This window comes from Onychomys torridus, chromosome 21 (assembly GCF_903995425.1).
Source record: "Onychomys torridus chromosome 21, mOncTor1.1, whole genome shotgun sequence".
NCBI lineage: Eukaryota > Metazoa > Chordata > Mammalia > Rodentia > Cricetidae > Onychomys > Onychomys torridus.
The window spans coordinates 33,312,727-33,368,427 of record NC_050463.1 but is presented as its reverse complement, the minus strand read 5'-3'; the positions used below and the strand labels follow the sequence as shown (position 1 = coordinate 33,368,427).

The 55,701-nt window shown below is 49.6% G+C and overlaps 4 protein-coding genes across 5 annotated transcripts; 2 read left to right on the top strand and 2 right to left on the bottom strand.

Moving 5' to 3' along the window:
- The first annotated feature begins 2,239 nt into the window (after positions 1–2,239).
- On the top strand, positions 2,240–7,318 carry Abhd1 (abhydrolase domain containing 1). 2 transcript variants are annotated; one of them, XM_036170888.1, is made up of 10 exons: positions 2,380–2,443; positions 2,738–3,037; positions 5,033–5,193; positions 5,494–5,676; positions 5,818–5,863; positions 6,035–6,147; positions 6,266–6,439; positions 6,576–6,624; positions 6,707–6,872; positions 6,994–7,318. In XM_036170888.1, the coding sequence occupies exons 2-10, from the start codon at positions 3,008–3,010 to the stop codon at positions 7,200–7,202; spliced, it is 1,131 nt and encodes a 376-aa protein (XP_036026781.1). In that variant the 5' UTR covers positions 2,380–2,443; positions 2,738–3,007; the 3' UTR covers positions 7,203–7,318. The 2 variants fall into 2 exon arrangements, with proteins under 2 accessions (XP_036026780.1, XP_036026781.1); XM_036170887.1 differs by lacking the exon at positions 2,738–3,037 and having other exon boundaries at positions 2,240–2,443.
- On the bottom strand, positions 7,222–11,703 carry Preb (prolactin regulatory element binding). The gene is made up of 9 exons (XM_036170886.1): positions 10,999–11,703; positions 10,291–10,480; positions 9,604–9,824; positions 9,346–9,426; positions 9,094–9,218; positions 8,735–8,908; positions 8,512–8,584; positions 8,176–8,335; positions 7,222–7,974 (listed from the first exon to the last, which is right to left on the bottom strand). Exons 1-9 carry the CDS (start codon positions 11,131–11,133, stop codon positions 7,880–7,882), a joined length of 1,254 nt encoding a protein of 417 aa, XP_036026779.1. The 5' UTR covers positions 11,134–11,703; the 3' UTR covers positions 7,222–7,879.
- Positions 11,704–12,719: 1,016 nt separating this feature from the next.
- On the bottom strand, positions 12,720–13,907 carry Prr30 (proline rich 30). Its single transcript, XM_036171205.1, has one exon. It carries the CDS (start codon positions 13,905–13,907, stop codon positions 12,720–12,722), a length of 1,188 nt encoding a protein of 395 aa, XP_036027098.1.
- Positions 13,908–24,020: 10,113 nt separating this feature from the next.
- Positions 24,021–30,485, top strand: Tcf23 (transcription factor 23). Its single transcript, XM_036171029.1, has 3 exons — positions 24,021–24,901; positions 26,135–26,377; positions 29,793–30,485. The coding sequence occupies exons 1-3, from the start codon at positions 24,683–24,685 to the stop codon at positions 29,985–29,987; spliced, it is 657 nt and encodes a 218-aa protein (XP_036026922.1). The 5' UTR covers positions 24,021–24,682; the 3' UTR covers positions 29,988–30,485.
- The last annotated feature ends 25,216 nt before the right edge of the window (positions 30,486–55,701 follow it).

Below are 55,701 nucleotides of genomic sequence, written 5' to 3'. Positions count from 1 at the left end.
GGTCTACATAGCAGTTACTGGGGCAGTCAGGGATACACAGTGAAACCCTGTCTCGAAAGCAAAATAAAAAAGACAAAAAGCCACCCCATCCCAGCTAAATGGAAATGACTCCAAGATCTCTTACTCTGGTTTACAAGGCCCAGACCTTAGGAATTGAACGCCCTACTGATGTGTGCCTGCATCTGGGTTTTGTGGTTGGATGCTGGCACTGAAGGAGTCAATGCTTTTCAAAGTAAAGTATAATGATCTTCAGTTACCTTGGAGACAAAAGGCCAGACAAGCCATGCACAGTCCTGAGGGGGAAGCACCAATATTTTTGGAAGGCAGATTTTGGTAAGCATGATCCATGGTCTTTTTCTGAGGAAAAGACAGGTGGGGCAGGGCTAGGATGGACCAGATTCAATAATTCGGGAGGGCTCTGGTGCAGAGAGGATGCCCTTAGTTGCTTAAGAGAACGGGCTCTGAGTTTCAGGGGAGAGGTACAGAACCTGAGCTGCTAGCTTCTGATTAATGGGTGCAGATAGAAAGGTTCAGAGTCTAAGAAAACAACACAGACCAGCCTTCTAGCCCAAAATACCTGAATCTGAATGTACTCTTTCCCTCCTCTGGCCTCCCCACCCTGGGGATAGACATGCCTGTACCTGTGCAGTCAGGAACCTGAGAGTCATCCCCAGCCCTCCTCCGCCTCATCTCCACCACACTGGAGAGTCCTGCCGACCCTGCCTGCCGTCTATCCTGAAGCTCAGTCCCCAGCACAGCCACCTGTTTTCTGTGCCTGGGTGTCCCCCTCCCCACCTTGAGACAGGGTTTCTCTGTGTAGCTTTGCGCCTTTCCTGGAACTCACTTTGTAGCCCAGGCTGGCCTCAAACTCACAGAGATCCACCTGCCTCTGCCTCCTGAGTGCTGGGACTAAAGGCCTGTGCCATCACCTCCCAGCAGCCTGGGTGCTCTTAACAACTGCTCTTTTTGTTGTTGTTTTGGGGGGCGGTTTGGAGACAGGGTTTCTCTGTGTAGCTTTGCGCCTTTTCTGGATCTCACTCTGTAGCCCAGGCTGGCCTCGAACTCACAAAGATCCGCCTGGCTCTGCCTCCCGAGTGCTGGGATTAAAGGCAACAACTGCCCTTAACAATGCCCAAATGGGGTTGGGGGTTTAGCTCAGTGGTAGAGCGGTTGCCTAGCAAGAGCAAGGCCCTGGGTTCGATCCTCAGCTCAAAATCAACAACAAAAAACAACAACCCAACCCCGGAGGGCTTCTTCTAAAACCTATCTGGCTGCTCTCTTCCTGAGCCCTTTGATGGGTTCTCTGCCCCCAGGAAGCTGCTCAGCACCCGGTCCTTCATCACCCACACGCTCAGCCACACTTTTCTTAGGCTCCAGATTCTCACTCATCCTTAGCTAGCACTCTTGCCTCCCTCTTGCCTGGGAAACGCCTACTCATTTTTCTGCCTTCCTCCATTGACGTTTGGGCATCGTTCTCATCTCCTCCCACACAGCAGCAGGGACTACTTCCTTTTCCTAGTACCATTTCCTGTCCTAAGAGTTCAACGTTCAAATCTCATGGAGAGATTTTGCATTACATACGTTGATACGTCCATGTCTTGGCTGTTCCCTAGACCAGGAGTGCAGTATAAATTGGCGGATGACTCCAGTCCACAGCGGGAACACAGTCCCCATTCCAACACCCCAGTGAAAACAGGATCAGGATCCCTAGGACATGTATATCCAATGCCTGGAATAGAGCTGATGAGCAAATCATCTGTTGCACCCTTTCTGTTGGCGGGGATTGTAAGAGACATCGTAGAGACACTTAGCCGAGGGAGCAGACTCTCACCACCGAGCGGCTGAAACCTGAGTATGCCACGACTTGCTGGGCAGTGCTTGTGCCCAGTGTGTGAGGGTCACGGTGAACGGCTGCACTCTGTGACTGGGCAGAATAAATATTCTCACAGTGGGGGCTGCGGAACCTCCCCAGGCTGCCTGACTCAGCCTTGGCTGTCCAGAGACAGCACGCACCACGATGGCAGGTGCGGGGGCGCTGCTTCCCCTTGGGCTACAGGGCTTTTCACCTCCAAGGAGGATCAGGAGGAGCGGAGGGGCGTGGGCGACCGGGTCACAGCCGCCCGGGTTTGTGAGGTTCGCCCGGACTCCCAAACGCCGCCCCTGGCCTGGGAACAGGCGGTGGGCGGGGCCGGCGGCGGGCGGGACCCGCACAGGCCTGCCAATGGCGTGCAAGAGGCGGGTCCACGACAAACCGCAAGCGGAAGAGTCAAAGTTCAGGAGCTAGAGCCAGCCGGGAGCCTGGGAAATGGAATACCCCCACATAACCAAGATGCTGAGTTCCTCCCTGAGCCCGCAGAACGGCACCTGGCCAGACACCGTCTCTCTGCTCTTGACTCTTGGCGTTGCTCTCTACTTGGGCTACTACTGGGCATGTGTGCCCCAGGTGGGTGAGGGCTGAGCCCTGGCGGGCGTGCTTGGGGTTCTAGAGTGTATGGGGGTAGTCTTCAGCCTGGGCTCCGGCCCTTTGTGAGAGGGTCGGTGGTTCTCCCGCGCCAAGTGAATTTTGCTGTTATGACCTACTGGAGAACCGGTTCTGCCTCTTCAGATTCTCGGGATCTTCCCCTGGCAGCTGGGTCTTTGAGGCACAGGAAGGGTGCGCCCCTCGTCCTGACCTTTGGATAAAGGTGGGGTGGAGGGTATCCCTCAAGTGTCAGAGATCTGCGCTTTCCTTTTTTAGGTGGCCTAACTAAAATATGCAGGCTGTGTTCGCTAGCTGCACAGAATAATGGAACGGGTGCCTGTGTGGTTGTGGCACCGGTCCATCAACTTAACGGGGCCTCCTTGAGGACTGGCTGAGGTTCCTGCCAAGCCTAGGACAGATGGATAATTCTACCCCTACACACTCAGCCCTGTTTGAAGTGCTAGACTCTTTGTGCATACCGTGCTGAGGAAGTCTTAACAGGTTGTTTTTTTGACCAATTTGGATATTTTCTCAACTGAAATGTAGATGATACACAATCTACATATCCCAGGAAAGGTAACATTTTAAATCTCATTAAAATCTATGTAAATGAGTCTAACAAGAACCCTATTGATTCAGTTTCTTTAAAAAGATCTATGGGAGTTAATCGCTCAGTCCTGGCTAATGGGAAGGCTGAGACATGATCACTTGAGCCCAAGAGTTCTGAGCCATCCTGGGCAGCAGGTCCTGTGCCCATAGAGTGAAGTCATGGGACCTGTCTCAGAGCACAGAGAACTGTTGTGGCCACTGGGAAATCAAAGAAATGGAAATCGGGAGTAAAGAGGTATTTCAGTGGTTAAGGGCACCCAGGTTCATTTCCTGGCACCTACATGGCACTCCCAGTTCACAACTGTCTGTAACCCTCTCTGGATTCCAGGGGCACCAGGCATATAGGTGGTGCGCAAACACTCACACACAGTAAATAAAAATAAATCTAAAATATAAATAGTAAAAAATAAAAATGTTTTAAAATCACATAAAATGCTTACTTATTAGCACAATACCTGGAATGCAGTTAGCATTCAACAATTTTAGCTAAAGTTATTTTGTTGCTTATCGAAGCTATTAATTCCACTTTGCCCTTGTTGCTCCATCTTTGGGCAGACCAATTAGCCTACAAGAGTCATAACTTCCTTCCTTCTATCTCATGAATAAGGATTAGTCTGCATTATAGCGGTGATTTCATTCTTATCCCAGGGTGAAGGACCAGGGTCCAAGCCACAGTATCCACTGGGCCTCTTTAGTGTATCATTTGCCTAGCCCCCTCTGAGTAGCAGGACTGTAGATAAAAACAAGATCTGATCTGATTAAATCACTTAGAAATGCCATTTATGATTTAAAAAAAAATTACTCCCCCAATGCTGGAGGTGGAATGTAGCACCCACCACTGAGCTAACTATTCCCCAGCCCTTCGATTTCAGTCTTTAATGTTAGATCCTCCGATTCTGTTCAGCATACTCTTAAGTCTGTGAGGCCAGGCCCTCTCATTTACTCCATGGCTATGCAGAACCAGGCAGAGGCTGAGAGTCAGGGCTTCATGCCCACTGACCTCCTTTATTCCTATTATCCCATCTCTGTCCCCTTTCTCCTAGTTGGCACGAAGAAAGGAAATATTTGTTCCCATTAGGATGCTTCCTCCTGTATAGCACCGCCTAAGAAACTGGGGCTCCACAAGAGAATATGAGGTGCCCTGGGAAAAACAGCCCTTCAGCACTGAGCACACTCACACTAGAGAGGGGGCAGAACGATGGAGACAATGGGGTACTAAAAAAGTGGGGCACAGGAAGAGCCAGACTGACCGGAACAAGCTTCAGGGGGATGCATTTGGACAATTCACCTGCAATGTGAAGGTCACAGATTGGATGGTACTGACATCTCTTTGCCTGGTCGAGAATCCCAACCAGCAGAGCCTGGTGACACAAGCCCGGCACGGAGGCAGGAGGATTAGGGTGAGTTCAAGGCCACCCTGGGCTGAAGATGTCTCGGCCCTGAAGAGCATGTACTGCCTCTGTGGATCAGTTTGTTTCCCAGCATCCATGTTGTGGCACTCTTAACTGCCTGTAACTCCAGCTCCAGAGGATCTGACACCCTCTTCTGGACCCCACAGGCAAGATCTGCACCTGTGTACATACCCACAAACAGAGGCACATAATTAAAATAAAATAAAATCATTAAAAAAAAAGACCCAAACCCCAACTAACCACCCAGAGGACCATAGCCCTTACCGTAGGGGATCAACTGAGCAGTTCATATTATCTGTTCTCCCACAGATTTGAGGAGGGGACAGACTGAGTGAGGGAGTCAGTTCTGGAGGTACACTTTAGGACTGGGGTGCTTTGGGGCACTACATGACTGTATTATTTAAGGTGACCTGGCCAATCTAGTCCAAGTTATTCTGGACCCTTCACTGTAGCAGAGCAGTGTCCCTAAGGCTGGACTCTGGGGAAGAGATTCCTCACCCTCCAGTGCCTGGGATGAGAAAAAGAGGCCAATTGTGTTGTGTGGTTACAGAGGCCTCGTCTGGTGGCTGGGCCCCAGTTTCTGGCCTTCTTGGAGCAACACTGTCCAGTCACCGCGGAGACTTTCTACCCCACACTGTGGTGTTTTGAGGGACGGCTACAAACTATCTTTCGAGTCCTCTTGCAGTCTCAACCTGATGTCCATTACCAGAGGTAAGGGCGCTCAGAACACAAGGCTGCCAGTTTCTAGGGAAAACTGATCCACCTATTTTAAGGAAGGCCATCTTTGCCATAAAGTGTGTTGATTTGAGCTTATGGAAAGACTCGCTACTTGGTACCTACACAGGCTTAATAGTCCATGCATCCATTCTCTATGGTCAGCCTTACTGTTACATAAAGCATGCCTTCAAATGATACCCATGACAAGCTGCAGAACTTGTGGGTGAACCGGGTAGACCTTTGAAGTCCAATTCCTGATAGTACCTCTGTATACTCATCTCTCTTAAACCCCAGTGAAGTCCTCCAGACCCCAGATGGAGGCCAGTTCCTTCTAGACTGGGCTGAGCAGCCTACGAGCAGTCCCAACCCGGACCCCACCACCCAGCCTATAGTATTGCTGCTTCCAGGCATCAGCGGCAGTAGCCAGGAGTCATATGTCTTACACCTAGTTGACCAAGCTTTGAAAGACGGCTATCGGTAAGGATGGGGTACGGAACCTGGGAAGGGAAAAGCGGGTCTGACCCTGATACAGTACTCTCTGGCAGGGGCCTTTCTGAAGACCACCGAAGGGGAGGGTCTTCTTGGGAGGGTCCGGCTCATGTACCTGTGTTGCCCCAGGGCTGTTGTATTTAATAACCGTGGCTGCCGAGGGGAAGAACTGCTGGTGAGTACCCTCCTTCCTGTGGTGGCCCTGCACCTGTTCCCTGTAGCATCGCCGGCCCTGGGGCTCTACCCACTTACCTCCGCCCCTCCCCTTCCGTACTCCCTCCTGAGCCCTCCTTGATTGCCTTCTCAAGGGCCTCCCTCCCTGGCCAATGACCCAGTTTGCCCTCAGACTCACAGGGCTTACTGTGCCAGCAACACTGAAGATCTAGAAACCGTTGTGAAACACATAAAGCGCCGCTACCCCCGAGCTCCACTGCTGGCTGTGGGCATCTCGTTTGGAGGGTAATAGTTGCCTGGGTTCATTCCAAAGACCCGGCTGTTCATCTTCTCCTTTCCTTCTCTTCTGCCCCGATTTACTCCGTGCCAACACTTCCCATGGCCTTTTCATCCAATTTCACAGGATACTGGTGCTGAACTACCTGGCTCGGACCGGGAAGGCGGGAGGGTTGGCAGCAGGGCTGACCATGTCTGCATGCTGGGATTCCTTCGAGACCGTTGACTCTTTGGAGACACCGCTCAACTCACTGCTCTTCAATCAGCCCCTCACTGCTGGCCTCTGCCAGCTCGTGGCCAGGTAGGACAGCAGATGTACCAGGCTCTGCTGGCGCTTGGGTCAGATCCACGTGGGGCTTTCTTGATGAGGTACGAAGACAGACGCTGTGAGCTCGGAGTTAGGGAGTCCAGACAAACCCTGACGTTTTCTCTCCCAGGAACAGAAAGATGATTGAAAAGGTGTTGGACGTAGACTTTGCGATAAAGGTATTTTTCAACCATCCCCCTTACCTGGTGTCGGTCTCCTGTTTTCTACTATCCTGGCCTACCGTACCCCTGCCCCCCACAGGCTCGCACAATCCGCCAGCTGGATGAACGCTACACAGCAGTGGCTTTTGGGTATAAAGACTGCGCGGCCTATTACCAAGCCTCAAGCCCAAGAACCAAGGTAGCTGCCATCCACACCCCCGTTCTTTGCCTCAATGCGGCCGACGATCCCTTCTCCCCAGCACACGGTGAGTGGCTTCCACAGTGACCCCAAGGCGAGTGAAGCACAGATGTGGGCTGTAATTGAGGTACGAGCCCGGATTGTCATTACAGGGGAGCTTCCTGACCTCTCTGATTCCCACCCCCCAGCCCTCCCTCTGCAGGCCGCTCAGAAGTCTCCCTGTGTTGCTCTGCTCATCACAGCTCGGGGCGGCCACATTGGCTTCCTGGAAGGGTTGCTCCCCCGGCAGCACTGCTACATGAACCGTGTTCTACACCAGTACGCCCGAGCCGTCTTCCAGCACTCAATGGAGCTGCCTGGCCTGGGGGGGCTCACCCCTGAAGAGGGAAAGAGCTGACAAGAGAGCTATTTGGGGGTCCCAGTTCAATCTTTCTTTGTTTATTAAATACCAACTCTTCCTGCCTTCTGAGCTGAGGGTTACTTTCCCTTCTCCTCAGGCTGGAATAGAGCATCCAGGAGCTTACTGTGTGTGTGTGTGTGTGTGTGTGTGTGTGTGTGTGTGTGTGTGTGTGTGTGTGGCCTGGCTGGCTCGGTGCTACCCACCTGAGCCCAGAGACCACTGCTACCTGAGTCTTGTTTTGCCTCTTCCTGCCCTAACAGCAAGTGCCAGCCCAGACTGTGTCTCAACCAAAGCCCAGGACCTCGTGTAATGGCTGTTAAGGGGACGAGGAGAGACGGGTTTCTGTAAGAAGGATCGCCACGCCTCCAGGCTCCTGGGCATCCTTCACATATTTCTAGAGAAGGAAGAGCTTGACTCTGGAGCCCTCCCTGGGAGGCAGAGGGAACGAGGCAGGTAGTGTGCCCTGGGCTTCAGACCACACCGTGCTAAATGGATCCACAGGTGATGAGTGCAGAGTTCCCAAGACCCAGAGTGATACGGGGCCACAGGCAAGCTTTAGCTGAGGGACAGGCAGTCCCCATCAGTCTAGTCGGAGGCAGCCTCAGCGGTGGACCTCGGTGATTCTGCTCTGGGAGGTGGCAGTGTCCAAGCCTGATTCCCAGTGGTCAGCGAGACTAAAGAAAACCTGGAAAGGCACTCTGGAGCATCAGGATGGTCACAATGATAAGGCCGACACACATCAGGAGCAGGAGCCATACAGGAACACTCCCTGAGGGTGGGGCAAGGGGAGAAGTGAGTCAGGGGCCTCAGAGCCGCTTCAAGACCGGAGCCCTTAACCCCTTCCATTCCAGAAGAGGCCGATAGGTGGCTACAAACAGTCCGTTTTCCAGGGGTCAATTTCGGCTATGCTAAAGATGAAGCGGTACCCCCTCCCCGCCCCCGACACGCACACACCCCAACAGTGACTCACGCCGTGAGGGCAGCAGATGCAGCTGACAACGGCTATCCACAGCCACAGAGAAAAGAGCAGTTTCGTGGGGCCCAAGAAGCTCTGGACCACAGCCCTTCTCCGGTAGAAAGGCCACATCTGTCACCACAATGCCGTGGGCCTCCTTCACATAATAGAGGCGCTAGAGGAAGAGAGAACAAGCGAGGGAAGCCCCGTAGGAGGCTCCTTTTGGGGACACATGTTCCACAGCCCCAGCAGGCCTCCCCTATGGACTGGGCCCGACTCCTTCCTGCACGCTCCTCCCCATAAGCCTGTAGCCCCCCTCCCCATAAGGTTGTGCCAACCTCTCCCCATTACCTGGAGAGAGAAAGCTATGTAGATGGCGACAGAGCCAGTGACTGTGCCTAGGCCCAGGAAGGTACCTGATTCACTGTAACATACAACAAAGTATTCATTGTTCTAGAAGCCAGCGCGCAGAAACCCTCTCACCCAACAGTGGGTCCTCAGGGGACTAGGTCAGGGCTCGCTCCCGAGCTCCCTCAAGCACCCTCCTTTCCGGCTAAGCGGCAACATCTCACACCTGACGCTGAGGCAGGAGATGACTTCATGGCCACAGGACCTGGTCCGAAGCGGCAAGTAGGAGGAACTGTCCCAGGCTGTGAGGTAGCAGGGTGGGGGCTGACGCAGGCGCTTGTGGGGGATCTGCACTGTGAAGAGTCGCAGACCACCAGGCTGATCTGGAACCTGCCCAAATCTGGAAGCCGGGCAAAAGGCTTTTCAGTTCCCGCTAGCCCTCGGGATTGAGAGGTCTTAGACCCTGGTCATGCTTGAGACCACCACCACCAAGGCTACAGTCATCCCCAGTCCCCTCCGGTCTCCGCCCACTTCCCTACGATAGCGGCCAGTGGCTCTTTTAGCCGCCCTCTGTGATCTGCACACCTGCAGGCCTGGTAGCGGTACGGTGTGCTGGAAGAGGTGGGTCCATTCTCTTGCCAGTGTAGCTGCGTCACTAGTTGCCCTTTCTGCCACACGGAGGCCTTCAAGTCCCAGCCCACAGTGACCAACTGGGCAGGGGTAAAGATTCCAAAGAGGGACAGTTAGGGCGTCTACTTACCAGGCAAGCAGCGTAAGAGCCCCCCCCCCCCCCCCCCGGCTTTTCTGCACTAGCATCCCACACCCCCACCTCCTTACCTTGCCATCAGGACCCAATGCCAAATCTCCAATCTCCCCTTCATGTGCTTTGAAATCCAGAACTTTCTCCAGGCTAGGTACCTACAGCCAAGCCAGCATCATGGTTCAGACTGGACATAACGAGAACACTCTGATCCCCATCCCTCTCGTCCCTAACGGCCGGACGCTCGCAGGCTTCCCAGAATGCATATTCGGAGTCTCACAATGCTGGTGTTACTGCAGCTGACATTCACTTCCCTTAAGCCCCTAAAACCATACCTTCCAGACACGGACATGGCCATCGGTCCCTCCCGTGGCCAGCAGGGTATTGTCGTGGTTGAAGCGCACAACTTTCTGCAGGGGTTCAGTGCTGAAGTCTGTCTGTACTGCCTCCAGATTCTTGACTTTGAGTTCAACCCCCTCACGGGGGGCTTCTGCTCCTGGCTTCTTCTCTGCTGGAGGTGCGCCCTTCCTCTGTCGAGGTCCCTGCTCCTTGGAACCTGCAACGTGAACATTCGCCGGGATTTTCAAGGCTTCTTTGTTTTCTGAGACAGGGTTTCTCTGTGTAACAGTCCTGGCTGTCCTGGAACTCGCTTTGTAGACCAGGCTGGCCTCAAACTCACAGAGATTCACCTGCCTCCGCCTCCCGAGTGCTGGGATTAAAGGCACACTCCGTGCCCTGCCCTGCCCCCCCCCCCCATGTTTGTTTGTTTTTAAGATATCCTCTTACTAAATATCACTCCTTTTTTTTGTTTGTTTGTTTTTTGTTTTGTTTTTCAAGACAAGGTTTCCTAAGCACTGAGATTGCACCACCACAACCTAGCTGAATCCAGGCTTCTCTGCATTAACTAGTCCCAGTCCTTCTCTACTGACAGCAGAGAGAGCGTGGGGTGCTACCACAACCCCACAGCTAATCTCTCTTCTTTAGAGACCAAGATCAGAGTGATTGTTTCCAAAGCCCCTCACCTGACTTCTCGGCTTTATGGCTCTTCTGTTGGTGGACCTGGAAACGCAGAAGCTGACATCGGGCATCCTGTCCAGCAGCAAGGATGTCACCAGCCAGTGCCAGGTTCATAGTGGCCCGGGTCTCTGTGTCATGACAGTGCAGCAAGGAGGCGCTCAGGCACCCGTTGATTTGCTCTAGCTGCAGAAAGTGCTGAAAGGGAACCAAGATGAGCAAAGTTCAGGCGAGCCCGGAAGTCGGTCTTCGTGGAACTCCCTGGCCTCCCGCACCTCCAGCTCATGGGGTTGGTTGTTGTGAGAGCTTTCTATGTTCTTACTGGAGCGCCCCCAATTCGTACGGCAAGCAGGGCTTAGATCACTAGGTCCAGTTTACAGAAAGAAAGGAATCCAGGCTCGAGCTGCTTGAAGGCGGACAAGACAATGTGCCTTCCCGGAAAAGGGCAGAATGAGCGCTGGACCAGCTCTCCTGGTCCTGCGTCGTGGGCGAGCCCAGCCTTCCCAGACCCGCACAGCTTTCGGTTTGTGTTTGGACGCCTCAACCACTCTTTCTCAGGTTGAAACCAGCACCCAGGCGTCTTCCCACCAGAAACGGGCAGGGCCCAAAGCTGGGGTACAGTCCACTCCTGCATCATCCCCCCGCTCGACCCCCAGCCACCCCGGAATCGCCCTCGGCCACGGCATGACCTGTTCCCCGTAGCCCTGCGCTCTCACCACGCCATTCTTGATGCCGGTCTTGGCGGCGCCCCCTCCGCCCGCAGCGATGAGCAGCCCGGTCTTGGGGTCCACCCGGAGCGCGTACAACGGGAACGGGGCCCGGTAGAGCTCCACACCCCGGCGCCGGCCCATCCCGCACGCGCGTTCACTGCCGGTCCCGCGGAGCCCACGACATGCCGCGCCCCGCCTCCCACTGCTGCCGACCCCGGTGCCGCCGTCGCCCGGAAGGCTGAGGACCCCTCTCAGTGCCGCGGGCCGGCCGCCACTCAAAGCAGCGCAGGTCTCTCCGAGCTGCGCTCGCACAACTGTCTGGACGGTGCCTCGCAGACGCGCAGTGCGCAGGCGCCGCGCTCCAGGGCCTTCCCTCCGCGCAAGCGCGGGACGCCAATCCGCGTCAGCACTAGCGAGCGGGGCGTGCTGCCACGGAACCCTGGCATCGGATCCGGTTCCTAGCCCCGAGTGACGGCGGATCTGCCATCTTTGTGTGGGGCGTGGGGCTGGAAGGGATTACTGAAGATCACAGTAAACCTTGAATTAAAAGATTTCTCGAGTTGGGACGGTCCCCACTGCAGGAGGCATGCACGGACCGTTTACGTGTTGCTCCGGAGAGGAAGTGGTTTCTCCCAGGGCTCAGCGAGGGTAGGGACTCCGAAACAAAGCTGGCTTTAAATCAGATCCACCGCTTCCTAATATCCTAATGTGAAGAAATCACCCCCGCGCGCTTTGATAGCATCCTCCTCCGCAGCTGATTGGGCTCTTTCTCAAGGCTTGACACCCGCTTCCGGACCAGAGAAGTTATGGGTGGCGGTTGCTTCTCGGCAGGTGTCTTCTGTGTTCTGCAACTGGTACCTCACTCCCACTCCTTCTTAAAGTTGCTTTATTTTACTCTATCTCTGTCTCTCTTGTGCATGCATGCGTGTGTGGTGTGTGTGTGTGTGTGTGTGTGTGTGTGTGTGTGTGTGTTGCCCCCCACCCCGCGCGTGCTTCTTGCAGATGCCCACTGAAGCCAGAAGAGGGCATTGGATCCCCTGGAACTGGCGTTACAGTTGTTGGTGCTGGTAATTGAACCTGGATCCGCTGGAAGGGCAGCTAGGGCTCTTAACCACTCAGCCATCTCTTCCCCCCCAGCCCACCCCCGCACCTCATCCTTCTGAGGGAGCCTTCTGGTCTGTGCATGGATTCCTGTGTTCCCCGGTGAATGGGCTACTAGTGATGTCTTTCCCTATGAGAAAAATGGGCTGCTGCGTGTCAACCCAAGCTATCCCGAGGAATGGGCCCAGTGGCCTAATCTTTGCTTCCAATGATCTGTCCACAGACCTGAATTAAACCCGAGAAGGGCCTTGCAGAGGTCTCTAAGCACCTCAGGGACCAGGGCATATGCCACTTGCTGGCCTTGTCCAGCCTTGTTGGGGTCTGGCCTTATCCTTTAGCCATTGATCCCATCCTGTGAGCACAGGAGAACAGGAACAAGATTCTCAGGGTTAGGCTTTATTGGTTACAGTGAACTTGAATGAGGGCCTTGGGTGTCTCTGGTCCTCTTCAACCAGGGGAGAGCAGGCTCCACAAGGGGTTCCCAGGGTTCAGGGCAGGAGAACACACCTGGCCTCCGGCCAGCCAGCCCTTCAAGGTGTTTCTGTGACTTCCCAAGGTCTGGGAAGTCCTGGTAGAGAGCGTGGGGTTTGAAGGCGGTGTTCCAGAGGGTCTCCGTTGCTCTGGAATTAAGATGGCAACTTTTGGAGAATAGATTCTGGAGACACAGACCTCCTTGGGACAGGACACGACCAGGGCTTTGGGGAGGCAGTGGCCCGTCTTGGTGCCTGAGGTGGAACCCTGAAACACTGGTTGGATTTTGTTGATTGGAGGCCTGCAGACCTGAGGCTCTCGTCCTGGGAGAGTGTGCCTGTGACTTGAGCTGCTGGTGCCTGGGCTGCAGGCGTTTGGCTCTGGAGGACCTCTCCCGGAGGCCTTGCTTCCTGCCGCTTTTTTTCTGGTAGCAGATGCAAGGCTTTGGCCTGGCCCCGAGGCAAGCGGAGGCCGAAGCCAATGCCTAAGCGGAGACGCCCAGATTCCCGGCCCTCGGCCCTGGGCAGTAGTTGAGGAAAGGCAAGTAGCCTTGGCCCAGTCTTGTGCTTGGGGGTGGGGCAAGACGGGGTGCGGGGCTGGAGGCACGCAAGACAAATGGGGTACTCCACGACTGGAGCCTGGCCGGTTGTGCCTAGCCAGAGGCGCTGCAGAAACAGTAGCTGCAGGTCTCGGGCAATTCTGCGGTGCCCCACACGGAGCACTAGCGCTTGGGCGAGGGCCTCTGGGTCCTTGAATTCTGCAGGGTCCAACTTGCTTGCCATGCATCCCTCTGCCACCCCAGGGGACCTGGTGTTTCCGGATTGAGGCCACTGCCATGTTTGTTTGTTACTGGGAATCCCTCGAGAAGGTGAGCTGGGGCTGGGGGAAGTGACCGTGGAATTGTGAAGGTCCTGGAGGTGGGCAGGAGACTGGCAAGAGCCAGGAGAGGAATTCTGCAGCTGGGAAAGAGAAGAGGAGCTGCTAAGGAGAGGGGAGGGGCACAGCCCGTAGTTGGGGGGAGAGGATGTGTGCGGAGAGGGGAGACAAGAGAAGTTTTGGCCAAAGAAAGTAGGGGGACTTGGGAGAGAGGAAGAGTAGGGAAGAGGGACAAAATCAGAATTGGAGTCCGAAGAGTCTAAGTACGGCCCAGGAGAGCGGGACTGTGGCAGCGAGAGGGGGAAGTAGGCCTTTGAGGGAGAGGGCAAGGGGGGGTGGGAAGGGGGGAGGGTCAGAATGGGGGAGAGAGATGCTAAGTTGGATGGCGGTGAGAGGACCTGAGGGGGACACCCTGGGGGCACTGCGTTCTGTAACAGCACCTGGTGGTCCTTGTTTTGAGGCAACATTGCCTTGAATCCAGGAAAAAAGTGGGTGGGGCAACAAGACCAGTGATTAGAGACCTAACAGAGTCAGTGTGGGGATCTCGGAGGCCAGTTTGTGGCTGGTGATCAAGACTGCCGTCTGCCTAGTTTTGCTGAGGGTGTCAGCAGCAGGCCAAGGGAGCATGGAGCCCCTTCCACTTGACTCTGACGTGCTCCGTTTGACGTGCTCGGTCCAGAGCCTGCCTCTAAGCGTGGCTCTTCAATTTTTCTTAGCCATTCGCTAGGGACGTAGGGAAACGGGGAATGAGAGCTGACCCTTGGGAGCCAAGGGACAACTGCAACTATGTGGGTAGAATCCGGAGGAAGACACCGTCTGTAGGACCTGCAGAGAAAAAGACAGAGGTCAAGATGGTGGAAGGGTCGGCCCACTTCTGGGCTCAAGGCTTCAGGTGCACAGTGCCAAAGTGAACGCATCAAGACCCTAGATGTGAGATCTCTGGATGTAGTTCAGCTGGTAGAGTGCTTGGCTAGCATGCAGAAAGTCCTGGGGTTGATCCCCAACCCCACATAAAGGTGGCTGGCATGCTACCACAAGCCTCTAATCCCAGCAGGGACACAAGGAGATCAAGACCAGCCTGGGTTACGGGAGTCTGTCTCAAAATAACAACAAAGACACTAGCTGTATGTCACCTTTGAGGTCAGAAAATCTGGTAAGATGCTCTAGAGAAGGTAAAGTGCAGATTGGAAGGATAGAGCATGGGATAGCGTCAAAAGAGGCGGGCGGCTTAGGGGCGTAGGGACCAAGACGAGAACTGGATGGAGAATATTGGGCAGTGACTTTTACCAATGTGGATTCCTTCCGCTGTTTCCAAAGACACTTCTTCAAATAGGGGACCTGGGAGAGAAAGCAGAGTCACAAAACAGTCTGTCTAACCCCCTCTGCCTCCAGCCTCTGACCCCTTAAACAGACCCTGACCCAGAATTCCGGTCTGAGTGGTACCCTCAGTCCTTTTTCAACCAGAGCTCTTCTGTGGAACAGGGTTTTGCCCTTCTAACCCTGACACACAGACTTTGTAAGCATCCTGATTTCCTGGCATACTGGCTCCCCTGGCCTCCTGTCACCACCCTTCAGAGTGGTATCCCTCTCGCTCCGCCTGGCCTTGGCTGAGATGATTATCAGACCCAGGGGAAGCAGCAGTAGGGTCAGCTGGTAAAAGGCTCCAAGAGACTGAAGCTTTGCCTAAGGGGCGGCGTTGCCGCCCCCAGTGGGAGCTGAGGGGCTCATTCCCGGGAAGCAGCTCTCTCTAGCATCAAAAGCCTATGTCACAGAGGACAGATAATGACATCATAGATTCTGTCCTCCCCTCCCCCAATGCTCTGGATCTCCCCCCTCTCACTCCCTCCCTCTCTCCCCCCTCCCCCCTCCTCTCCCCCTTTCCCCTCCCCCTTTCTCCCTCCTCTCTCTCTCTTTTGCTTTTGTTTTTTGAGACAGGGTTTGTTTTTGTAGCCCTGGCTGTCCTAGAACTAGCTCTTTAGACCAGGCTGGCCTCCAACCCACAGAACTCCACTTGGCTCTGCCTCCCGAGTGCTGGGATTAAAGGCATGTGCCACCACAGCCAGGCTGTTTTGGTACAATTATCAAGTAGACAGAATTGTCGGGTGCACACCCATGAACCTAGCTCCGCCTCTAATGCTCATGATCACTCCCCGGTGGGCTGAACCTTCCAGCTTCCTCCTTGGCTTGCTTTCTAAGGAAAGCTGTCTTCCATACTCTTTCATCCTTGGAATATTATTATATGTTTTAATAGCTGTTTTTAAATATTTTGTTTGTTTAGATGTATGTTTCTGTCTCTGTGTGTTCCTGTACTTGTGAAGGCCTGAAGAGGGTGTTGGGTCCCCTAGAGCTAGAGTTTTAGACAGTTGTGAGTTGCCTAACATGGGTGCTGGGAACTGAATTCCAGGTCTCTGCAAGAGCAGCCAGTGAGTGCTCTTAACTGCTGAGCATCATTCCAGCCCCATAGCTATTTTCTTTTTATTATTATTTTACTTTATTAAATTGTTTATTTATTTACTTCTTTTGTGTATTGGTGTTTTATCAGCACATATGTCTGTGCAAGGATGTCAAATCCCCTGGAACTGGAGTGACAGACAGTTGTGAGCCGCCATGTGGGTGCTGGGAGTCGAACCCAGGTCCTCCGGAAGAGCAGCCAGTGCTCTTAACCACACAGTCATCTCTCCAGCCTAGCTGTTTTCTGAACACTGTATGTGTGTGTTCATGTGTGTATATAGACATGTATGAGTTAATGTACATATGTGTGTATGCATGTGGAAGCTAGAGATTGTTCTCAGGTGTCTGTCTAGTTTCTTTTCCACTCTCGTTTTTGAGACAGGCTCTCTCACTGAGCCTGGGGTTTGTCAGTTAATTTCCTTCATCTAGGCAACCTAGCCAATGAATTCGAATGATCTGCCTGCCTGTCTTTGCCTCTCTGGCCGAGTTCTGGGGATCCAACTCAGGGTCTCATGCTTGCAAAGCAAACACATTATCAATTGAGCTACTTTCCCAGCCAATTTACATAATCTTTTCCTGTGCTTATAGGTGGTTTATATTCAAATCTTTGGCCCATCATTTAATTGGTCTTTGTTATTGAATTTATTTTTATTTTTATGAGCCACCATGTGGTTGCTGGGAATTGAACTCAGGACCTCTGGAAGAATAGCCAGTGCTCTTAACCGCCGAGCCATCTCTCCAGCCCGTCTTTATTTTTAAAGTTTTATGTGTGTGAGTGTTTTGCTTGCATGCCTGGTACCCTCAGAGGCTAGAAGAGGCATTGGAGCCCTTGTGACTGGATGTACAGCTGGTTGTGAGCCTCCATGTGGGTGCTAGGAATTGAACCCGGGTCATCTGGAAGAGCAGCCAGTATTCCTAACTGCTGAGCCATCTCTCTAGCCTTGTGCATGGGCGTTCGCACAACACAGCACACACGTGGAAGTCAAAGGACAAATTGACTCCCTCCTTCCACCATGTAGGTCCTGGGAATCAAACTTGAGGTATCAAGCTTCACAGCGAATGGGTTTACCTGCTGAGCTGTCTCGCTGGCCCCAATATCTATTATTCTCTCTGTCTCTCTCTCTCTGTCTCTCTGTCTCTCTCTCTCTGTCTCTCTCTCTCTCTCTCTCTCTCTCTCTCTCTCTCTCTCTCTCTCTCTCTCTCTCGGTGCCCTGAAGCATCTAGCATCTGCATCCCAAATAATGCACCATAATAAAATGAAGAATGAGGGCTGGAGAGTTGGCTCAGAGGTTAAGAGCACCAACTGCTCTGCCAGAGGTCCTGAGTTCAATTCCCAGCAACCACATGGTGGCTCACAACCATCTGTAATGAGATCTGGCGCCCTCTTCTATGTACATAATAAGTAAATAAATCTTTAAAATGAATGAGTAGGAGGCATGGCTTATGTGAAGCTGGGGAAGGGGAGGCTGGGGAGATGGTAAAATACTTGTTGTACAAGCGTGAAAACCTGACTTGGGATTCCCCAGCACCCACATAAAAGCTGGCATGGAGGCTCACTCACGTCTCTAAGGCCCCAGCACTGGGGAGCAAAGACAAGTGAATCCTGGAGGCTTGCTGGCCAGCCACCCTCGCTGAAATGGTGAACTCCAGGTTTAGTAAGAAACTCAATAAATAGGGTGGACTGCAATAGATGCAAACACCCGACACTGTGTACGCGCACAAGGGTGAATGCATCCTCTCCTCCATGCCTCTACCCCGGACACACACATGCACACGATGGGAGAAGGGCACTTATGAAAGGATGTGTAGTAGAAATGGCAAACTAGTAAACGCTTCAGCCAAAACAGTTTTAGGAAGGAAGGAATATAAAGGTTGAGGCCTCGCCACCAGGGGCCTGGCAAGCACAAAACCCCACAAAATCCCAGACAAACCAGGCAATTTGATTACTCGACTATTTGAGGTTTTTTGGAAAGTGTTCATGTTCTAGGGATATGAGGACCATAATTTGAAGATTGTTTATATTATAATATTTGCTGTCTTTTGATATTTATAATGAGCCCCAATCAAGTCACCAGTGGCCAATAGTGTAATCACTGTGCCTATATGATGATTCTCATTAAAAAAGAAAAAAGATAATCCCAGCACTCAGGAGGCAGAGGCAGGTGGATCTCTGTGAGTTCGAGGCCAGCCTGGTCTACAAATCGAGTTCCAGGAAAGGTACAAAGCTACACAGAGAAACCCTGTCTCGAAAAACCAAAAGAAAAAGAAAAAAAACTAAACAATAGGATTCAATGAACTTCAGGGTTGGCAGTCTCATGGAGATACTAGATGGATAGTGTGCCCAGAGAGGGCAAGGAAGCTTCACATCCCTCACCCTTCACCCTCCACCTTACCTTGCCCTCCACGTCTCTTCCCCTTGGCTATTCCTGGGTTCTATTCTATCCTTTATGACAAAAGAGAAAGTCTAAGAAAGCATGAGTTCTGTGAGCTGCTCTGTTGATTTATTTGACTGACGGGGGAAGCATGGGAACCTCTGATTCACAGCCAGTTATTTAGAAGTATAGGTGGCCCAGGACTCAACATTATAGTCTGACAATCCTTTGGGGTCAGTCCTATGGGAGCCAGTGTGAACATATCCAGGTGCAGGGTGCTAGAATGTCATTGACTTGTTGGATACCCGGTTGGCTTCAGAAACATCAGAAGAAACAGAAATTCTCACCAAGAGAGTGAAGAATGACTAGGGAAACCCCAGTTCACACCGACCCCACAACTCTTATTTTGTGTTAATTACTGTTAGTAAAATATTGTTGAGCATGTCAGAAGGTGGCAGCGCACACCTTTGCTCCCAGCCCTGGGGAGGCAACAGCAGGCAGATCTCTGCGAGTTCATGGCCAGTCTGATTTACAAAGTGAATTCCAGGACGGCCAGGGAGGTTACACAGAGAAACCCTGTCTGTCTCAGAAAAAAAAAAAAAAAAAAAAATTAATTAGAAAAAAATGTTGAGCAAGTGAAAGGAAGTCCTCTAAGCATTTGGCATCCAGGTTGTAATATGTTGTTTTAGTTTGCTGGCCATTTCCTGTGGTAGATGGTATCTGCCACATACCCTTCCCACCCAAATTCCTCCAACTCCAGGCTTAAGAACATCATGTTCTATTGCTTTTAAACGTTCTACTCTGAAACCTGCAAATAGTTGTCGAGAGGACGGATGAATAAGCTAATTGTCGTTGGCCAAGAGAGTTTGACCCGGCCGCCGCCTTTTCTTTCCTTTTATATCTTGTTTTTATGTGTGTGAGGGGGAGAGTGAGGTGCTCACGTGCTACGGTGTGCGTGTGGTCAAAGGGCAGCTTTTAGGAGCTGGCAATCACTTTCCACCAACCCCCTCACAGAGTCCCTAGTGTTTGTGACTGCGTCCAATCAACTCACTCTTGTAGGGCAGATAAACACCAACTCGGGTTCTTCATCCAACATGCCCAAATCTCCGGAGGTGAAAACTTTCAGCTCCACCTGGGAGGATTGCTCGTTGGCTGAGAATCGACCTAAACCATGATGTGTGAACCCTTACAGACCCAGCCTGGCTGTCCTCCAGTGTCAACTCTCGTAGAGATTCCTTATTCTCTTACCAGTTTCCATCAGAATCCTTTGATGGACTTTTGTGTTCGTTTCTGAGCCAGGAATCACTTGATTCTGAAACTGCTTTGAGAAGACGCATTGAAAAACCAACTCAAGTGTGCGGCTCACTGTAGCAGAGGAAAGAATGGCCTATCTTAGTGTTTTGTGTTGTTTTGTTTTTCTTTTTTCTTTTCTTTTTTTTTTTTTTTTTTTTTTTTTTTTTGAGCTGGGGATCGAACCCAGGGCCTTGCGCTTGCTAGGCAAATGCCCTACCACTGAGCTAAATCCCCAACCCTTGTGTTGTTTTGTTTTTCAAGACAGGGTTTCTCTGTGTAGCCCTTGCTGTCCTGAAACTTACTCGGTAGACCAGGCTGGCCTCGAACTCACAGAGATCTGCCCGCCTCTGCCTCCTGAGTGCTGGACTTAAAGGCATGGGGCATAGTGAAAAGTTGGGGGAGGCACAGAGTACATGTGGGGAATTGGGGAGAGAGAGCACATGAGTGCACACGAGACAGGGTTTTCATGAAAACACTCACGTGGGGCTCTGGAGAGATGGCTCCGTGATTAAGAGGACTTGGTACTTGTCTTAGCCAGGGTCACTATCGCTGTGGAGAAACCATGACCAAAGGCAACTTGGGGAGGCTTTATTTACCTTACATTTCCACACCACTTTCATCATTGAAAGAAATCAGGGCAGGAACCTGGAGGCAGGATGCAGAGGCCATGGAGGAATCCTGATTACTGGCTTGGTTCTCATGACTCACTCAGCCTTCTTTCTTATAGAACCCAGGCCCACCAGCCCAGGGATGATCCCACCCACAGTGGGCTAGACCCTCCTCCATCAGTCACTAATTGAGAAAGTGTCCTACCGGCTTGCCTACAGACAGATCTCATGGAGGCATTTTCTCAACTGAGGTTCCCTCCTCCCAGATGGCTACGGTTTGTGTCAAGTTGACTTCAAACTAGCCAGCACACTGCTCCTGCAGAGGACCTGAGTTCAGTTCCTAGCACCCACATTGGGTAACACCAGTTCTTGACTTCAAACTAGCCAGCACACTGCTCCTGCGGAGGACCTGAGTTCAGTTCCTAGCACCCACATTGGGTAACACCAGTTCCTGGGGACCTTTGCCCTTCACCAGGACCTGCACTTATAGTCCATACTTACATACAGACACATAACTAAAATAAAATAAACCTTCATAAACAAATAAAAACACTCCTGTGGTAATGGCATTGATCCATTTTTTATTTACTTTTTTATTTTCATGAAAGAGTTGCAGTTTATTAGAAGACCTTCTTGGCCTAGGCCTTAAGAATGAAGGTTAAGGGTTGGGATTTAGCTCAGTGGTAGAGCGCTTGCCTAGCAAGCACAAGGCCCTGGGTTCGATCCTCAGCTCAAAAAAAAAAAAAAAAAAAGAATGAAGGTTAAAAGCCGGGCGGTGGCGGCGCACGCCTTTAATCCCAGCACTCACGAGGCAGAGGCAGGCAGATCTCTGTGAGTTCGAGGCCAGCCTGGGCTACAGAGTGAGTTCCAGGAAAGACACAAAGCTACACAGAGAAACCCTGTCTCAAAAAACAAAACAAAAAAAAAACAAAAAAAAAAAAAAGAATGAAGGTTAAGAGAAAGAGACACACTCAGGAGAAAGACGCAGCCAAGAACATGTGTGGACTTCTCAAAGAGAAACCATCTTCAAGCCTTTGGTGTTGGTGGTAGCAGGGTCTCGTGCAGACCAGGCTGATCTTGAACTCCTTAGGTAGCTGTTGATGGCCTTGAACTTTTGATCCTGCAACTGCCACATCCTGACGTCAGAGGTTACGGAAATACACTACAGCTCCCCGTTTCTGAGGTGCTGGAGACCAATCCCAGGGCTTTGTGTGTTTTAGGCAAGCATCCCACCAACTAAGCTATGTCCCCAGCCTTGACCTTCATACGTGTGCAAGGGCAGAACCCCATGACCTAATCACCATGTCCTCCCATGGCTACTACTGTGCTGGAGATTAAGGTTCATAAACTTTGTGGGACAGATTCAACCCTAGTGGTGGCGGCATCTGAACTTTGACATTTCAGGATTAGAAATGTGCATTTGACCATCCCAGCAAAACCACAACCCATCGATGATCAATGGACTGTCGAAGCACAGAGGGCAACATGCCTGGCATCATTTTGTCTTCACACTCTTCAGGAGGCCAGTCCCATGCAGATGGAACAGTGCAACAGCCTCTTATTGTTCAATTTACTCTCATGGGGGCGAGCCATGCAAGGCTGAAGCGCAACCTGGACGAAAACCTTCTGTCACTCACTAGAAGTGACAGCGGAAGCCATAAAGCCCAACGCTCATGAGCTGGACCGGTACCAACCTGAAGTAAGAAGCATGTTTGAGGAGTGGGGGGTCGTGCCTCATGCCATGTTCTTGCCCTTGTGTCCTTTATGTCGCCTACTGGGAGCAACGTGGCAGAATCTGCCCTACTGTGTCCATCTTCTGGAGAGCAGGCCTGAGACAAGTTCTCACTGAGAACGTCCTCCAAGAGCACAGAGAGTGCCAGCTCAGCAGAGAGAACCCAGCCCAGCACCACCTGAGCTGCACCCTCAGAGGATGCACAGCATGCAAAGCCCTTCAAGACCAGCTCTCCAAGAGCCCTGCTGCCTTCTCCGCTGCCTGCAGGAACATTTGTACCAGATGTTGGGATGCTAGAAATGGCCCCTGCACCTGCCGGCATGGGAACCACATCTGTCCATCAGTCTCTCTTATTCACTGTGTCTTTCAAGATGCTGTATTCTCCGCTTTGTCTCTCTGTCCTTCCTTGCTCTTTGTTTCTTCTTCTTCTTCTTCTTCTTCTTCTTCTTCTTCTTCTTCTTCTTCTTCTTCTTCTTCTTCTTCTTCTTCTTCTTCTTCCTCTTCCTCTCCTCCTCCTTCCTCCTCCTCTTCCTCTTCTTCTTTCTTTCTTTCTTTTTTTTTTTGGTGGGGAAGAGACTCCTAGGCTGTCCCTAAACACACTGTATAGCCCAGGCTGGCCTCAAAATTGAGGCAATCTTCTACTTGCTCTTTCTGTCTGTCTGTCTGCCTGCCTTCCTTCCTTCCTTCTTTCCTTTCTTTAAACAGAGCATCACACTCTATAGCCCAGCCTGGCCCCAAACTTGAGGTGATTCTGTCTTAGCCTCTCAAGTGACCCCTCTCTCTCTCTGTCTCTCTGTCTGTCTGCTCTCTCTCTCTCTCTCTCTCTCTCTCTCTCTCTCTCTCTGTGTGTGTGTGTGTGTGTGTGTGTACTATGAAACACACTCAAGGCCTCATGCACTCTAGGCAAACACTGTCACGTCGCACATCTCCTCAGTCTGTGACACTGCTTTTCCCTGGGTAGCTCCTCCGCTGAGGGTGTCTCTGAGTTAGAAGTCTGAGAGGCTGCAGGATCACATGACTGTGATTTTGCACCTCCCAAGGACTGAGCACTGACAGAAGAGGAGCCTTTTGGAGGAATCCAGGCCACCTGACTTTGAGAACATACTTAGGTACAGGGTCTCTTTCCATGCAACTCTAGTATGGCTTTAGTACTTTTTTCTCCCTACACTGTGTCCTTAACGTCAGTGCATCCTACCAGAATTGGCAAAGATGGGGTGAGACCTCTCTCCTTCCCTGATGGGTGAATTCCCACAGAGAGAAAGGATTCCCATGTGCTCAGGGCTGTTGCGGCCTCTCTAAATCTAGTCTCAGCTCTGGCCCTTCTAAAGGATGATGGATGCCTCTGGAAGAAGGCCTTTCTGAGAAAGAGAAGATCGTACTGAAAGCTAAGAACTTTCCCTTCATCCCAGGGACATCTCCAGCCTCACTACTGCCTCGATTTGACATTGTACTGTAATCCCAGCAGCACTTGGGAAGCTGAGGCAGGAGGACTGCTGTGTGTTCAAAGGCCAGCCTGGGCTATGTAACAAGTTTCTGGCCGTCCAAGACTAGACAGCATAACATCATCACAAAGCAAAACAAAATACAGCAGTCAAGTTATGTCATCTCCCCACAGCACAGTTCACCTGAAACAAATTTTCAGAAGGCTTTCTGGACGTTCACTGGCCAGCTGGCCCAGCCTAGTCAACAAGCCCGGGTCCCATCGAGAGACTATCTGAACATGCATGTGGGAAAATGGTGTAATTATATTTTAATGCAACAATTTTACATGCATGTGCACACAGGTACACACACACACCACACACACCACATACACACACCACATATGCACACCACACACACACACATATACACATCACATACACACACCACACACATACCACATACACAAACTACATACATACACTACATACACACACACACCACATACACACAACACACACACACATATGCCACACACATACACACACCACACACACACACACACACACCACATACACAAACCACATACACACACTACATACACACACACCACATACACACAACACACACACATATGCCACACACATACACACACCACACACCACACACACACACACACACACACACACACACACACACACACACCATTTCTTTGCTTTATGGTTGCTCTGGAAAATAAATACGATATCCATACAAAGTGCAGAGGCGCAGGGTTAAAGTGAAGGGCAGAGCCCTAAAGATGGCATCATTCCCCTGGAATCTCGGGGAGAAAGCATCAAGTTGGAATTGGGAAGCATGTCTGAGGAGTAGGGAGTAGCGCCTCGTCACACATCTTTGGTGGGAGGAAGAAAGGCCATTGTGAGATATATATTGTCAGTCTCTGATGAAAGGGCTGGCGATCCAGAGCCCCAAACTATGGACGTGAGCCCCAAACATGAAGCGGCAGGTCCATCCGCGGATTACTCTGTTAGGATCAGTCATGGCAATGGAAGGGCACTCTCTTCTTACCCATCTCCTGGCCTTCTTAGCATGGGCCTTGTCCTAAGGCTTGGCCACGCCCAGCATGCAGCACCCCCACCTCTCAGCTAGGATGGGAGGCAGGCGGAGGCTATTTGCGGGGGCTGTGCCGGGTGGGCAGTTTTCCCAGAGCGAGGAGTAAAGAAGGACTGAGTTGGTGCTGGCTTCTTCAGATACAGACTGCTGGTGGGATGGCCAGCCTGTCCAGGCTAGCTTGAGCCCAAGGGCTCCTTCAGGCTCTGTGTTACCGCTCTTGGGGCTACAGTCCCATACCCCAAGAGAGTGGCATGTCACAGGAGGCCGCAGGGGTACCAGCAATGCCAAGAGCAGGGCTCGGCCAGACTAAGGCCAAAGCACGGATGCTTCTAGGCACTGTCAGGAAGAGGAGCCACCTCAGCAGGACGAGGCAAAACCTATGGGACGACACTAGCTGGAGCAATCAGAGATTGAACAGAGCCGCCTCTGCCCCTCGAAGGACCAGAGCCAAGGGAACAGCTCATGGCAGGGTAAGGACACTCTGGACTAGAGAAGGGAGCTGGGGAAGGAAGGGTTTGGAGGGCAGTGAGATGCCACCTCGGAGGGCAGAGCCTCAATCCATATTTGATGGTTCTGCCCAAGAGCAGAAGGATGGCTCCTTAGACCCATGGTGCCATGCTGGAGTTGATCTAACTAATTTCTACTGAGAAACCAGGCCCAGAGGAGGGATGTGAATTGCCTGATGTCCCTAAGCAGCAGCCAGCAGCAGGGAACCTAGACTGAGCTTTTTGTTATTTATTTATTGATTTTTGTTTTATTTTATTTTTGAATGAGAGTCTCCTGGAGCCTAGGCTGAGCCTCAAACTTCCTCTGCAGCCTAGAACTTGGATTCCTGATCCTTTTGCCTCCACATTCCAAGTGCTAAGAGTATGTGCTAGCATACCCGGTTTATGTCATGGTAGGGATTGAACCCTGGGCCTCATGAGTGCTAGACAAGCATTCCACCAACTGAATTACATCCCCAGCCCGGGACTGTGTCTTTTGACCCTTGGTCATTCCCTCTTTTTTTGTTTTTTTTTGGTTTTTCGAGACAGGGTTTCTCTGTGTAGCTTTGTGCCTTTCCTGGATCTCACTCTGTAGACCAGGTTGGCCTCGAACTCACAGAGATTCACCTGCCTCTGCCTCCTGAGTGAAGGGATTAAAGGCATGGGCCACCACCGCCCGGTGGTCATTCCCTCTTTACCATGGCAACCTCTTCATCTCAGTACCTAGTTGGGTCAAAGGTCAGCTAAGCAAGGGGCAAGGCTCTATGCTTCCTGTGGCCTCCAGGGTACCCTGATGAGCAGGATCCAGACTCGGGAATGGAACAGATATTAATGGAACAGTAGATGGAACATGGGACTCTTGGGTTCTGAGACAGGTGTTACCACCTTCCTGTCACCTGAGCCCAGGCAGGCCTTCCTTCACGTGTATTATGGGGCACAGCTTAACACCAGGGAGGCCCATCAACTCCAGAAGATGACACGGCACTACTGGGCCCTTGGAAGTCAGAGTCAACCAGGCACGGTGGTGTACCCCTATAATTCCAGCACTTGGAAGTAGAAGCAGGAGGATCCCAAACTCAAGGTCATCCTGGGCTACACAGGGAGTTCAGGTCCAGCCTGGGCTACATGAAACTCTCTCCCAACCATACCAGCAATAGCAAGAGGCTGGGGTTGGATGGGAATCTGGATCAGATCCACTCATGGGGGCCCTTTCTGCAGAACGAAGCCAGCCCCGAGAATGCCGCAAGGGAGCGGACCCGTGTGAGGACTCTGCGCCAGGCCTTTTTGGCCCTGCAGGCTGCTTTGCCTGCCGTGCCACCCGACACTAAGCTTTCCAAGTTGGATGTGCTGGTGCTGGCCACGAGCTACATAGCCCACCTCACCCGAACACTCGGCCACGAGTTACCTGGCCCTGCCTGGCCGCCCTTCCTGCGTGGACTCCGGTACTTACACCCCCTCAAGGTAGGTCACTGGCCATGGGAATGGGTGGGGGGTGTCATTCTCTTCCTGTTCTCTCAGGAGGGCTGAGGCTGGCTCTTGGGGTTGGAGTGGTGACTGGGAGTGTCTGCATGGGAGTGTGATTGCTTCAGGAGGAGGGAAACACTCTTGAGAGAGGAGCGGGTGCCTGGTCTAAGGCCCAGAACCCAGGAGAGTCATCCTTCTCCAAGGAGCTTGAGCAGCGCCCTTGATAGCGCCCTGCCTTTCTCTCTCTGACTACTGTTGCTGTGGACATCTGCTCTCTGGGAGAAAAACATCCTAAAACCACAGCGCTTGAGACAGCAACCAGATAGGAAGGCGAGCCGTGTGGGCTGGAGGGCTTCCAGCGTGCACCACGCCAAACCGTTACCCAGTTCTCCTGAGCCTCAGCTTGAGAATGTGCAAGGCCGAAAGAAGCAAGCAAGGAGCCGGCCACCTCTGTTGGAGTACAAGATGAAGGGAAAGTATAATTAACGATCATTGTGAATGAAAAGAATTAGTTAACAATTAACCACACAGCAGTACCAGGTGCTGAAGAGAAGCCGGAGGCCGAGCTGAGCCCTCTAGGGCATTCTTCTCTCCTGACGCTGCCAGAACCAAAGGAAGATTTACAGATGAGGAGACACAGGGCAGGGAGGGCAAGGGTTCGAACTGAACCCGGGTATCTGGCCACAGACCTCTCCCTCTCAGCCACCACCAAAGACCCCAAGGTGCTTTCACAGGGACCTGTGGTAGAGAGTATGCGGTAAGCCAGGTATGGTGGGCCACACTCGTGGTCCCTGCACTCAGGAAACTGAGGCAGGAGGATTGCAAGTTCCAGGTCAGGCTAGCAATGTAGCAAGACTCTGTCTTAAAATAAAATAAATAAATAAATAAATAAATAAATAAATAAATTAATTAATTAATAAAAAGCAATCCAAAAAGAGCTCACAGTATCATACAGGGACATGGGACACTTGTCCAGGCCTGACTGAGTAACAGTAGGCGCCCCAGGGAAGCCTGGCTCCTCCCTTCCCCAGTGCTCCCAAGGAAAGAGGCTCCAGTATCACTTGGGATGTTTGGGGTTGTTTTTGGGCCTTTTGAGCCACCTTGCCACGCCCCCTCCAGTTTTCTTAGTGAATTCCTGCCAGAACTTTGACTGAACTGGTGTTTCCAAAGTTTTATCCGCCACCTCCTCTGTACATTCGTCCAACCTCGTTTATGGACTTTCCCCACTCTTGTTCGGCAGGGTTTTTTTTGTGTGTGTGGTGATATTTTGTAAAATTTGTCTAGTAAAATTTGCCTGAAGATCAGAGGACAGAGCCGGCCACTAGATTAAACATAGAGGTCAGGCAGTGGTGGCTCACACACCTTTAATCCCAGCATTCTGGATCTCTGTGAGTTCAAGGCCACACTGGGCTACATGAGATTGATCCAGTCTAGGGCAGAAACAGAGCCAGGCGGTGCTGGCACACACCTTAACCCCAGTGTTTGGGAAGCACACGCGCCATCAATCCCAGCAGTAGGAAGGTTGAGACAGGAAGTGAAATGGCTGGGCGGAGAAAGGCATATGAGGCCTGAGGAGACAGGAACTAGAGCGCTTTCCAGTGGGGACTCAGAGGCATTCAGTCAGAGGATTCATGGCGTTGTCGAGGTGAGAAGTGGCTGTGGCTTGTTTCAGTATGTAACACCCCCTCCCCCAAAAATAAAAGAGCTCGCAGTATCGTAAAGGAGGAAGGTGACCTTTGCCCTCTAAAGAAATTTTTTTTTTTTTTAAGACAAGATGTCACATATTCCAAACTGGCCTCAAACTCAGTATGTAGCCAGCGATGGCCTTGAACTTCTGTTTCTCCTGCTTCCAACTTCCTGAGTGCTCCGATTACAGGCCTGTGCACGAAGCACACTAGGTTTACACTAGGCTGGGGATTGATCCCAGGACTTTGAGCTTTCTGGTCAAGCACTCTACCAGCTGCTCCACATCTCTAGCTGTCGGCTTTATTTTTTTTATGATGGCTACTTTCTATCGTCTCTTTCCGGTACATACTGTTCTTCTGAAATGTCTGTTTATTTCTTGAGAATACAGCTGAAATGCAAACTTCTGAGATGAAATGGGGTCAGTCTAAAATGCTAAGGTGGCACTGGACACGGAGCCATAGGGTTCTTATCAAGAGCAAGGTTCTTATCTGTAAAATGGCAGTGAATATAAAGCCCTTGTGTGTGTAGTAGATGAACAATAAGTGGAGAGATATTTGCTCCGCCCATGACCTTGGGCTATACGGCCCAAAGAAGGCAGTGCTTCCTGCCATTGTATGTGACCTCTTATAAGGGGTTAGGGAAGGTTCACATGCCCTGCTCCTGCTTGCGAGGTGGGAATGTTTAGTGCAATATGACAATAATCCTAAATATGTATCAATATGCCAAATATCCTAAACAGAGGTAGAACATACATACAGTATGACAAATAAAATTTTACATTTGTATCAACACACAAACATTTCAAATAAGAGTAGAAACATATGTACATTACAACAAATACAGTTCTGTATTTGTATCAATATATAGATTATCTTAAATAAGAATATAAAATAGTTTACATTTATATCAATATACAAGAATCCATAACAGTGCAATCTATCTAAGGCTGTTATTTTACTAGATTAGTTTACTAGTATATATAATAATCTAGCTATAATACATTCTATAATACATTCCCACCTCGCAAGCAGGAGCAGGGAGCAGGGCACGTACAATGGCAGGAAGTACCGCCTCTTTCGGGCCGTATAGCCCAAGGTCATGGGCGGAGCAAATACCACTACAAAGAAGCATGTTGGAGAGCAAACAGAGGAGAGGAGAGGAAAGCCTAGGTCTAGAACTCTGACAGATTTAAGTACAGAGGTACTGAGCCCCCTAGGGGAATGATAAGGAGGACAGACTGAGCAGAGTAATCCTTACATGTTTGTTTATCAAGACAAGGTTTCTCTGTCTCTCCAGGCTGGCCTCGAACTCACAGAGACTCATCTGTGTCTGTCTCCTGAGTGCTGGGATTAAAGGTGTATTCCACCACCGCCCAGCTATCCTTGCATTTTCTAAAACCACCCTTGTTCCTGATGGGAAGACTTTGAAACCCTAGCCGGATGTGAGCTGAACAGCTCCATCCTTACCCTCTCCTACCTCTCATACTGCTCTGCCTGGCGGTGCACCTGCCTACCTCTCCCCCAACCGAGTACTCCTCTTCAGGTCCTCGCTGCTCTCCGTGTGCTCCTCCTGTGCCTCTGCCAGGCAGTAGGGAGACTGTTTAAAGCTGTGATATTCGGGGGACACGTCAAACAGGAGATGCCAGACTGAAGAAGATCTTAGTGGTTCTGGGCGCTTCAGGACCACGGTCGCTGTGTTAATCATTCCCCTTCTTACGTCTTTTCAGAAGTGGCCCATGCGATCTCGTCTTTATGCAGGAGGCTTGGGGTGCTCTGCCCTCGATTCCACCACAGCCATCGCTGCCAGCCAAAGAACCACGGATGAAGAGGTGGGGTCCCAGGTCTCTGTAGCCGAAGATGTTCTCCTCCTCGCCAATCCAGTATCTCCAGCTCCCGGCAACAAATGGCCAGCACTCTCTTAGACTGTGACTCTCACTGAAGGACCTGGATTTTTCTACCACCTCTACCTGTCTTTCCCCCTGACTCTCAGCCTTTGGAATTGACTCAGGCTCAACTCTCAAATTCAGGCTTGGCTTCCGGCAGGCAGAAGAAACAATGGTAACATCGATGGTAGAGAGTTCCAAGGGAACCCAGGATGAAGAGCTTCAGCTTTGACTCTTAGGAAGGGACATTCTTGACAGGAGGTGAAAGAGCAAAGTGTTTGGCGTGGTTCAAAGTCAAGTTAGGGAACCACCCTCCCCTTTCTTCCCTAGGCCTCCTCACACAGCAAGAAGGCAGAAATCACTCTGCTGGCATAGTTGGGGAAGGCTAGGATGGCGGCAGCCCCAGGTGCTCATGGGGATATCCGGGAACACGAAAGGCCTTGGGTAGTGGTAAGTGTGAACACAGCTAGGTCACAGGTCACAAAGCCAGAGAGGAAACTGAAGAATGGAATGTGATTCCCCCCCCCCCCACCCCAAGACAAGGCTTCTCTGTGTAGCTTTGCGCCTTTTCTGGAACTCACTCTGTAGCCCAGGCTGGCCTCAGACTCACAGAGATCTGCCTGCCTCTGCCTCCCGAGTGCTGGGATTAAAGGTATGTGCTACCACCACCCGGCATGGTTTTTTTTTTTTTTTTTTTTTTTTTTTTTTTTTTTTTTTTTTTTTTTTAATGGCCCTACAAGATGTTTATGCAACATCAAAGAGGAAGAGAAAAGTTCAGGGTCCTTGTCCCTGGATGATGGTCTCTCCGGCTGCACTCCCCATCACCACATCCCCCACCAGGGCCCTGCACCCTTTCACATTTTCCTAGCATGAGCTCTGTCTAGAGATAAAGCCACCGCACTTACATGGCTTTCATTCCAGGGGAACTTAGCTAGTCCCAGCTGTCTAGGAAGAGATCATTTTAGCCCAAAGTCACTCCATGAGACAGCCACTCCCAGCCCTGCCTACAAAGGGCATCGATGCACTCAGCAGGGCCTAAAACAAGGCGTTCACTTCTGTTATTTTTGAAATGTCGGCTTTAGTATGTTCTCTATGCCGCCGTCGACTGGGGGGCTTCGTTGGGTTTGGTATAATCCATACAGTTCTAGAAATCAGCCCCCAAGGCCAACTTCTCCCCACAGGCATTGACATCCCAGGCTCGCCCCAAGTCCTGGTACAGGGTGCCAAAAATGTGCTAGTTTGAGTGACACTTGTCCTTGGCCCTGAAGAAATCATTGGAGGACAAAGGAAGCAATGAGTTGAGACTTCCAAGTCAGGGATAGTTTCAGATTGGCCCCTGAGGTCTAGACGTGGAAGATCAGCCTTCCTGTCAAATTTCAGCAGCCGAGGCCAATTAGAGCCTCAGCGGGGTGACCGTGAGTGGGGTGGAGGCTTGGAAGGGACTGGGTCTGCTCCTCCATAGGGCTGCCCAGAGCATCGGGGAAAGGGGGTTAAGGGGGTGACTCAGTGAGCTGGAGTGGAGCTAGAAGACACAGAACGTCCCAGCCTGAGCTGCATGGGCTGTGGGGGAGAGAGCAGCTGGGCTGTGGCTGGGAGCCATTGCAGAAGGCCCCAGCCAAGGCCAAATGCATAAATCTGCCTGGTCGCACATTTCTGCTGAGAGACCCTGAGCATTTGTACAGAGCTGATGCAGGCAGCTGGACGGGACCAGGCAGGGGCCAAGACCAGGTGTGGGAGAGCAAGAGCGGTATGCTTCACAAGACCATAAAAGTCCAGCCTGGGTGTTCTATTTTTAAAAGTAGATAGCCTCTCCCTGGTTGAGTTGGAGGGTGGTAAAAAGACATGTGCAGGATTTCCTCCCAGTCGGTGGCATATGATCGGTCTCTGGACCGGCAGGGGTCTGCCTTTGGGTACATGCTGGGAGTCCCCTCCCAGCCTAGAGCATCTCCCGATGATTGGGTAGAGTTTGATTTCAAGCTTGCTGTATCCACCCTGTCCAGCCTCAAGCTTTGTCTCATTTTGACAAACCACTCAGGGCTGAACATGTACCACCACCCTGGTGGAGAAGACAAAGAGGATGGAGTTGGTAGAGGATTGGGTTAAGAGGAACAAGTCCATCAGGAGGAGTTGTTTTTTGTTGTTGTTGTTTTTGACATGGTTCACTGTGTAGCTCAGGCTGGCTTTGAACTTGAAATCCTTCTGCCACAGCAAGGAGGATAGACTTACAGGCCTAGTATCTTTCTGCCCAACTAGGACATGTTTCTAAAGTTGCTTTCAAGGAATATGATTTTCTTTTCTTTTTTTTTCTTTTCTTTCTTTCTTTCTTTCTTTTTTTTTTTTTTTTGAGACAAGGTTTCTCTGTGTAGTTTTGGTGCCTGTCCTGGAACTCACTCTGTAGACCAGGCTGGCCTCGAACTTACAGAGATCCACCTGGCTCTGCCTCCCAAGTGTTGGGATTAAAGGCATTCGCCGCCGCCGCCGCCACCACCACCACCACCACCACCACCACCCTGCGGAATATGGTTTTCTTAGTGACCAGGACAGTCACCGGGCACAGTCACCCTGGGAGCCAGAGGAGCTGGCAGTGGGGAGGAGAGCCTAGGGAAGAGCCAGGGCATGACTGGGACCTCACCTTCCCTAACAAGCACAATGCTGCCCTTGGGAAACATCACTCTGGGGACTTACAGACGTAAAGGCAAGCAGAAGCAGGAATGAACCCTTGGTTCCCACATCGAGGAAGAAAAGCACCTGCTGAATGGGAGAACTATGCTCATCAGTGCGGAGGACATGGCGGATGAGAGCAGTTAGAGGTTGTAGAAGGAGCTGGAATGTGTGTCCAGCAAGAGCTGTTCTCTAGGCACAAGCATGTGCAGGGGAATGTACACAAGTTAAGGAGCACAGGTGACAAGCGGTGTGAGTGTGTAAGGAGCACAGGCAGTGTGAGCGTGCCCTTGTCCAGGCGTCAGTGGGATGGCTTTGCCCAGTGAATCTAGTCCATTCAGTTTTCCTCCAGTTCCGCTCAGGGTGCGGTGCAGGCAGAGTGGTAAGGAAGACTTCGCCGTTGCCTCCCTCCACCCAGCTGTATGTGCTACGAGAGATCATGACGTAGGTTCGGATGGAGTTATGGAAAGGCAGAGCTTGTCAGGCCCAGCTAAGGGTTATGGTAGCCATGGAGTTCGCCAAACTGGAAATGAGTGATGGCTAACCTTGACTGTCAACCTGATCGGATAGAGTTGACTGGGGGTTAGTAAAGTGTACCACTGGGTTTGTCTGTGAGGACTTTTACCTAATGAATGGCTTAGTCCATTGATGGATTCAAAATAGACTATGGATAAGCCCGGCATGGTGGCACAAGCCTTTAGTCCTAGCACCTGGGAGGCAGAAGCAAGAGGATGTCTGTGAGATGGAGAGAGTCAGACCAACCAGTGAGACACTGTCTCAAAAACAAAATTCGATTATTGAGCCAGGTGTTGGTGGTGGCGTACGTCTTTAATCCCAATACTTGGGAGGCAGAGGCAGGAGGATCTCTGAGTTCAAGACCAGCCTGGTCTACAGAGCAAGTTCCAGGATGGCCAGGGATACACAGAGAAACCCTGTCTTGAAAAACAAAATAAAACAAAAATTAAGACTATTGGGTGGTAGCGGAATTGTGGACAGGCTGGAGGATGTAGGTCACTGGGGCTGTGTGCTTGGGGATAGATGTCGTGCCTGACCTCTCCCTGTCCCTTCTGCACCCCTGCCTCTGTCTGCCATGAGAGAAAGAGCCTCCCTTCCTCATACTCCTGATACTGTGATGTTCTGCCCTCACCCCATGAGGCCAAGAAGCCATGGACTGAACTCTCTGAAACTTTGGAACAAAATAAACCTTTCCTACTTTACATTGTCTCTCTCCAGAATTTGGTCACAACAACATGAACACTAGTGGAGAGTAAGGTCTAGGTGTTTTCTATGAAATAATCCTCTTCCTTCTTCTAGGAATAGCCTGGCTAGGATGAGTTAAATCACACTAGCTTCTCCCTTTCCTAGTACAAGCCCTGGAAGCATATTCCAGTCTAGATCAGGGCTGGGCAAACCAGAGCCAGTGGGCCAAACCCAGCTTCTACATGTTTGTTTAAATAAAGTTTTATTGGGACAGTCCTACATACTTGCTAACATTATTATGGTTGCTTTTCTCATACCAAGGTAAAAGAGCTGAGGTAGTCACTGAAAATCCCAGAACATTTGCTATCTAGACTAGACAGAACATTTCTTTTATTTCTTTGTTTTTTTTTAAATAACTTTTTATTATTTTATGTGCATTGGTGCTTTGTCTTCATGTAGGTCTATGTGAGGGTGCCAGATCCCCTGAACAGGAGTTACATACAGTTGTGAGCTGCCATGTGGGTGTTGGGAATTGTACCCTGGTCCTCTGGAAGATCAGCCGGTGCTCTTAACCTCTGAGCCATCTCTCCAACCCTAGATAGAACATTTCAGACCCTTGCTCTGCTCATAATTCAAAAGCATCATGGGTATTCCAAGCACTTCTGGGAATCCTGGATAGTCTAAATGACCAAGACTATTTTCATAATATACAAGATGCGGAGCTGGAGAGATGGCTCATCATTTAGGAGTCCTGGCTGCTCTTCCAGAGGACTCAGATTTGATCCCAGAACCTGGTGGCTCACAACCATCTATAATTGCAGTTTCAGGGGATTTGACACCATTTTCTGGTCTCTATGGGTACTGCGTGTACATAGTACACAGACATACTTACAGGCAAAACACCCATATGCATAAAAATTTTTAAAAATGAATAAAATTTAAAAATAAAAATTCCGCCAGGCAGTGGTGGCGCACGCCTTTAATCCCAGCACTTGGGAGGCAGAGCCAGATGGATCTCTGTGAGTTCGAGGCCAGCCTGGTCTACAACACAAGTTCCAGGAAAGGCGCAAAGCTACACAGAGAAACCCTGTCTCAAAAAAAAAAAAAAAATCCTAGTCAGGTGGCGGTGGCATAAGCCTTTAATCCCAACACTCGGGAGGCAGAGTCAGGCGGATCTCTGAGTTCAAGGGCAGCCTGGTCTACAGAGTGAGATCCAAGACAGGCACCAAAACTACACAGAGAAACAATAAAAACCATTTTTTTATGTTTCAAAAAACCATAAAAAATTAAAATAAAATAAAAAAAGTAAAAACCCCCAAACAAAAGAAGAAAACTAAAGGAGAAATAAATTAGCATTAAAGAAAAAAAGAATACAAGATGCGATAGGCCTCGTTCCCCTCTTCCTTCCGGTCCTCTTCTCCTCCTTTCTTTTTTTGTATTTTTACATTTGTATTTGCACACATGGAGGTCAGAGGACAACTCATGAGAGTGGGTTCTCTTCCCACCAAATGACCTCCAGGGGTTGAACTCAGGTGAGCGTGGTGGCAAGAGCCCTTACCCACTGTGCCAGCTCACCAGCCCTCTTTCCTGCTGCTGTTGAGACAGCCCGTCCCTAAACAGCACAGGTTAGCCTTAAACTCGGCAGAGTGCTCTGGACTCGTTCTTTTTACCACATCTGTCCTAAGCATATCCCACTGAATGACCCAAAGCCATCCACCCCACCTCTTGGGAATGTGGGTGTGGTGTTCTCTAGTTTGCTTCCTGCTGTCTGGGGGCAACAACATCTCTGGGGGACCCTGATCAAATTGAAATAATGGTCCGAGTCCTGGGGGGGCTAGTTGTGTCTTCGTTGTTCAGTCTCTGAGTAATGGGAACCGGCAGGGCTTATCTGAAGTCCTGACTGGAGTAGTACATGAGGCTGGACCATCTCAGCTAGCCACCTTGAAATTGTCCCGAGCAGTTTGTAGTCCAAAGCTGATCTTTGGTGGTGTTTGTCAGCTTAGTGGTGTTACGACAATCCAAGTAGAATCGTTAATGTGGGGCCCCATCATCCTTTTGGAGACCTCAAAGGTCACTGTCAGGAATGGTCACGGTTCACTGCAGAAAACTCAAACTTTTGCTATTTTGTTGTTGTTGTTGTTTGTTTTGTTTGGTTTTATCGAGGCAGGGTTTCTCTGTGTAGCTTTGCGCCTTTCCTGGGACTCACTCTGTAGACCAGGCTGGCCTCGAACTCACAGAGATCCGCCTGCCTCTGCCTCCCGAGTGCTGGGATTAAAGGCGTGTGCCGCCACCACTGCCCGGCAAAACTTAAACATTTTAAATGTCATATGCAGCAGATCTCAGAGAGGTTAAAGGACCACAATTTGTTAAGTACATCCGGGGTACCCAAACTTAATTCCTAGTCACCTGATAGAGACTCAAGCCCGAAATCATGTGCAGGAAGCTAGATGAAGCCTTTTTCTAGAATTAGTACTCTAGATGACCACAGAAATTAGACCGAGAAAAGCGCCAACCTGGAGACTGTTGGTTTTCTAGGTCCCTCCGGTTGTGGGATTCTGCAAATCAGATTTAACAGTGAGCAATTTGTTAGGTTTTACCAGTAGAGGGCGGGACAGGAAGCCACAGACTGGAGGAGAAAGACAGGCGTGCCAAACTGCCATGGTGTTGACGGGTGTTTATCCCCAGCAGCTGGGCTTGACTCAGGTTTCCAGCTTTTTCTCACTCTCAGAATCAACTTTTACTGCACTCCTTCAAGATGCTAGCACCCTGAGTGTGATAGTACACCCTGTAATTATAACACCTGAGAACCCAAGGCAGCAGCATGGTGAGTTCAGGGTCTGCCTGTCTCAAAATAAATAGATGAGCAGGGTTTGGGTTGTAGCTTAGCTGGTAAACTGCTTGCCTACTGGATGTAAAGCTCTGGGTTCAATTCCCCAGCACCACATAAACCAGGTATAGTAGCAGCGCACACCTATAATACCAGTACCCAGGAGGCAGAGGCAGGGGGATCAGAAGGTCCTCTTTGGCTATAGGGTGTGTTCAAGGCCATGTAGGCTATGTGAAACCTTGTCTCAAAAATAAAGGAAAATAAGGCCAATGAGATGTCTCAGCAGATAAAGACCCTTGCAGGGAAAGCCTGGGGCCCCTCCTTTCACATAAAGATGGAAGAGAGAACCAACCTTACAAAGTTGTCCTCTGATCCCCACATGTCTGTTATGGCTTGAGTACATTGCCATCATGTACATATCACACACACACACACACACACACACACACACACACACACACACACACACACGCACAGAGAGAGAGAGAGTAAATATATACATTGATTAAAAAGTAATTATGTTTTTATGCCCCCAACTGGGCTCTTGAGTGATAGGACAGCCAAAGTGACATTCTATGGGCATCTGACCTGCCTCCTCACCAATAATATATATAATAGCATCTTTTCTTCTTTTTTAAATTTGTTAGTACTGTCCTTTTAAATAGGAAAACTGGCTGAGTGTGGTGGCACACGCCTTTAACCTTGGCACTCAAGAGGTAGAGGTAGGAGGATGTTAGTTATCTAGTGCTCTTACCCGCGAGGAACACGTCCCGAACACGACAAATCCACAGAAGAGCTGTTTATTAATAGAGGATAGAGGTGACAGGCCTGTGTGAAGCACACACGTGAGTGAGGAGAGAAGAGGAGGGGAGAAGAAGAAGAGAGAGAAGAGAGAGACCTGTGCAACATGGCGCTGGCTTTTTAAAGAGTGAGCCGCGCATGCGTACAGGACTGCATGTGGCTACTCCACGCATGCTCATAGATTACATGGTGCGCATGCTTTATGCAGCCATGTAAAGCCACGGAGTCCTAGTCACGGGAGATGTTCTGACCTGGAAATGGCTATTTTGAACCGGAAATAACTAGGCGGTCCGCCAGGAAAGCCCAACCATGTGGGCATGTTGTAATTTCCTATCAGAGGATCTCTGTGAGTTCAAAGACATCTTGGTCTATAAAGCCAGCTCCGGACAGTCAGGGCTACAAAGTGAGGCCCTGTTAAAATCCAAACCAGAACCAGGGAAAATGTAGTGCCACAATGAAAATGCAGATCCACACAGCTCTGGCTAGTTGATTGCTCACATGGTGTTGGCACGTTTCCAGAAACAAACCAGGGCCTCTGAGAGCAGAGCATCATGGATGTGATCTCTGGCATGGAGATAACTAGGGGAGCACCGGTCTGTATGTACACTCTCTGCTGCACACCTCCCCTCTTGCCTACAAAGATACACGAACAAAATGGCAGCCAGACAGTGGTGGCACACGCCTTTAATCCCAACACTCAGGTGGCAGACACAAGTGGATCTCTTAGCTCGAAGCCAGCCTGGTCTACAAAGGGAATTCAAGGCTACAATGAAACATCCTTGTAAGAGCTGATCTTTAACCAGGATGCGATCATGTGTGTGGAGATTGTCCCAGCCAACTTACCAGAAAGTTATGCAACTTTCAGGGAAAATCATATACCATGAAAGACTGTTTTAGAGGGTGGGAGAGAGGATGGACTTGCCTTCATAATGGATGGCATATCATCTTCCTCACCCAGTTAAGTACATCTCTCCAAACTCACCATCATTATAATCTGTGTCCAAATAAAGCAGAAGACAAGCTGCTTATTTTAAAATCTATTTTTATCCACACTCAGAGTCAAACTGTTTTCTCAAGCTTCACCTAAGTTATAAATAAAGCGTTGACTGCGCCAGCCTTTGGGTTCTGCTAGAGACATTAGTCAGGGCAAAAATGGATAGATGCTTCTTCATCTCACTTCAGATAACATGTTTTTTATTACTCCAGTTGTATTCCACGATCCATTCTTGATTTTTAAAATGTCGGGCACTGGAAAGATGGCTCAGTGGTTAAGAGTACACGATGCTTTTCTAGAGTACCCTGGTTCGATTCTCAGCACTCACATGGCAGCTCACAACTGTCTATAACTCTGGTTCCAGGGAACCTGACGGCTTCTTCTGGTCTCCCGGGGCACCAGACACACAAGAAAGATATACAGGCAAAACATACATCCACATAAAATAAAAATAAAAAAATTTTGAATTATCTGGCCAGTGATGGTGCACACCTTTAATCCCAGCACTCAGGAGGCAGCGAGAAGTGGATCTCTGTGAGTTCAAAGCCACCCTGGTCTACAGAGTGAGTTCCAGGACAACCAGGGCTATACAAAGAACCTTGTCTTGAAAAACAAACAAATTCAATTAAAAATAAATGTTAATTGTGGAACCCACCAAACTTTTTTTTTTTTTTTTTTTTTGGTTTTTCAAGACAGGGTTTTTCTGTAGCTTTGGTGCCTGTCCTGGACTGTAGACCAGGCTGGCCTCGAACTCACAGAGATCCACCTGCCTCTGCCTCCTGAGTGCTGGGATTACAGGCATGCGCCACCACCGCCCGGCTTCCCACCAAACTTCTTAAAGGCCCCCAGAAACCCCATTCACACTGGAGACTGATCCCCCAAATTAAGACGATGTTGGACTTTGTTCTTTATGGCCCTGGGTGTGGCAGAGATAACAGCTCCTCCTTTCCTGGAAGCCTGGACAAAGAGTATAACCTCAGGAAAGATGCACTTGGCCAGCCCCCTTGGATCCTCTTGAAGATGGAACAGGAAACCCCCCCACTAATTGTTATGCTGTGTTACCTCACAGCACCAAAGCCATGGAGAAGCTAGGCATGGTGGTACATGCCTTTAATCAAGACCAGCTTGGCGGGCATAGTAAGAACCAGGCCAGCAAAACAAAACAACAAAAACCGAACCAAACAAACAAAAATAAAAAAAAAACAAAAAAACAAAAAAAGCGTGGAGAGGAATTTCCCTGGCAGACTCTTCAGTCTTTCCTGCTCCTGCCCTGGGCGGCCTCCTTCTCTGCCCTTTCCCAACCCCCAGGGCTCACAGCTGGGAGCTTTTCAGGTCCATCTACAGTGAAATACGACTATCTTCTCTTTTCTGGTGTGTTTTCTTGGCCCCTAAGGGACCCCAGAAGCCTGTTTTGAATGACTCAAGACCAGGTGTGGCTGCACAAGCATTTTTCAGTCCCAGCACTCTGGAGGTAGAGGCAGGCAGATTTCTGAGTTCAAGACCAACCTGGTCTACATACACAGTGAGTTCCAGAACAGTCAGGACTACATAGAGAGACCCTGTCTCAAAATAACAACAACAAAACCTAACTCTGGGACTGGAGAGATGGCTCAGAGGTTAAGAGCACCGACTGTTCTTCCAGAGGTCCTGAGTTCAATTCCCAACAACCACATGGCGGCTCACAACCATCTGTAATGAGAGCTGGTGCCCTCTTCTGGCCTGCAGGGACACATGCAGACAGAGCACTGTATACATAATAAATAAATAAATCTTAAAAAAGCAAAACAACAACAACAAAAAAACCACCCTAATTCTGAAGGGGAAAAATAAGGAAGTGGTTTCTGAAGAGAGAGAGCCAAAAGGAATGAAAAATAAATTTCTACAATAATTAAAAATTCCCCGGCCAGGCGGTGGTGGCGCATGCCTGTCATCCCAGCACTCGGGAGGTAGAGGCAAGTGGATCTCGAGGCCAGCCTGGTCTACAGGCTCCAAAGCTATGGAGAAACCCTGTCTCAAAGAAAAAAAAAATTCCCCTAGGAGGTACTTGGGAGGTAGAGGCAGGGGGCCTGAGCAATCTTGTCTCAAAACAAAACAAAACAAAAACCGTGCAGATAATTAACACATTAAAAAGACTTTCCTGACGGCACTAGCTTCTCCTAGTAATGCATCATCATCCTCTTGCCCCTGAGTCTCTGTGGTTTGAAAGGGGCTAGCCTCGGCTTCGATGGGTGTGGTGTGAGCAGATGCTCTCTGTTCCATGTTGCTACTTTCCTTTTTTCTCGAGAGTTTTAAAGTTTGTACTGTTCCGATTTGTCCTCCGGCAGCCTCTGGTGTTAGAGGGTTATATTAGTCTAGTCCATGAATCATCCCCACCCCTTTTATTTAAAGTGATTTATTGCTTCAGTCCACAAGACAGACGCCGCTGGAGCAGAGGCTGTGGATGACTCAGATTTCCATCTGCGTGGAAGGACCCAACACGATTAGTCTCATAATAACAAGCTCATCGGTGGAGTCGGCTCTATCAGAATCAGATGGAATTTAACATTCTCCTTTTTCTGTTCCTCTCAAGACACGGTGGACAGCGACTGCTTTCTTCCTTAAGTGGTACTGATCCTCAGCGAGATCCAGGGCAAGGCCTTTGGACTTAGGGATTCTCAAGATTTCATTACCAGTCCCGAAACAGATTTGTGCCGGGCCAGATGAGTCCCTTGGGATCCCGATGATTCAGGAGGGGCTGGCCTTTCTCAGGGTTTGTAAATAGCAACTTCAGCCAGGTGGGGAATCCACGGCAGTAGTGTGGCAGTGCTGACCGGGTCAGGCCCTGCCTGGAAGCGTTTATGAGATCATCATGTCGGCAGTCCCCAGCCACTCCATGTCTCTCATTGAAGACTTTCCCACTTAGCTCTTCCCACCCCGCACCCCACGTTCTTTTGGTGTGTGTGTGCGTGTGCGTGTACGTGTGTGCGTGGGCGCACACGTGTGTGTGTGTGTGTGTGTGTGTGTGTGTGTGTGTGTGTGTGTGTGTGTGTGTGTGTGTGTTCATGTATGCCACCGTGAACATGTGGTAGTCAGAGGATAACCTACCTACAGGAATCTGTTCTCTCCTACCACCAGGGATCAAACTCAGATCGTCAGGCTTGGCAGCAATCCCCTTTACCCACTGAGCCTGCCCCTGCTCTCCTTATTTTTGTCTCCATTTGGTTTGTTTTAACATCTCAATGTTGATTTATCCAAGGCCCTAATTCTCAGCTTCTGGCCCGGTGAAATGAAATTTCCTATCCCCCCCACCCCACACACACCTGTTAGCTACCCTTCTCCTTTATAATGGCCAATAGCTGCACCATCTTCAAAATGTCTGTTTCTAGCATGGTGACTTGTCATGTTGACCCCTGTCTCTCTGCCTCCCATCTCACTTAGGCCAGCACATTGCTGTCCGTTATTTCCTGCGGTGTATCCATCAAAGAGTCCACGTTCGGTATTGTGGCTGCTCCTTCGGCTTATTCCTTATGTCTCCCCCACATTGCGCTGCAAACTCCCGACCCGTGCATCCTTTCTCTCTACATCTTACCTGAATACTCAACTGTGTTCATTTGACTCCCTTGATATTCTCAACCTAAAAATCTCAAGAAAGGCTTACTACCTTTTCAGTTATTTTATCCGCCCCCCCCCCACCTACATTCAAGCATATAAGGTGGAATGAGTTCCTGGAAAAATCACCCAAAGTTGATCTCCAGCTTCTGCTTACACATGTACGTCCATACACAAGAACCTGCACGTACATGCATTCACAAGTCCATACAAACATAGACATATACCACATCACACACACACACACACACACACACACACGCACACGCACACGCACACGCACACGCGCACACACACACACACATACACACACACATACACGCACACACAAGAACATGGCCAGGGTATGATGCCCCATCCCCAATACATATGTACATACCCACAAAAAGAAACACATAAACCACACACATATACAACCGAGGGTGGCCAGGGTATGGTGGAACATGCCCCTAGTCCTAGCACTCTGGAGGCAGAAACAAGTTCAAAGCCACGAGTTCAAAGCCAGCTTCAACTATATAATGAGTCTAAGGCCAGCCTTGACATGAGACCCTGTCTCAAAAAAGTCAACAGAGCCATGTATATTGACACATGCCTTTATTCCCAGGACTCAGGGGGCAGAGGCAGGCAAATCTCTCTGAGTTTAAGGCCAGTCTGGTTTAATAATGAGTTCCTGGCCGGGCTGGAGAGATGGCTCAACAGTTAAGAGCACTGGCTGCTCTTCCAAAGGTTCTGAATTCAATTCCCAGCACCCACATGGTGGCTCACAACCATCTGAAATGAGATCTGGTGCCCTCTTCTGGCCTGCAGGGACACATGCAGGCAGAACACTGTATAATAAATAAATAAATAAATAAATAAATAAATCTTTAAAAAAAAAAAAAGTTCCTGGCCATCCAGGCATACATAGTGAGGCTCTATCTATGAAAAAATCTGGCCCCGTGGAGGGAAAAAAATCCATTAAGTTTAAAAAAAAAATAAAGATCTCTGTGAGTTAGGGGCCAGCCTGGTCTCCAAAGTGAGTTCCAGGATAGCCAAGATACACAGAGAAACCCTGTCTTGAAAAACCAATCAATCAATCAATCCATCAATAACCAGCCATTGCTGTTGCTCTGTTTGGGGAGAGGAGAGCATGGGGACACGGCACTGCCTGAGGACTGCCTACAGGATGGTCGTTCGTGCCTGGGATACTGGCTGGGCAGCCCATGCTGAGGGCAGGGTTGGTGACATACGGCAGCCTGGAGCTCACACGGGTCCTGCTCCACAGCACACCGCCCGATCGCCCTGACTCTAAGCAACAAGAAGATATCCGAGGTGAAGAATGGTTTGTTTTCTGGATGAAGCCTCCTGAAAGCCCTCTGTGGTCCGTGCCGTCACTAGGGCCATGCTGAGGTCCCAGTTCTGTGCCACCAGAAACCACTCAAAGTCCATGATGGCTGCAGCTGCTGGCTGCTCTGGGTGAGAAAGTGTCTTTTGCAGTGGGATGGGTGACTGTAGACTCATAACTGAGGATGGGAGACATTCAAAGTGTCTGTGACAACCTTCCCAGACCCCCACCCCAAAAAAGACAGTCCTCTACTGAGGAGAGTCCTTTAAAATTGCCATAAAGATGCAGAAGATGTTCTACACAGTTGATGGCGTCTGGTGGGGGAGTGGGGAGGGGGACCCTGCGACAACTCAGTTTTCTTTAAAGTCTGGCCACACAAGTTTGACCCTGCTCCAATGAGTATATGGGTAACACAAATTAACTTCTTGTTGTTATTGTTGTTTTCTGATGGGTGGCGAAATAAGAATGGGAGTGTGATCAGGTTGTACTGTATGAAATTCCAAAATAATAAATGTACTATGTCGGGGGAGGGGGGGGGACTGAACCAGGCATGATGGCTCTTATCTGTAGTCTTAGTATTTGGGAGGCAGAGGCAGAAGGATACTGTGAGTTCAAGACCAACCTGGTCTACGCAGTGAATTCCAGGCCAGCCAGAACTACATAACGGAGAGCCTGTCTCAAACAAACAAACAGAAGGAAGAAGAGTGGAGTAAACAGTCAAGGAGAAAATTGCTGCAGCTAAAGTCCATGGACAGCTGATAACTGTGCAGCAGTATCTGCAGGTCTGCTGGGGGCTCAGGGATGGTTCCCCCAACATTTAAAAGCTTCTAGTGCCCGGCGGTGGTGGCGCACGCCTGTAATCCCAGCACTCGGGAGGCAGAGGCAGGTGGATCTCTGTGAGTTCGAGGCCAGCCTGGTCTACAGAGCGAGATCCAGGGCAGCCAAGGCTACACAGAGAAACCCTGTCTCGAAAAAACAATCAAACAAGAAGAAGAAGAGGAGGAGGAGGAGGAGGAGGAGGAGGAGGAGGAGGAAGAGGAAGAGGAAGAGGAAGAGGAAGAAGAAGAAGAAGAAGAAGAGGAAGAGGAAGAGGAAGAGGAAGAGGAATAAGGAGGAGGAGGAGGAGAAACAGCAGCATAAAAAATAGTGTGTCTAACAGGGCTCCAGACCTTTGTAGGCCCCCAGACCCTAGCACAACTGACTCTGTGATGGGAGTACCAAAACTCAGCGCATAGGCCTGGTGGTGGTGGCGCACTTCTTTAATCCCAGCACTCGGGAGGCAGATGCCGTCAGATCTGTGAGTTCGAGGCCAGCCTGGTCTACAGAGCAGGTTCCAGGGCAACCAGGGCTACACCAAGAAATTTGTTTTGTCTTAAAAAACAAAAACAAGGGTTGGGGATTTAGCTCAGTGGTAGAGCACTTGCCTAGCAAGCGCAATGCCCTGGGTTCGATCCTCAGCTCTGGAAGAAAACAAAAAAACAAAGCAAAACAAAAACAAACAAACATCATCAACAACAACAAAAAAAAAACCAACTCAGCATGTAGACAGCGCCACCAGCCAAAAAGAAAGCAAAGACCTAATCCATCAAAGTCTATGGTTCTTAGAAAGTCTCTAAATGTACTAACCTTTTTGGCTTCTGTAGTTCTAATTCTGGCTAACTGTTCTTGCTAACTTTAGTACATCAACCCAGAATGTGGTTTTGTGCTTAAATGCTCACCCTGAGGAAGGCTCAGGGCTACACTGGGATCCTGAGCACCAGTGTGGTTGCTGGCTGACTCTATTGGCTTAGACCCGCATCCTCACAGTGTTCTCTGGTGGATACCCCACAACATGCATATATTATGCTTCCAGAACACATGTCATTTCTGATTTTAAAAAGCATAATCTTGTTATTAATTCTTTCATAATTTCATAATACAATGTATTTTGATCATATTTATCCCACTGCACTCCTCCTAGATCCATCCCTTACCTCCTCACCACCTCTCAACTTCCTGTCTTTTTTTTTTTTTAAACTAACACATTGAGTCCAATTTGTGATGCCCAAAAATTTTTGTTTGGTTTCAGCCCTGGCTGGCCTTGAACTTCTGATCTTCCTGCCGCTGTCCTCCGAATCCTGAGTCAGCAGGCGCATACCACTTCACTTTTCTCACACAAGCTCTTCTTCAGCCGGTATCTCGGATACAGATGCTATTTTCTCACAAGTAAACAGAAAAAGGTTACCTGTGGAGCCAGGTCCTTGCCGCCCCCACCCTCAGAAAATAACGATGTTTACCATTGGCTTTTTCTCTGTCCCCAGGGTGACACGTGGTTGTCTCGTGGTTTCCCATCTGGCAGCCAGAATTCCCAGTGTTCCGTGGGCTGTGAGCCTGAGTTCACCGGGTCTGACAAACAAGCGGTTTGTTTCCCCTGCCCCTCCCAAGGCTGCAGCTGTATGGGCTGCACACCCACAGTGGAAAGATGACGGCTGGACCAGAGTGTGGATCGCATCTGTCCGTGTGCGTGGCACCCCAGTATTCATGATTCATGGTCTGTAATCGGAGCCCGCATGCTAATTATTTAAAAAAAAAAAAAAAGCATAAAAGCAGTGTTGAAACGGCAGCAGCTCCCGCAGAAAACATCCCTGCTCCCTCCCCGTCATTTCCTTGGCATCTCCCATCCTGAGTGGGCTTGGGAGAAGCCAGAATACCCAGTTACAGAGAGAGGTTCGCAGCGTCTCCAGCGGTGGCTGGCTGTGTGCCTCACTCGCTGGGCCTCTGGCAAAGCAGAAGGACACCGCTTTGGGATGGTTTTCAAAGCTTCAGATCACACAGGGAAAGCTGCAATGCACTGCGCCCTGCCCTCGGCTGATATTTAAAAAATTCTGCCACTGTGCGGCATCACCAGCTGGCCCTGAGAATGTGGCTTTCTCCTGTGATACAAAACTGTGATCTTGGCAAAATGTCACAGCTCATGCGTGGGATCCCAGCACTTGGGAGACTGAATCCCAGGCTAGCCTGGGCTCTAGAGTGAGACACCCCCCGACCCCCTTTAAAAAATGTGATTTTGGAACTCTCCTCAATGCCTAGCAGTCTCTGTCTCTGTCTGTCTGTCTGTCTGTCTGTCTGTCTGTCTCTCTCTCTCTCTCTCTCTCTGTGTGTGTGTGTGTGTGTGTGTGTGTGCGCGCGCGCGCGCGCGCCATGGTACATGTGTGGAGGTCAGAGGTCAGTCACAGGAATCGGTTCTCTCCTTCCAGCTGGGGATCCTGGGGATCGAACCCAGGTGTCAGTTTTGGTGGACAGTGCTTTTACCATCCCCAACCAGAGCTTTTTTTCACTGATGATTTAGAAAGTCACGTGAAGCAAGGAGGCAGACCATATCGATTGCTATCTGGGATCACAACCTTCTTGCTTGCAGAACTCTGATCATCAAGTGTGGGTTCAGAACACCTGGACATGTCTCCCGGTGGGGTTGCCAGATTTAGCAATTAAAATTTAGGGCCGGGCAGTGGTGGCGCATGCCTTTAATCCTAGCACTCAGGAGGCAGGCGGGTCTTTGTGAGTTCCAGGCCAACCTGGTCTACAGAGTGAGTTCCAGGAAAGGCGCAAAGCTGCACAGAGAAACCCTGTCTCGAAAAACCAAAATATATATATGATATAAGAGTGAGGATATAGGGTTGGGGATTTAGCTCAGTGGTTGAGCGCTTGCCTAGCAAGCACAAGGCCCTGGGTTCGATCCTCAGCTCCAAAAAAAAAAAAGAGTGAGTATATAGCTCAGTTGTGGGGGGCTTGCCTAACACGAACAAGGCATTAGGTTTGATCCCCAGTACAGCATGGAGGGGGGAAACATTAAAGAATATCCAGGGGCTGGAGAGATGGCTCAGAGGTTAAGAGCACCGACCCCTCTTCCAGAGGTCCTGAGTTCAATTCCCAGCACCCACATGGTGGCTCACAACCATCTGTAATGAGATCTGGTGCCCTCTTCTGGCCTGCAGTCATACAGGCTGTATACATAATAAATAAATAAATCTTAAAAAAAAAAAAAAAAGAATATCCAGTTAAAAGTGAATTTCAGACAAAAAAGAAATAGGCAAGCCGGGCATGATGATGTACATCTGTAATCCTAGCACTTAGGAGGCAGAGGTAGGAGCATCAAGGGTTCAATATCAGCCTATGAAACAGCAAAACCAGCCAGACAGAGGGAGAGAAGAAGAGGGAGAAAAAGGGAACGGGAGGAGAGGGGAAAGGCAGACGGGGGAGGGGGGGAGAGGGAACCCTATTCCTTAGGCACTAAGAATGAACTATGAACAAGCCAAACATGAGACTTCTCCCTGTAGACGACTCACAGAGATCCAGACAGATCCCTGCCTCCCGAGTGATAGGATTAAAGGCGTGTGCTACCATCGCCTGACTTCTATGTTTACTATAGAGGCTGGCTTTTCCCCTGATCCTCAGGTAAATTTTATTGGGGTGCACAATATATCAACCTCATCTCACCTCTTGTCAGGGAATGATCTGGGGTGTGGGCGTGTAACACAGATCGAGCTAGCCGGAGCTGAGGAGAAATCCACAGGGGCTTCTGGGAAAGATTTTTCTCCTGATCAGTCAGAATGGAAGTGGACAATGCGTTGTGTTTCCCACCTTCAGTGACCTCATGTGAAGTTGTGGTCTCAGGTACAGCAGAGGTCATCTTGTCGCTAGGAAGAGAAAATCCTCATCAAGTCAGTGAGAGCAAGCCAGGTGCCTGTCTGTCCATCTGTCATAGAACTGGACTCAGCAGTTGTGAAAAGTCTCCGCCAGACAGTTCGTTCTGTGACATAATGAGAATCCTCACTGTGGGAATCACATCCTGTTGGGTGTTCTGTTCACATGCTGGCGGCATCCTAAGTGACTCAGCTGACAGGACATGGAAACTCTGTCAGCCGGCGTTACATGGCTGTAGTGAGGAGGCTCTGAACTCTGCCAACGAACCTTCCTCTAGCCACGTGCACAGCACTATTTCATTGTGAGATCTATCGGCCAACAACCCGGTTCTTTCTCTACTCCTCACACTTTAGGGAAGACAGAAACTCTCCCCAGACCATGAGGGAGAGAGAGAGATGCTTCCTCAGATGGATTAGTTATTTTTGTTAACAGTTCTCTGGGTCCCCGAGGTCACAGATAGCTTTAGAGTGCAGAACTGACTGTGCCAGGAAGTGCTAGTGAGGCAGGCCAATGTGTTGGGACAAGTGGATGCCCGTTAACAATTGTGCGTACACAAAGAGGGACCTTTAGCCTAGAAGTTGGGGGGGGGTGGTCCTGAGCGAGCATTAGCATCTGTGGCATCTGTGTGCCGTCACTTTTGGTCACAGTGTGGACAGTACCCATGGCTTGATGGGTTTTGTTTGTTTTTTGTTTTTTTTTTTAAGATTCATTTATTTATGTATAGTGTTCTGCCTGCATGTATGCCTGCAGGCCAGAAGAGGGCACCAGGTCTCATTATTGATGGCTGTGAGCCACCATGTGGGTGCTGGGAATTGAACTCAGGACCTCTGGAAGAGCAGCCAGTGCTCTTAACCTCTGAGCCATCTCTCCAGTCCCCAGCTTGATGGTTTTTCTCCCAAATATTCCAAACATAGATAGATGTGATCAGGTGTTTAGTAAAACAATTTTGACACACGTCTAGTGTTGGCCGTGGTGACATGCGCATGTGTAGAACTCCCATCCGTAGCTCCCTCTTTGGCTCAGTTCTCTGAGGCAGCCACAGGTTATCAGTTTCTTGTGTATGCCTCCAGGGTTTTGTAGACCTTGGAAAAGCAGGTACATATGCACGGCTCCTTTTAAATGGTGTTGTTTATTGTGTTCTAAGTGCTGGAGATGAAGCCCAGGGCCTGGTACAGACTAGACAACTGAATTATATTCCTAGCCCTGTAAGTCTCCCCGCCCCCACAGTGAGTGAGGGAAGCAGATGTATGAAAGGGATGCACAGTAATCTTTAAATTTATTTATTGTTTGTTTGTTTGTTTGTTTATTTAGTGCATCTGTGTATGCAGGTGGGTACAGAGACCACAGAGCATGTGTGGAGGTCAGAGGACAACTTGTGGGGTTACTTTCTTTTTCTTTTTTTTTTTTTTAAGGTTTATTAATTTATTATGTACACAGAAGAGGGCGCCAGATCTCATTACAGATGGTTGTGAGCCACCATGTGGTTGCTGGGAATTGAACTCAGGACCTCTGGAAGAGCAGTCAGTGCTCTTAACCTCTGAGCCATCTCTCCAGCCCCAGAGGGCAACTTGTGGAATTCGGTTCTCCCTTTCCGTCAAGTAGGTTCCAGTAACTGGACTCAGATTAACCGGCATGGTGGCAATCACCCTTTCCTGCCTAAAGGTCTCCTGTCCGCCGAGCCTGAGATACACAGTCTATTACTGAATGGATGTGTCAAAGTCTGTACATCTCTCTGGAGAGATGGTTCAGTGACTAAGCTCTTGCTGTTCTTCTAGAGGAGTTGGGTTTGGTTCTCAACACCTGTGTTGGGTGGCTCACAACCACCTGGAACTCTAGTTCCAGGAGAACTGGAGCCCTCTTCTGGCCTCCATGGGCTCCTGCAGACATGTAGTGCACATAATTAACACAGATAAACACACATACAAATAAGTAGAAATAAGTCTTTTTTTTTTTTTTTTTCCAGGGGCTGGAGAGATGGCTCAGAGGTTAAGGGCATTGGCTGCTCTTCCAGAGGTCCTGAGTTCAATTCCTAGCAACCACATGGTGGCTCACAACCATCTGTAATGGGATCTGGTGCCCTCTTCTGTTATGCAGGCATACATGGAGGCAGAACACTGTGTACATGATAAATAATAAATTAAAAAAAAAAAATCTCCCCGGGCAGTGGTGGCGCACACCTGTAATCCCGGCACTCAGGAGGCAGAGGCAGGTGGATCTCTGTGAGTTCGAGGCCAGCCTGGTCTCCAAAACAAGTTCCAGGACAGGCGCAAAGCTACAGAGAAACCCTGTCTCGAAAAAACAACAACAAAAAACTCTTTTAAAAAAGCCTATTAGCCAACTCCTATTGACAGTCTAGGAAACATAAACTATGTTTCCAGACTGGCCAGCTCATTTTGGACACTTCAAGTGTTTTTGTTGCGTTGTGTTTTGTATCTGGGAGGGGGGTGGGGAGAGTAAAGAGTGCCTTGAGATGGGGTCTCTCTCTACATAGCCCTGACTGTCCTGGAACTCACTAGGCAGACCAGGATGGCCTTGAACTCACAAATCTGCCTGCTTCTACCTCCTGAGTACTGGGATTAAAGGCGTGCATCGTCACCCCTAGCTATGAACAGTTCAGATGTTGGTGGGACATCTATTGCTCACTCCCACTGAGGCTCCACCGACCAGTTGCACCCAGAGCGCTTCTCAGAATCAGAAGTAGAACCCAGGGGAAGGAGGCTCCATGCAAGGCTTCCACTTTGCGGGTGAAGGTGCTGGAGGGTTTATGGTTTAGGGAGGAGCAAGGAGCACAGTGAGTTCCTCCTGCACAAGATACATGACTAGGACGTGCACCATTAATAAGAGTTGCAGCCAAGGGCCAGGATGTGTCTCAGTTGGTAGAGTGTTCACCTAGCATGCAGGAAGGCCTGGGTTTGAGCCCCCGGACCACACAAGCCAGGTATGGTGGCACATAGTTGAAATCCCAACACTCAGAAAGTGGAGGCTGAAGGATTCCAAAGCAGTTCAAGGCTATCCCTGGTTCTGTGATTTCAAGGCCAGCCCAGTCTGCAGGTCTCAATGAAAGGAAAAAATAAATAAATAAATAAGAGTGGCAGCCAAGTTCCTGGTAGCTATGCTTATGGTGGCATGAAGTTCTTGGGCCCAGGGCAATGTTCTGAACGTTTTATTCATCAGGCTATTTCTGGATGTGGTTGATGGCTTTCTTTATGAGAGTTAGTACTGGGCTGCTTTCCTCTCCTTCCAACAATTATCTCAATAATAAACAAGTTTTAACTCCTCAACCTGCTGCTTGCAACTAAGAATGCTGTCTGAGGCAGGCATTTTCTTTTCCCCCTAATTTATTTTTGTAAGGGGGGAAGCTCCCAATGACGACGACTGTCCTTGCATATATACCTCTGCGCCTCTGCGTGTAAATCTATGTCATAAAATGCAAGGTCGCTGGGGCTGGAGAGATGGCTCAGGGACTATGAACCTGAGTTCTGTTCCTGGCACCCATTCTAGAGGTTCAAAATAGCTGCTGGGTGCCGGTGGCCTTTTAGAAGAGCAGCAGGTGGCAATAGAAGTTCAGGTGCCAGCCCACCAGGAGGAAACTCCCTGATGGGTGACTCTCAGATAGACAAGGCTCTGAGACCCCAGACCCCAGAATGTCTCTTGCTTCTGCTGTGTCTTCACGTGTTTGCTGCTGACATCTTCCTCTGGAATCTGGCATAGTGTGAATGGGTGTGGGGAGATCCCCACTGCCTGTAATGTAGTGTGTTTATCTCATGGAAACATGCCCTTTCTACTGGGCATTTTTTACCAGTGGATTATTATGAAGATGATTCCTCCTTAAGCTGTACTGTCTAAATGATAATAATAATGTTAGTTTAAGTAGAGTTTTGATGAATAAAAATAAAACAAGGAAGTGTCACACAGCTAGAACACATGAGTTTGTATTGAAGAGCTGTTATAGACTGTTGCTTAGGTTAATGATTAAGAAAGACAATTGAGGGTTGTGGATTTAGCTCAGTGGTAGAATGCTTGCCTAGCAAGCGCAAGACCCTAGGTTTGGTCCTCAGCTCTGAAGAAAGAAAGAAAGAAAGAGAGAGAGAGAGAGAGAGAGAGAGAGAGAGAGAGAGAAAGAAAGAAGGAAGGAAAAACAATTGAGCTGGACAATGGTGGCACACGCCTTTAATACCAGCACTCAGGAGATAGACTCAGGTGGATCTCTGTGAGTTCAGTGCTAGCCTGGTCTACAGAGCTAGTTTCAGGACAGGCTCCAAAGCGACACAAAGAAACCCTGTCTCAGAGAAAAAGAAAGGAAGGAAAGAAGGGAAGGAGGGAGGGAGAAAGGAAGGAAGGAGGGAAAGAAGGAAGGAAGGAAGAAAGGAAGGAAAACAATTGAGTCCCAGTAGCCCAGCTAGCTTAAATTCTTTTACCCTTAACGTTGGGAGATGTGCTCACAAGTTTCAGTGTGCATCACAGATGAAACAAAACTTTGAAAATAACTTAAAGTTAGACTAAGATATTTTGTTAAAGAGCTTTGAGGTGAAAGCCCAAGAAGACAATCTAAAGTTTTAGAAAGGCACACAGTTGAATGAGGAACTCTCACATACCTGCTTGCCTCTGCCTCCCGAGGGCTAGAGATTAAAGGCACCACGTCCCAATGATACTAGTCTTTAGTCTCATTATTCACTCAACAGGCAGAGGCAGGCAGATCTCAGTGGGTTCAAGGCCAGTCTGGTTTACATAGTGAGTTCCAGGTCAGCCAGGGCTACAGAGTGAGACCCTATCTCAAAAACAAAACAAAACAAAAAAACTAAAACCAAACAAGCCAGGCAGTGGTGGCGCACACCTTTAATCCCAACACTCGGGAGGCAGAGGTAGGAGGATCTCTGTGAGTTCAAGGCCAGCCTGGGCTACAGAGTGAGTTCCAGGACAGGCTCCAAAGCTGCACAGAGAAACCCTGTCTCTCTATTTTTTTTTTCCCAGAGCTGAGGACTGAACCCAGGGCCTTGTGCTTGCTAGACAAGCGCTCTACCACTGAGCTAAATCCCCAACCCGGAGAAACCCTGTCTCAAAAAACAAAAACAAAACAAAACAAAAAACCTGAAAATGAAAAAAATTTGAGAATTTTCCCTGAAGAAGCTATATGTGTTGTATACACCTGTTGATGCAAAATCCACATCTTTAAAAAAAACTTAAACAGACTAAGCAGTTTATTCTGGAGTGATTACAGCCTGTCAACACAAATTCAGGTTATCACAAACTCCATGTTCCAATGCAGAAGCAGTTTCATAGTATACAGAGCAAAAAAAGTCATAAATTAAAGCCAGCTTAAAACACATTTGTGTAGGGCTGGAGAGTTGGCTCAGCAGATAAGAGCACCGGCTGCTCTTCCAGAGGACCCGGGTTCAATTCCCAGCACCCACATGGCAGCTCACAACTGTCTATAACTCCAGTTTCAGGGTATCTGGCATCCTCACACAGACATGCATGCAGGCAAAACCAATGCACATAAAATAAAAGTAAATTGTGTGTGTGTGTGTGTGTGTGTGTGTGTGTGTGTGTGTGTGTGTGTGTATAAAAAACAAAATCTACATTTGTGGCTACATCTGAGAGGCAGGTACTATGGGAAACTTCAAGGACATAAACCCCTAGTGGACACACTGAAGCTGTGCCTAGACCATAGCAATGGTTAAATCTCTGAGATGTGGACTTAGGTCTTGAGAGACAGTTCAGTGAACAAATCTCTTGCTGTGAGAATGTGAGAACCTGAGTTAAAATTCCAGAAGTCACATAAAGCTAGATTGCACCTATGATTTCAACACTCGTACTGAGAGGTGGAGACTGAGAGGTGGGGGGTTGTTTTTTTAAACAAGGTCTCTTGTATGCTAGGTTGGCCTCAAACTTTCTACATAGTCAAGGGTGAACGAATTCAACCTTGATCCTCCTGCCTCCACTTCACAGGTATGCACCACCATGTCCAGTATTACAAAAATTAAATGTTCTAGTTCAAGCTGGATATTTAGCCGGTGCTAGCCCTAAGAAAACGAGAAGGTCAAGGAGAAGAAAAAACAGACAAAGGAAAGAATGACTTAAGACAGTGCTGGCTTAGCCGGGTGGTGGTGGCACCCACCTTTAATCCCAGTATTTGGGAGGTAGGCGCAGGCGGATCTCTGAGTTCGAAGCTGGCCTAGTCTACAGAGCAAGTTCCAGGACAGCCAGGGCTACACAGATAAATACCATCTCAAAAGAAAGATAGGCCGGGTGGTGGTGGTGGTGCATGCCAGTAATCCCAGCACTCGGGAGGCAGAGGCAGGTGGATCTCTGTGAGTTCGAGGCCAGCCTGGGCTACAGAGCTAGTCCAGGACAGGCTCCAAAGCTACAGAGAAACCCTGTCTCCAAAAACCAAAGAAGAAGAAGAAGAAGAAGAAGAAGAAGAAGGAGAAATATAGATAGACCAGTAGCTAGGAGAGTTTACTGCTCCTTCAGAGGACCTGGGTTCAGTTCCCAGCACTCACACCAGGGAGCTCACATCTACCCAGGTCAGTTCCAGGGAGTTCGCAGCCCTCCAGCCTCTCTGGGCACTTGCACACACATGACTTACATAAGCTCACTTAGGCATACACAGAATCATGAAAGTAAAATTCCTTTTGGGCCTGGATTGGCCTTGCTAGGGATGACCAAAGTATGGCAAGCAGTGAGCAAATGGCTGTCTGAGGTCTGCGGGAATCTAGGCAAAGGAGTCATCTGAGTCCTAGAATGTTGGCGACTGGGATTCTGAGAGTGTGTCACCATTCAGGAACTTTCTAAAGTAGTGTGTACAGGACTGACAGAAACAATGGCTCCATTAGAGGAAGGCATTGTTTTCCTGGGTAGTTCAGAGGTTCCCTCTAGGGCTGAGCACTCCTCCACAGCCACGGATTCTCAGCACCACTATTGTTGTAACTCAGGCAGTTAATATAACTGCCGCTCACTGCAAAGACAAGCTTCTCTGGCCAATGCGTGTCACTAATCTAGCGGTATAAACTTATCTAGAAGGCTGTCTGACACCTTGCCATTTAGTAAAAGAATAGTAGTAGGTTCCCCACCAGGCCTATGCTACAGGCTTTTGACTAGATTTAGGAAACCAACAGTGAGTTCTCTCCTGTGAAGGAGGCCTCAAATCCAAGCAGGAAGCAGTTGGTTACCCCCATAACACCAGCAGGTTCACCTTGCCCGGGAAGTCAGTTTTTAGCATTCACCATTAATATTGCTGATGACTTTTCTCCCCTGGTAGCCTACACAGTACCTCTGGCACTATAAAAAAACCAACCAGTAGAGAAGAAACTTTTTAGGTCATTCAGCTCTTTTTACATTTTCATTTTCATTTACTTATTTATTTGCCAGTGGTGCTGGGGGATCAAATTCAAGACTTCATGCATGTGGGGTAACCACTGTATAACTGAACTACACCCCGCCCCTGTTTTGTTGTTTTGAGGCAGTCTGACTGGCCTGGTACTTACTATGTAGCCCAGCCAGGCCTCTAATTTTTTAAAACTCTTCTGCTTCTGCTTCAAGAGTACTGGAATTAGATCTCTCTCTCTCTCTCTCTCTCTCTCTCTCTCTCTCTCTCTCTCTCTCTGTTTTAAACTTCGTATTGTTTCCTCATGTAGCCCGGGCTGGCCTTAAACCCCCTATGTGGCCAAGGATA

What these genes read in the sequence shown, in the direction of transcription:
- Abhd1 (XM_036170887.1), top strand. Translation starts at nt 2,306, where the DNA reads ATGGAATACCCCCACATAACCAAGATGCTGAGTTCCTCCCTGAGCCCG. An exon ending in CCTGATGTCCATTACCAGAG is followed by an intron (nt 5,194 to 5,493) that starts GTAAGGGCGCTC and finishes CTTAAACCCCAG; the next exon opens with TGAAGTCCTCCAGACCCCAG. An exon ending in TCCCTTCTCCCCAGCACACG is followed by an intron (nt 6,873 to 6,993) that starts GTGAGTGGCTTC and finishes CCCACCCCCCAG; the next exon opens with CCCTCCCTCTGCAGGCCGCT.
- Preb (XM_036170886.1), bottom strand. Translation starts at nt 11,133, where the DNA reads ATGGGCCGGCGCCGGGGTGTGGAGCTCTACCGGGCCCCGTTCCCGTTG. An exon ending in GCCATGTCCGTGTCTGGAAG is followed by an intron (nt 9,427 to 9,603) that starts GTATGGTTTTAG and finishes GCTTGGCTGTAG; the next exon opens with GTACCTAGCCTGGAGAAAGT. An exon ending in GCATCTGCTGCCCTCACGGC is followed by an intron (nt 7,975 to 8,175) that starts GTGAGTCACTGT and finishes CCCCACCCTCAG; the next exon opens with GGAGTGTTCCTGTATGGCTC.
- Prr30 (XM_036171205.1), bottom strand. Translation starts at nt 13,907, where the DNA reads ATGTTGCCTCAAAACAAGGACCACCAGGTGCTGTTACAGAACGCAGTG.
- Tcf23 (XM_036171029.1), top strand. Translation starts at nt 24,683, where the DNA reads ATGTCACAGGAGGCCGCAGGGGTACCAGCAATGCCAAGAGCAGGGCTC. An exon ending in AGGGAACAGCTCATGGCAGG is followed by an intron (nt 24,902 to 26,134) that starts GTAAGGACACTC and finishes CCCTTTCTGCAG; the next exon opens with AACGAAGCCAGCCCCGAGAA. An exon ending in GGTACTTACACCCCCTCAAG is followed by an intron (nt 26,378 to 29,792) that starts GTAGGTCACTGG and finishes ACGTCTTTTCAG; the next exon opens with AAGTGGCCCATGCGATCTCG.